Source organism: Sorex fumeus, unplaced genomic scaffold (assembly GCF_029834395.1).
Source record: "Sorex fumeus unplaced genomic scaffold, SorFum_2.1 ptg000166l, whole genome shotgun sequence".
Taxonomy (NCBI): domain Eukaryota; kingdom Metazoa; phylum Chordata; class Mammalia; order Eulipotyphla; family Soricidae; genus Sorex; species Sorex fumeus.
The window spans coordinates 1668592-1740680 of record NW_026606223.1 but is presented as its reverse complement, the minus strand read 5'-3'; positions in this window follow the sequence as shown (position 1 = coordinate 1740680).

Genomic DNA, 72089 nt, shown 5'->3' with positions numbered 1-72089 from the left:
TCCTTCTACTTCCTTCTCTGCAGGGCAGTTACCTGAGTTCACTGATATAATTTCAACTCATTGGGAAGAAGAATATTTCTTTTAGCTTCTCTATTTTTGAAGACCATTATTCTGGTCAGAGCAATGGTGTGGAGAATCATTTTAGGACTTTTCAATCCTGGGTAAAATATGTGAACTCATTTGCGGCTCATTTTTTAAATTATAGCTCTCCTTCCCATCTATGACCTATATGGATAACAAATAAGTTAACACATGATGTGTCTATTCCAGTGCTTGGTACATATAAATAGTCATTTTGTCATTGTTGTGTTAACAGTTATTATTATCAGTGTGAATAATTAGCAGCAGATGTAAAATTTGCACCCTAGTACCCTGCTGTCTTATTCTTAGTCTTTCCTCTGATCGTTTCATCTTTCAGAAAGTACAGCTGAGTATAATAAGATGAAAACAGAATTAATATGGTAACAGAAGCTCTCTTATGATACTCAATGCATCTTCAAGAGGATTTTGCTTTAGTTAAAAACTTTTCTCAAAAGCCACACGGAGTGTTACATTAAATCTTGAGAACTTGATGAATACACATCAAGCAACAAGTCGAGATGCCTTGATTACTAGATTATAGAAATTTTCAGTGAAAGAAAAGAGAAGAGAGGGCAGAAGTGTCAAGGAGGGATGAAAGACTGGAGGATAGATTGTCAGAGGGTATAAGAAAGTGCAGAATGAGAGCCCTATGGAGTGAGTGATGGTGTTTGAAGAATAAGTTGTTTGCTTTTCTGAAAGTTCCTCCACTTTCCACCAAACCCATCCCTATCACGAGAAAGCCTACTTTACTCATAAATATGTTGGAATAGGAGCAAGCTGTTCTCTTGCATATTAAGAATGTGAATGTCTTATTTGGATGATGAATTGTAGACGAAAAGATACACACAGAGAAGGGATTCAAAACTCAAGAATCACTTTGCTTCATTTCTTATCAGGTGCAGAATTGTAGAGTATATGTTTGAAGTGTCAAAGAGACACGACATGGAAGTCTGACACCCATTTTAATTAAATGTAATCATTTTATTGTTTTCCTTTAATGCATTTACCATACACATGCCAGGTAAAAAGATCTACACTCATGGACTTAGCATTTAGGCAGAGGTATCCACAGGTCACAAACAAAATGGTTTCTTTTAGTGCTGTGAAGAGTACTGAAGAGGATCATTGGTTAGGGAATGGAACAGGAAATAGGAAAACCATTTCACCAAGGTTGTTGGAGAACCCTGTCTGGAGAGCATTTTTAGGCTGAGGCATAAAAGATAAGAATTTTCCAGAAGATAATTTTGGATTAAAGTCATGTAGACAAAAAAAAACTTATGGGAAGGATGAGGCTGCAGAGATAAAATACTGATAAAATAGAAAAAAAGTGGTATAGAGAAGAATGGTTTAAGTTTAGTTCAGAGATGTGCAAACAGGTTAAGGAAGACTTGAACTTTGTTCTGAGAGTAATGAAAAAGCTTTGGAGATCTGAAACAGGTGAATGAGATGGTCTAATAATAAAGTGTTTCTTATAAGCAATGTCCATCTGGTCTACCTCTCATTTATCACCATTCAGTTCTGGACTCTTAGTTCTGCATCTTACAAAAGTGCAGTGGATCCTTCGAGAGAATATTTGCTTTATTTTAGGTCATTTGGTTAAAAGGAGAAATGGAAGGTTTTACAGAATGGCAAGAAAGAATTGGCTGCCTCTCAACTGGCACTCTCTCTGTTTAATAATTGATGTAAGGGAAAGGGACCTTTCTAAAATTGCTGCTAGGACACAGTATAGGAGCGCAATGTTTTCAGTACTCTTTGCAAAGTAAGCAAGTCTTTCAAAGAAGTATGAGTCGAATTCTTTTCTTTATTTTTCACTCAAGTCTATCCATTACCCATGTCTTTGCTGAGTATGCAAATGCACTCTCCTTACTGATTTCTCTGGCTAAAATCTGCAATCTGGGGGAGAGAGTATAAAGAGATTAGAGCGGAGGGAATGTAGGCCAGAGAGAAGGGGCAGTTGACACAGCAGGTTTCAGACACACAGTCTGCCTCAGCCTTGCTGGTCCTACTAGCCTTGCCAGAGGGTGTGTCACAGATTTTGTGACGCTGAATTTTTCTGAAACAAAGTTGTGTAACTTGATCTATTCCCTTGTTTCTAGTAGAGTCCAAGTCAGTATTTTTTTAAAATTTTTTATTAGCGAAACACCATGAGGTACAGTTGTAGACTTAGAAATTTTGTGCTTGGGTTTCAGTTATACAATGATTGAGTACCCATCCCTCCACCAGTGCCCATTCCCCACTTCCAATGCTCCCATTATCCCTCCCACCCACCCCCAACCCCACTATCCCAACCCACCCCTGTGGCAGGGAATTCCCTCTTGTTCTCTCTCTCTTTTTGGGTGCTGTGGTTTGCAAAAGAGGCATTGAGTAGCAATCGTGTTCAGTCTATAGTCTATTTTCACCATGTATCTCTCATCCTGGGAGGATCCTCCCAATACCCTTTACTTGGTTCTCCCCTTTATCTGAGCTGACTTCTCCCCCAGCATGTGTGGCTGGCCTCCAAGCCATAGAGTGAACCTCCTGGTACTTATCTCGGCTATTCTTGGATGTTAGTCTCCCAATTTGTTTCTTTATATTCCCCAGATGAATGCAATCTTTCTATGTTTGTCCCTCTCTTTCTGACTCATTTGGCTTAGCATGATACTTTCCAAGTAGTACCACTTGTATGTAAATTTCATGACTTCATCTTTTCTAACAGCTGCATAGTACTCCATTGTGTAGATGTACCAAAGTTTCTTTAACCAGTCATCTGTTCTCGGGAACTCGGGTTTTTTTTTCCCAAATTTTGGCTATTGTAAACTGTGCAGCAATAAACATAGAAGTGCAGATGTCACTTCGGCTATATTTTTTTTGCCTCTCCAGGATATATTCCCAGGAGTGGTATTGCTGGATCAAATGGGAGCTCAATTTCTAATTATTTGAGAATTGTCCATACTGTTTTCCAAAAGGGCTGAACCAGTCAGCATTCCCACCAGCAGTGAAGAAGAGTCCCTTTCTCACCACATCCACACCAACACCAGTTACCCCTGTTCTTTTGGATGTGGGCCAGTCTCCGTGGTGTGAAGTGATATCTCATTGTTGTTTTGATCTGATGATTAATTATGTAGAGCATTTTCTCATGTGCCTTTTAGCCATTCAGATTTTTTCTTTGAGAAAGTTTCTATTCATTTCATTACCCCATTTTTGATGGTGTTGAATGTTTTATTCTTGTGGAGTTCAACCAGTGCTTTGTATGTCCTTGGTATCAACCCCTTACCTGATGGGTATCTGGTGAATATTCTTTCTGTATTGTATTTGTATTATGGTCACTGTATCTTTTGAGGTGCAGAAGCTTCTTAATTTAAGGTAGTCCCATTTGTTTATCTCTGTTTCCACTTGGTTGGTCAGTGGAGTGTCATCTTTGAAGGTACTGTTAGCCTCAATATCTTGGAGGGTTTTGCCGACCTTGTCTTCGATGTATCTTATCTATCGATTTGGGCCTGATGTTGAGATCTTTAATCCATTTCGATCTGACTTTTGTGCCTGGTGTTAGGTCGAGGGCTAAGCCCAGTTTTTGCATGTGATTGTCCAGTTATGCCAGCACCATTTGTTGAAGAGACTTTTCTCGCTCCACTTCACCTTTCTTGCTCCTTTATAAAGATTAGATGTTCATACATTTGGGATTGTATGTAGGGATATTCCACCCTTTTCCATTGGTCTACAGATCTGCCTTTGTTCCAGTACCATGCTGTTTTAATTATTACCACTTTGTAGTAGAGTTTGAGGTTGGGGAGGGTAATGCCTCCCCACGTCTTTTTCCCAAGAATTGCTTTAGCTATTCGTGGGCACTATCACCACCTCTGTTCAATATAGTACTGGAAGTACTTGCAATAGCGATTAGGCAAGAAAAAGACATTAAAGGCATTCCAGATAGGAAAGGAAGAAATCAATCTCTCACTATTTGTAGATGATATGATACTATATCTCAAGAACCCCAAATCCTCTACCAAGAAACTCTTAAAAACAATAGTCTTGTACAGTAAAGTTGCAGGCTATAAAATAAATGCCCAAAAATCCATGGCCTTCCTATACACAAATAATGAGAGAGAGGAAAGTGACATAAAAATATAATCCTGTTCACAATCGTGCCCCAGAAAGTCAAATACCTCGGAATCAGCCTAACTAAAGAGGTAAAGGACCTCTACAATGAAAACTACAAAACCCTACTCCATGAAATAAAAGAGGACAGAGTAAATGGAAACATATCACCTGCTCTTGGATAGGAAGAATTAACATTGTCAAAATGGCAATACTCCCCAAAGCATTATACAGATTTAATGCGATCCCTATAAGGATACCCATGAAACTCTTCAAAGAAATCGATCAAACACTTCTGAAATTCATATGGAACAGGTCAATATTTTTTAAGTTTAGCTTCAATAAGACTGGTTAATATATTTGTGTTTCATGTAAATTTTATTCCTGAAATAATATTGTAATGTATGAATTCAAAATATTTCATTAAATTTTGGGCTGTTTTATGGAATTCTTAATGTAATGTTCTAAAGCAAACTTTTCCTTTATAAATTTTATAAAGCATGATTGGTCTCCCCTAAAATTCAGGATTTGGTAATTCATGCCCAAACTTATATGGGTAGCAAACACAATTCAAACATACAAAACCAAGGTGTGTTAAAAAAACTAAAGAAATTTTTATTTAAAAAATTAATTAACTATATAGTGAGCTAAATATCAGGAAAATATTGCTACTTGTAATTGGGGCTGGAGTGATAGCACAGCGGTAGGGCGTTTGCCTTGCACGCAGCCAACATGGCCGACCCGAGTTCGATTCCTCCACCCCTCTTGGAGAGCCCGGCAAGCTACCGAGAGTATCTCGCCCGCACAGCAGAGCCTGGCAAGCTCCCCGTGACGTATTCGATACGCCAGACACAGTAACAACAAAGTCTCCAATGGAGACATTACTGGGCCCGCTCGAGCAAATCGAGGATCAATGGGAGGGCCTTTACCTTTACCTTTTACCTTTACTTGTAATTGCCTACTTCTCCTCACATCTAAGATTTTTCATTCAACTTTGAAAAACTAGTGTGTATGTTTCTTTTAGGTATAATAGTATATGGGAGTGATGTGGTTCTTAATGTGAAAAATAGACAGTATACTATGGGGACAAAAAAGCAATATATGAAAAAAGCATAGAGATAAGGATAAATGAATGAAAATACAATTACATTTAAGTTGTTCTAAAATGCTAGAATGCAATAAAAAGAACATAGGTATCAAAATGAGGAGATGGAATATGCTTATTGTTAGCTACTCTTTTATATATAATGTCTTCTCTATTCTTAGCAGTGAAACTATGGTTTTATTGGGAGTAGTCCTGATAGTGGTGAAGGGGTAATGATGAATTTGCCCTGCTGGAAAGTATTACATTTCCCAGAATCCCTTTAAACTAACAAGGCCCCATGACAAAGAGCTGGAAAACTGGATAGAAGAAGATGTTGTTTCTCTACAAGACAGTATATTTTAGTGCTCTTCATTCAGTAAGAAACATGGACAAAATTCTACAGTGGACAGTTGGAGGATTACATTGGTTTGTCCTTCCTGCATAGCCTCAGGTTTATTGGGTTACTCCCATCACAGTGCTCCCATTCCTCTGTGTTTATTTGTAACTTCTTTCTTTGTGCTCTATTGACTTGTAAATATTTTTTTCTCTTCTTCTTCTTAAGTCCTTTGCATAGTTTATTCAAAGCAATGTCCTTTTTGTATGGTCACAAGAAGACAGTAATGCTATGCTTTTGTAACATGGGAGTTTGACTCTCAGTGATATTTTCCTCCTGGGCATCTGTTCTCTCACCTAAGCCTCAGCTGCCCTTACTTCCTAGGGCCCCCCAAAGCAGGGTCTCGACGAGGGACTGGATGGAACCAGGGCAAGCGGTAAGCTATGTGCTACCCTGGCATCGAGATGGGCCTGGCCAAAGTGCCTAATGCTTAACTATAAGTTAGATCTTGGTCATGGACAAATGTTGTCATGATCCAAAAAGCAATCACTAGATTCGGACCCTGCTAGTGTTAGGAAAGATTAATTTGTCCTGAGCTCTGTAGTCTGAGTCTGTACCCAGGGATGCTGCCCTACAAGCCTCAATATATCTCTTACTCTGTCCTTACTAAAACAACTAGTATTAAGATGTTGATAGAGTTATTGGACCTAGGAAAGAAGAAAGATACCTTAAGAGATATTTTGCCCTTGGGCAGTTAGGAAGGGCTTCTGAATACCTCTTAAGTGGTATTTCCTTTGAACCCGTTGGACCCTCAGGAAGGGCTTTCTTATGTTGATTTGGCTACCAGACTGGGTACAGTGTAAGCCTAGAGTGCTGGGGAGTTGGAGTGACAAGAGAGCTGGAGAGAGGGAGAGAGCGGGAGGGAGATGAGAGAGAGAATACAGGGCGGCAAAATGGAGTGCCCAGAGACTAGCAAGGGGGACAGAGAGAGAAGGATGTAGAATACAGGAGCAGGTGCGTGGAGAGAGAGAGCCCAGGCTACGAGGTGGAGTGCGGAGAGATGAGCAGGAGAGACAGGAGGAGACAGGAATGAGGGGCAGTGAAACTAGGATGGGAGGCTCAGAAACTGGGACAGGTGCATGGGAGAATGGAATAAATGGCATCTGATCAATCAAACAGCTCGGCCCTTGTTTCCTCTTCCGTCTGCGCCGTGGCCCGGGACACCCCTGCTGGGCAAGAAGCCCAGGACCCACCCAGAACCCAGATGGTGGCGAAAGGTTCTAAGGCCTCCCTGGCTGCCTGGAGATTATACAGACAGTGGTCATTTGGGGACTGTGAAGCTTGAAGCATGAGTGCAAAGAACAAGAAATCTGGGTACACCTCATGGATTTGCTTTTACATGACAAAATCTACACCAAACTATGTTGATACACATTTAATGACTTTAAAACAAAATATAGTCTGAATTAATGGTTAAGAACAAAAGTTGGACACTTTCTTAGGAAAAGAAGCTGAAGGATTGGAAGAGAGCTGAGTAATAGAACCTGTAACTATCTAAAGTTCATTGATTATATCTACACAAACAAACTGGCATTAAAAATGCATAGGTGGTATTGATGATAGAACATTCTGTCTAAATTCACCTTTCAATAACTTTAATAAAATCAAAAATTTTAAATGAAAATAAGTAAAGGTTAAGTGTAAATATATATTTAAATATATAGCAGTAGGGTGTTTGCCTTGCACACGGCCGGCAAGGCCAGCCAGGTTGGCCCGAGTTCGATTCCTCTGCTCCTCTCAGAGAGCCCAGCAAGCTGCCGAGAGTATCTCACCCGCACGGCAGAGCCTGGCAAGCTACCTGTGATGTATTCGAGATGCCAAACACAGTAACAACAAGTCTCACAATGATGGAGACATTACTGGGCCCGCTTGAGCAAATCAATGAACAACGGGAGGACAGTGCTACAGTGCTACATATATATTTATACAGGTAATCCCTGCATTATAAATATTTCAATAAATATTGATCTGGAGCTATAGTGCAGTAGGTAGGGTGCTTCTCTTTCATGCAGCCAATCAATGATCAATCCCTGGAACTCCTTGAGCTCTCCTGGAGTGATCCTGGAACACAGAGTCAAGGAGTAAGCCCTGAATACTGGGTGTGGACCAATAAAACAAACAAACAAACAAATAAATAAATAAATAAATAAATACGGATTTTAATAAAGAGATAGATATTTGCCACATACCCGCATTCATATAATAATTTTAGCTATCTCTATGTTTACCTGAGCAGGCACTTCTCCAACCAGGTCACGGTCATGGTCCTCCCATTGTTCATCGATTTGCTTGAGCAGGCCCAGTAACATCTCCATCATGAGACTTCCTTCTTGTTACTGTGTTTGGCATATCGAATACGTCACGGGCAGCTTGCCGGGCTTTGCCGTGCGGGCGAGATACTCTCAACAGCTTGCCGGGCTCTCCGAGAGGGGCGGAGGAATAGAACTCGGTCGGCTATGTTGGCTGCGTGCAAGGCAAACGCCCTACCGCTGTGCTATTTCCACTCCTTGGGATAAGGTTTCACTTTTACTTTTGGATAAAATAGCAGTTCTCCATTACAGTTTGCAGTATTTGGATATATAGAAACCTGTGCGGGGGGGGGGGGGGTGGCTTTCAAAATAATTCAGGCATCACCTAGGACAACTAATCATTACGGAGACTAATTTCGTAGAGCTGGGTGTTTGAGTGGCACTGGGACATGAGGTGGTTCTAACACAGCTTAGAACAATCTCTGATCTGAGCCCAACCACTTTGATCTGGCCATCTGCAAACCTGAATCACCTGAGCAGAAGGACAGTGGCTAAGCTACAACCTCTTTTCCGTCAGAATAAAATCTCAGTACAGGTTCTTGCTTCACTCATCAATAATTGGGGGAGCTTGAGGAAGTGATCTACTCTTTCCAGGCCTCCCTTTCCTCACCTAAGACAAAACGAAAACCAAATCAGAAGGTTAAATAAACCAAATGGATTATTTGCATTTATCACTCTTAAATGCCACATACTTTTTTTTTAATTAAAAAAATTTTTAATAGTGAGACACCATGAGGTCCAGTTGTAGACTTACAAAGTTTTGTGCTTGGGTTTCAGTTATACAATGATCAAATACCCATCCCTCCACCAGTGCCCATTTCCCACCACCACGGATCCCAGTATCCCTCCCACCCCCTATCTCCCCCATCCCACCCTGTCTCTGTGGCAGGGCATTCCCCTCTGTTCTCTCTCTCCTTTTGGGTGTTGTGGTTTGCAAAAGAGGCATGGAGTGGCAATCATGATTGGTCTATAGTCTACTTTCAGCATGCTTCTCCCATCCTGGGAGGATCCTCCCAACACCTTTATTTGGTGTTCTCCCCTTTATCTGAGCTCCCTTTTCCCCTAGTATGTGTGGTTGGCCTCCAAGTCATGGAGTAAAATTCCTGGTACTAATCTGGGCCATTCTTGGGTGTTAGTTTCCTATTTTGTTACTTTGTGTTTCCCAGATGAATGCAACCTTTCTATGTCTATCCCTTTCTTTCTGAGTCATTTCTCTTAACATGATACTTTCCATGTAGTACCACTTGTATGTAAATTTCGTGACTTCGTCTTTTCTAACAGTTACCTAGTACTCCATTGTGTAAATGTACCAAAGTTTCTTTAACCAGTCATCTGTTCTCAGGCACTCAGGTTTTTTTCCAGATTCTGGCTATTGTAAAGAGTGCTGCAATAAACAGGCAGTTGCAGATGTCACTTCGACTATACTTTTTTGCCTCTCTGGGATATATTCCCAGGAGTGGTATTGCTGGGTCAAATGGGAGCTCAATTTCTAACTTTCTGAGAATCATCCATACTGTTTTCCAAAAGGGCTGAACCAGTCGGAAATGCCACATACTTAATAACCACATGAGCTATTGTTCAGGTCTACCATCTATGCATTAAGGTGACCACATGAAAGTAGCTGGAATTTTTTTTTCTTTTTGCAATTTGGAGATCCACTGCAAATGGTCTCATTTAAAATCTGGACTATGTGAGGCTCAAAAAAAAAAAAAAAAGGACTTTCTGAGTCTTAGAGAGAATAAAGACCCTGATGGCAGAGTGCGTGAAAGAGAACGTGTTTGCAGGACGTGTGGCGAATAGTATCTGTATATTTCTTTATTATTAGGATAGCTTTATGAAGATACTATTAAGAAATAAAAACAATATTTAGACTGCAAACTCAGATCAGAGCTTTTGCTAAAAACCTTGCTAGGGTAGGCCCTAGGCTACCTAATTGCAGACTCTGATTTGCAAGTTTGTCCTTGCAGGACAACCTGAGTAGCTGCTCCACAGTGGAATGTTCTTTTCTTAACCGCAGGTAATGGTCTCTCAGAGCTATCCCAGGGACGGCAGAAAGCAGAAGCTTCAGAATAGTACCATAAATTCTTAAGACCATCTACTCTGGACTGTTTCTTTGAAATATTTCATATTCCATAGGTTAGGTGCCTTGATTAACACTTACATACAGATGATGGAGGGCCCCTGTAAAAGGCTAGGTTGGCTAATGTCAATTCTCATCTCTTTTCTGTTCCTCCTATAATTATGTTTTCCAATATAGTAGCCTCAAGCTTATGTGCTTTTAAAGTCTTGAAATGTGGCAAGTTTAATTTGAAATATACTGTCTAAGAACCCTTGGGCTTCTATAACAAAGTCCCATAGACTAGGTAGCTTATAAGCAACAGAAATTCACTTCTCAGAGTTCTGGAGAATTGAAGTCTAAGACTGGTGCTATTAGGTTGGGTTATAATGAGAGCCTTCTTCCAGTTTCCTGGTGGCTGACCTACGATATGCCCGCACGGCCAGAGAGAGTAAAAGTCTTGGGCAATTTCTTTTCTAAAGACATTAATCTCCTTCGTGAGGTCTCAACCCTCATACCATAGTGACTCCCTAAGGTGTCTTCATGCTCACATACTGGTAAGTCAGTCTATTGTCGTCTAACCAAATACATTAGATCAAAACATGGTGAAAAAGGAAGGACTTATCTTTAATTCTCATACTGATTACATGTTGAAATAATAACATTGGGGATCCAATGGTGAATTAAAATGTAATCTTGTATTAACTTCCTTTTATGTTAGTGATTATGAGTTCCAGGAAACATAAAACTACTTAAGCATTTCAGTGTCGCCTTTCTATGAGGCATCGTCCTCAGATCATCTGCACCCAGAAAAGTTAAAGACCCAGAAATTGCAATCATAAAGAATTTTTAATCAGTTAAAATTTGCAAGGACATGGTCAGAACTGAAGGCTTAAAAGCTTCATGGAATAAAAGGGATTCAGGTCTGTGTCTTTGGAGATAGAATTTTAGATGTGGTTTATTAATTTTTTTTTCAAATAAATCTTCCATGAACATGGAAAAGGCACTCAATAAAAGTGTCTCATTCAGGTTTACAGGGATAAAATGTAACCTTTAGAGGCTACCAGTCATTCTCCTTTCAATGCGCATCTTTTGATCCATATGGGAAGAAAGAGTTACTTGTAGATAACGAGCCCTAACACATTCTTCCTGAGGTCATTGACAAGTAGGTTCTCGCATGAATGGTTTAGTAAAGATCATTTATTTTTGCTTGAGAGATTTCTCATCAAGCAAATTTTCTTATAAATTAAATTTTCTTAAATGATCATGCAATGAATTAAGTGTTATATGTGTGTAACAAATAAGTACTCTCAATATACATAATGCTACAGATAAGACCAGTGTTTCTCAAACTTTTTCTAACTATGGCCTCCTTCTGACCTTATTTTCGTGGTATGTGCATCCTCTCCTACCAGATGACCCATTTGTCTCATGCCGTGTCCCTCACTCATGCTATTTTCACAAGTGGCTCTTTTGGAATATCTACTGGGCCAATAGAGAATCATCTGGCTTCTAGGTAAGAAACTAGATTATACCACCACTGTGTTCACTGGAGAAGCTCTGGTGGGTTGTCTATTTCTCCAGCTAGTTCTTTTCTTTTTTTTTAAACAGCGATTTATTTCTGCTAGGTTTAAGATGGTAACTTTACCATCATTCACTAGCCATCACATTAAATAAGCTTATTACCAACAGGAATTTTAATTTCTTTGTGGAAATACATTTCTTGGTGATTAATTCCTTCTTTCCTTCATTTTTAAACTGCTGAAGATCTGTTTCAAAATCCAAAGATCAGATATATTTCATTCTTTATTGAGCAAGTAACAAAAGAAAATACATTCATATTATTCAGGAAGCAATCATGGAGATACTTTATAGCTCATTTATATCAATATCAAACTAATTCAACGACAAGTCAAACATGGTGCCCTTTAATCATGGAAAACTGCAAGGTATTTCAGTTGAATAAATTAAGGACAATTAAGTAAAAAATGAGCTACTCACATGAAGCTCATTATTTTTGGGTTCAGGGATCCTTTTAATTTACTAGAATTATTTCCTCTGATATGCCAGATGCCTCTTTTGCCTGACAAAAATCTAAATGTCTCAAAACAGAAGGTTATGCACTGTATGTGCGATTGGCTTGCTAACGAACGTTGGTCATGCTATTCGCATCTATTATTTTGGTAGAACATAAATAGTTTTGTGGAAAATAAGGTCTTCTATAAAAGAAAGATACAAGTTTCAATTTTAGAAAAATTAAAACTGATAAGTAGAAATTGAATTGAATTGTAAAAATTATACTGGAGAAATGAGCGAAGATTAAGGCAAAAGGACTAGAAAATCGGCCACAAATTCATGTTAAAAGATACAGACCAACAACCAGCTTCTTGACTTTTCTCACTATGGATGAGATAAAGACAGATGTATTTGTACAAAATGTTCATTTGAGGCACAAATATTTGTGGGTAGTTGACCTTTTTCTGAAGCTTTTAATAAAGCATTTATTTATTTTAAATTTTTTTTTACTGAGGTACTGAGATTTACAATCCTCAGTGACTATATTTTTCAGGCCTATGTCATACCAACATCACACTCATCACAGGGAACTGGTTTTCCCAAGGGCCACTCCCAGAACCTCCTCACATGTAAGCTCAGTTCTATACACAAAGAACTCCAGTTCCAATTTTTTTCTCAGTTCCTGTTATTTTGATCATTTTTAACTTTCTGTTTCTTTTGTATCCCAAATATGGGAAAGTTTTTTAAAAACATTCATTATGGAAGTGGTGATACTTACACATACAAATAAATAACGCTAAATAACTGATAGTCCACAAAATTGTAAATCAAAGCTAAGTTGATAGAATGTTTTCAAAAACTGTATTTTACTTTTTTAAGAATATAAAATTAATATTATAAATAACTTTTATGGGTACAGTTTAAAATCAGCATGAAATAGATAAACCTACACATGTAAAATTTAGTAAGAATGAGGACAATCTTTAAAAAAATAAGGGTAAATATGAATAAGCCTATAAAACTACATTTTATCTGAGGAAAGAAAACATTGCCTTTATGTTAGAAAGTAATTTATTAGAGATTTTACTTGAGTATTTACATTCATCGGTAAAAGATTGTAAGAAAAGTCTCCGAGGATATGAAGAAAAATATCTGATCAGACACAGAACATTTAATATAAATGAGACATTAACTTATTACTGGTAAAGGTAAAGGTAAAGGCCCTCCCGTTGATCGTCGATTTTCTCGAGCGGGCCCAGTAACGTCTCCATTGGAGACTTTGTTGTTACTGTGTCTGGCATATCGAATACTCTCGGTAGCTTGCCGGGCTCTCTGAGAGGGGCGGAGGAATCGAACTCGGGTCGGCCATGTTGGCCGCTTGTAAGGCGAACGCCCTACCGCTATGCTATCGCTCCAGCCCTTATTACTGAAAATGTATAAAATATCTTAAGAAGCTAGTAGTAAGCAAACTAGTCTAGCTGAGACAACCCTAAGTGCCTTGAGTGAATGCTACGTGTTTGTTTCATTGAGTTTTTGTGCTATATCCTTCTAGTCTCTTCTGGCTCACAGAGTTTCATTTTACCTTCTCGATGTTCAGGATACAGGAGTGATTGTCCTGTATGTTTTCTGTGTGGAAGACATAGCAAATTAAGTTACCGATAAGCATCATAGTGATAGCATGTTAGGGTTCTATGAAGCATATAAAGACAAGGATGACAGTGTCCAGGTGCAACTTCAGCCAGTGGAAGATTCTTTCTAAAAAAGATAATTTTAGCTTTCCCTATTTCTTTTTAAAACCTTCAAATTAATAATAATATTGCAACAATAGTATAACTAGTTCTGTATTTCTCTTAGTTTGCCTCAGGAATTGCCATCGCTATATCATATTACCTGTGTATCTCTGTATTTATCTAACTGTTGTAAACCAATTAAAAATAGAGGGCATCTCGACCCTTTTTTCTAAATATTTAGTCTTGTTTTCATGAAAAATAAAAGGCCTTTCAGATAAGGAATGTATATTTACATTTAACACTGGTACAAAATGAGAATTTAAACAGCAATTCATATTTCAAAACTGATGTTGACCTAGGATTGTCCTGTATAATGTTAGAAAATGACTTTGACTATTACCCAAGTGATAAGCCAGACACGGCAGCAAAAAAGGGGTTTCTGGGAAGAAGGAAAAATGGAATATAAAATCCAAACAAATTTATATGCCATTTTTGTATTAATGTATGGTTTTAAATGCTATGATTATATTGCTAAGTTTGATATCAAATTCTTGGAATAGGTAATCGTAAAATTGATATTCATATTGTTTCTACTTGGTTTTCTTCTCTTTTACCCACATATTCTTTATCTGATCCTTGATATAGCCAATTGAAGTAATCTGCCATGTAGCTCCACAGATTTAGGGAAATCATTGCCTGTAGAATTTCAGATATGGATATGAGGCATTTGGAAGCAATTTCTGATAAGAGAGTACTATAAATTGATACCCCAAGGTCCATCTTGCACATTATCCAACCAAATGTTTTTTTCTTTAAATAAGATTCAGGGGAAAGAGGGATGTATTAACCACAAATCTTAATAGACTTAGGTGTCATTACTTACTAAATAAGACTATTTATATGAAAAATGAACAGTTAATATACACATGTAGATAATGTAATCTATTTTTATCTTACCTACATACACGAAAGATTCCAATTGTAATGGATCTAGTGGTCCCTTTTTGCACATTCCATTTGCTTGAGTACTGGGTCTGGATTAATAAAAAGAATATATTTACCCAAGGAACATAGACTGAAAGGCAATCTGGCTCTCTCCCAAGGACAGAATTCATCCCCTCTAGGACTTTCATAGGCATTGAGGGTCACTTGGCCCTCATTGGTATCATGGAAAGTTCATAACATCTTTCATGGCTAGCAGAGGAGCAGTCTGGAATATCTGGATCTTTCTAACCTTTGAAAACATAAAATAAATCCAAAGCATGATAGACCATCTGGTACTTACACACCATATCTACAAAAAAAGTCTAAGCAAAGGGCAAACATATAACCCCCATTGGGAGAGAGTTCCGGTCAAATTTCATGCTTCTAAGCTTGCCAGATCACTACTGAAGATTTCATAAAAATTTCCTGTTTCCTTACTGTCCCATTTCTTCATCTTTGAATAATTGCCATCCTGAATATCTGGATTAGATATCTTTAATTACGTCAAATAGAAGCAAGAATGATGGGGACCTTATGCAGGAAACTGCATAATTTTGAGATGTTAAAGAAAAGGATTACAGTTTGCAAAAAAAAAAAACTCACAACAGAATGATAAGAATGGCTAAGCAACTGTCACTGTCACTGTCCTCCCATTGTTCATCAATTTGCTCTAATGGGCCCAGTAACTAAGCAAATTAAGTTTTAAAAATTGCTAATTATGGTGGGGATAGAAGGGCATATACCTGCAGCCTAACTCTGTGTTGGGAAACAATTTTTTCCCACCGTGCCCAGACACATTGCGCACAGAGTCTGGACAGACGTGGGGTGAAGGAGGATGGGTGTACAGAGAAACAACCTTTGGGAGCAGCTGATGGCTGTTCACTTTATTGCCAAATACACACATGTTTTATAGAAGGTCTTGGTTTACAGAAAGGTCCAATCATGTAAAGTTCAGCATTACTGGCCTATCACCTTTTCTACTCTGCATTGCCCCATCTAATCCCAATCAAGACTAGATGCTGCAGTTAGGATGATTTGCTGAGCATACGAGACAGTTTTCTGTGTCTTGGGTGCATGTGACTAGGAGGCCGAGTGCGGCTCAAGGCCAGACACTTGGTGCTGACACCCTGTTCATGCCAACTTTGCTCAGATACTCCCTTCCAAGGGGGCTCCCTTCTGGGCCTCTTTCCAAGGTCAGGTCTTATCTGCTCCAGTGCTCTCCGCCATGCTCCACATCTTCGTTCTTCTGAGATTGAGTGGCGAGTCTATCAACATGACAGAGCAGGAGGACAAAGACCAAAAGACAATGTGCTGCAATGGAAAATGTACTTGTGGCTGTGAATTCTAAGGTAAAATGGAGGTGAACAGAGAAGCAACACAGATGAAAAGTGGGGAAGATTTCTCTTGAGATGGAGATGGCCTCTTCTTTACTCTTGGAATAAAAAGATGAGCGTCTCAACTAGGGAAGACATGTTCCTTGCTAAATGTACCTCTAACTAATAACTGCACAGTGCATTCTCCGAGGTCATTAAGAGACAACAGTGATTGCTTCAATTAGAGGAAAGGTTTTCTCAAAGAAAAAGCTGAGACAAAGACAAGAGCTTCTCCTTGACCTGGGGGCCTTGAGTGCGCTAAAGGCCTTCAAACTAACCTGCATTCTTGGATAATTGGAGGGTAATAACATTGGTTTGTAGTTTCTCCCTGGCCACAGGGAGCTTTGGCTTACTGGATTACACACATCACAGTGCTCCCGAGGCACTCCCATTCCTGTGTGTTTATCTTTAACCTCTTCTCTGTGCTCTGCTTCCCCAATTGGTCAATCACCTGATTCCCAAATCAGACTGTTGATTTGTATTTGTAAGTGAAATACTACTTTTCTCCTTCCCTTATGTCCTTTTGCTTAGTTTAAGTAGAATTAAGAAATGGTCATTGGAGGAGCTCAAGCCATAGTAGAGTCGGTAGGGTTCGATCCCCAACATCCAATAGGGTCCCCCAGCACTGCCAGGAGTAATTCCTGAGTGCAGAGCCAGGAGTAACCCCTGAGCATCACTGGGTGTGACCCCCCCCCAAAAAAAAGAAAAAAGAAATGGTTATTGGACTAAGGAAAAGAGTTTAGACAGGATTTCTGAATCTTCTGACTGCAGAAGAACTTTGTCTTATCTTAGAAAAGCCTCACACGCTAGGGGAAAGGGAGCTCAGATAGAGAAGGGAGTACCAAATAAAGGGTGTTGGGAGGATCCTCCCAGGATGGGAGAAGCATGCTGAAAGTAGACTATAGACTGAACATGATTGCCACTCAATGCCTCTTTTGCAAACCACAATACCCAAAAGGAGAGAGAGAACAAAAGGGAATGCCCTGCCACAGAGGCAGGGTGGGGTTGGGGGATGGGGGTGGGAGGGATACTGGGATCCGTGGTGTTGGGAAATGGGCACCGGTGGAGGGATGGGTATTTGATCATTGTATAATTGAAGCCCAAGCACAAAAATTTTTAAGTCTGCAACTGTACCTCATGGTGTTTCACTAATAAAAATTAAATTAAAAAAAATTTTAAAAAGTTTCCTACGTGTGGTTGCTACCCCCAAGGCTGGGAGACTAAGGCTGCAAGACGGATCCAAGAGGAGACAGGAGTGAGGGGCAGCATGAGACTGGAACAGGCGCGTGGGGAGAATGGAATAAACGGCAACTGATCACCAACCAGCCTGGTGGCCCTGTTCCCTCCTTCATGCGTCTATTTAGTGGTGACAGGAGTGGGGAGGCAGCTCATGGCCATGGAACGCATGTGTCGGGCGAGAGTGACACCATCACCGTCTGCCACACACACTCATTTATTTTGTGATTACACAGGAAATCATAACAGAGTGCATCAGGTCTCCATGCTCAGACACTTATGAAAAAAGTCCTACTCTGGACAGCCTGGACCAAAAAAAAAAAAAATCTTACCTTTTTAGGTAGATGAACTCTGTCACTGTCACTGCCATCCTGTTGTTCATTGATTGCCTCGAGCAGGCCCCAGTAACGTCTCCTTCGTCGTAGCCCTGAGATTTTAAAAAGTGTCACATTCAAGGCTCTTTCAGGGTCAGGAGAATGACCGTTGTTACTGGTTTTTGGCATATTGAATACGCCATGGGGAGTTTACCAGACTCTGCTGTGTGGGCAGGATACTTTTGGTAGCCTGCCATGTTTTCCAGAATAAGAACTAGATAGTAAGATCTTGCATGGCTGCGAATGAGCTTTGTTTTTTTTCTTGTTGTTGTGGTGGTGGTGTCACACTCAGTATTGCTCTGGGGCTACTCCAGAATGGTAAGAATGGATGGTCCCTGCTACTGAGGGACACTGAGTGCCAGAGATTGAACTCAGGACTTCCATGTGCAAGGCAAGTGCCCGAACCACTTGAGCTATTGTCTCAGCCCTGTCCTTGCTGTTTAAATCATGCAAACACTGTATTTCCTTTTATGCTGCTGAATGTTTATCAGTCTATGTGCATGTGTGTACCCATGTGTCAACTGAAAAGATAAACTGTTCTCTGTCATTCCTTCTGAGACGTGGTAACAAGACCTGTAGGTAACAGGGAGAGGGACTTCCTCTTACACTTAATTCTCTGCTTTTGCTTACACTGAAACATTATATGATTAGTTAAAAGAAATAGCAAGACGATAATCACCAGGTAGTAGAGATTGTAGCAGCTTATGAAATATCCCTTTCTGAGCCCATAGTCTTTAAACATACCCTATATTAGGTAGACAGTGAAGACTGAATCTGTCCCAAACTACCTAAATCTCAAAACAAGTTAATTTGGGCAAGTCTTTGTTCAGTTTAAATAAAGCAAAACAACACAATACCACCAACAGCCTAATTTTCTTTTAAAATGGTTATTTTAGCATAGAGAATTTGGAATTATTTAAATGATTAGTGTGAAGTGTTGGAAACATCACTTGCTTTGTTTGAAATAAGTTGACTCCAAATCATATGATTTTTGATTTTTTGATTTTTTTCAAATCATAATCAATTGACTATGATTTAAGGCCATTTTAAATCATAGTCGATTAAATATTGAGTTGAAGTTGTTCACCAACTATAAGTTATTTGGAGCCATATTTTCATAAATTTTCCTTTATTGGTGCTAAAATAAAGTAGAGTAAAGTAAAGGCCCTCCAGTTGTTCATCGATTTGCTCGAGCGGGCCCAGTAACATCTCCATTGGAGACTTTGTTGTTACTGTGTCTGGCATATCGAATACGTCATGGGGAGCTTGCCAGGCCCTGCCGTGCGGGTGAGATGCTCTCGGTAGCCTGCTGGGCTCTCCAAGAGGGGCGGAGGAATTGAACTCAGGTCGGCCATGTTGGCTGCGTGCAAGGCAAACGCCCTACCACTGTGCTATCTCTCCATCAAGAAAAAAAATTAAGTTTTCTAAAGATTTTTGTGGAACTATTTTTAGTTGATGTTTGAGATAGCTGTGACATCATCATTGAGAGATCAGGGCATAGGAAGAAAAGATATAAAGGTATTTTCTGCTTACAACTTCCCCATTCATTTCTGTGCCTTTTTCCTGTGTTCTTATAAAGTTAAATATGATTATATTCTCCTTCCAAATCTTAAAAATGGCAAAGTTAAAAGTCTCTCCATTCTTAGTTATGACAGTTTCTGTATTTCTTAATGGTATCTCCCAAAGGCAAATAGTAAGATGTGTCTTTCTTAACTTTGAAAAAGCTTAGGGAAAAAAATACCCAGAATTTTTTAAAAGATTCATTTTTAGAACTCAACCTGTGGGCTCCTTGAGTTTGAGAAACATGGGAATTGAGTATTAGTGGCAGGAAGCAGAAGTGATAGGTGAGCTTCATGGAACAAAGAGAGCGGGACAGTGTCCCACTCTGATAAAGGACCTCTGGTTCTCTTGCTCTAGACATTGGCAAGATTGAAGAGAGACGTTCTTAAGTAATCTCAAAAGTAAAGCTCATCCAAAGAGACCCACAGATCTTGTGACACTGAGCAAGATGGACATGGGACTGGAGATCACGTGACTAAGAGATAAGGCCTTGTTCTTTCCAATGGAAATTAGCAGCTACTGATCTCCAGAACCTCTCTTAGGAACCCATGGATGTATCCCAGGACTGTAAGATCAACATGGACCAGGAACTCTACAGAGAAGTTTCAGAGGGAGATAAAATTGCTCCAGTCTCTTCCCCCTAATGCTGTAATAGTTGTGTAGAAGCTGATGGGAAGGGGCTAATAAAAGAACTAATCTACAGGTTAAGGGAGGGAGACATCTCCATGTTTGAAAGCCTGTATAAAACATAGATTTTTAATTACTGAAGTAGCTGTTCTTCCAAATGAAAGACCATGGTAAAACAAGGTGTCTTGCTAAACACTTCATCCAGAGTGGAAAAAGGAGCTGCTCAGAGAAAAATCTGAAGGAGAGGTGGAAAGAATAACATGATTTTCTGAGCTCTCTCTCTCTGCCAAGTTTGTTCAATCCTTGGGTTTTTATATTACTGCTTTAAATAGGTTTCTTAAAGCTGATTAAAAATGTTTTATTCTACTTCACACACTTATGAAAACCACTCTGAGGAAAATCTTCATTTCTTTAAAGAATCCAGGAATCTTTCAAAGGGGAGAGATTCGGCAGTCCTTTGGTGAATAGCTCAGTGTTAGGGAGAGAATTTTTTCTACAAGGGACAGTCGTCTTAAGGAAGGAACTTCATCAGCAGAGATTCAAAGCACTATTAAACTCATCTCGGTTGCCATTGTGAATAGGAATTATGTGTGAACATCAAAAGGAAAGTGGGTTCTGTCTCGCATGCCATCATGTGTTGTTAAAGAAGTCTGGACTTCAATCAGAAGCACAGAGTGGAGGCATTGAACTATAGAGGCAGGAGACCCAGGCTGGGCCATTCCATGAAGTGTTGGAAACATCACTTGCTTTGTTTGAAATAAGTTGACTCCAAAAAGCCCCCATCTGCCGACATTTGCTTTATATTTTAGTGTTCCTGTTTGTCGTCATGCCCTTTCCCTGGAAATAAATCAGATATATTTGTTTTGAAGGTTGAAAACTCACATCCCAGAAGTTTCCTGCCAACTATGAATATGATATTGGTGTTTTTTCAGCTCATGTTGCTGTTTTGCTATTGTTGTTGTTTTTTTTTAATATTTTAAAAAATTTATTTATTCTTTTTTAATTTTCTATTGCTATTTTATTTTTTTTATTTTTTAATGATTCACCAAACACAGTAACAACAAAGTTTCCAATGAAGACATTACTGGGCCCGCTCGAGCAAATCAATGAACAACGGGAGGACCGTGACCGTGACTGTGAATGATTCACCATGAGGTGCAATTACAGACTTACAAACTTTCATGCTTACGTTTCAGTCATACAATGACTGAGTACCCATCCCTCCACCAGTGCCCATTCTCCACCACCAATGTTCCCAGTATCCCTCTCACCAACCCACCCCATTCCCTCCTCTCCCACCTCTGTGGCAGGCACATTCCCTTTTACTCTCTCTTCCTTTGGGCGTTGTGGTTTGCAATGCAGGCATTAATTGGCCATCATGTTCGGTCTATAGTCTACCTTCAGCACACATCTCCCATCCTGAGAGGTGTTGTTGTTTTTTAAAGGAAACTTTGTTTAGGTATCCCTGGCAGTCAATATCAGACCCATTTTTCACGTATGCTATCGTGCATCTCTATGTACCTGCAAAATGATCAGCACAATTGTGAAATTGAACATGTACAGCACCCCCCGTGTTCTCTGGTTTCTCTATACTCCATCCTTTCCATTCCCCTCTACCTTGCTCCTGTCCCTCTGTAAGACAATCTGATCTAGCGTAACTTCAGATTATGCAACAGACTGAACGTCTATGTTCCCTCAGAACTGTGAGAATGAATTTCTCTAGCTTATAGGTTACCCCACTACATGTTATTTTTGTTAGAGCTGTCTGAAGGAACGAAGACATTTTGGCTTGTAATTTCTGAGTGTCTCTGAAAGAGTCAAGCAGAATCTAGCCTTTTGGTTTGTTTTCTTTTACAAAACTTAATTCTTTTGAGATCCATCACGTTATAGCTGGTGTCAGGGCACAGGGGAAAATTCCCCAACCTCTCTGGTTGTGCTGGAGCTGGTTGAGTAATCAAAATAGCTAAGCAAAACAGGCAAGCAAAGGAAAATCAATTTAATGATCTACGTGTGGTGAATTTAAATGGGGGTGAAGCAGGAGTCTGTATCCTGTGCAAAGGGACCTGGGGCATCAAGGAAAGAGGAGGGGGAAATGTCATCTGGGCCCTGAGAGTAAAATGATGAGAGATAGAGAATATATTTGTGAATAAACCCATACCTAAATGATACCCCTCAAACTCTATCCTTTGATTAGGGAGAAGAGCAAAGGCTTGGGAAATAATAACCTGTTTCTGATTAGTGAAAAGCATTGCTCTTAATTCAAAATACTCTGCATTCTTTAAGAAACAGTTACTGGGGCCCCTCGGGGCTTGATTGGCCTCATTTCCATATACCAAGGTGGCCATTATTGGAAAAGACCTACTTGGGTCATGTTGATAGAAATCTACCTTGAGCCTTCAGGGAAACTGGCTGCACAGGTATCAATAGTTCATTCTCCTTATTGTGAAGTTTTGTTGTGTTGGTAGAACACTATCTATAATACCTGTCAAAATTTGTTCATATGCCTAGTTATATACAGATGGACCAGTAGCACTGTAGCACTGCCCTCCTGTTGTTCATCGATTTGCTCAAGTGGGCACCAGTAATGTCTCCATTGTGAGACTTGTTGTTACTGTGTCTGGCATATCGAATACATCATAGGTAGCTTGCCAGGCTTTGCCATGTGGGCAAAATATTCTCAGTAGCTTTCTGGGCTCTACGAAAGGGGCGGAGGAATCGACCCTGGGTCGGCTGTGTGCAAGACATACCCGCTATGCTATCACTCTGGCCCGCAGATGGACCAGTATTTGAATTATTTCTATTTCTCAACTATTTATCAAATACACTTTCCATAGACACCTATGCACAAGTTTTTTGAGATATTTGCATTCTTCTCTCAGTGGTAGATACTTGGAGTGGAATTGTTGTCACATGGTAGGTGCATATTTATTAAGAAATGACCAAATTGTTTTTGAGTGATTATAATTAAGTTTTCATGACTATTATTACAAGATTATTATAATCCTAGTCTTATAAATAAAACTTATTCTACATCATGTGTCAGTCTTTTAATTTGAAGCCATTTTAATGGGTTGTGGTGGTTGATATCTCACTGGGCTTTTAATTTTAGTTTCTCTTCTGACTGATAACATTGAGTTTGTCTGAGGAGTCACTTTTCCATCTGTATATGTTCTTGGATGAAGCTCTCTCAAATCTTTTGTCAATTTTTTATTGAGTTGTTTCATTATTTTTGCATTTTAGGAATTCTTGGCAAAGACATTCTTTGCAAAGTCTGGCAAGCTCCCCATGATGTATTCGATACGCTCAACACAGTAACAACAAGTCCCACAATGGAGACGTTACTGGTGCCCACGACAGTGCGACAGTGCAGTGCAGGAATTCTTTGGGCTGGAGAGATAGCACAGTGGGTGGGGCATTTGCCTTGCATGCGGTCAACCCGGGTTCAATTCCTCCGTCCCTCTCAGGGAGCCCAACAAGCTACTGAGAGTATCCTGCCCACACGGCAGAGCCTGGCAAGCTCCCCGTGGCATATTCAGTATGCCAAAAACAGTAACAACAAGTCTCACAATGGAGACCTTACTGGTGCCCGCTCCAGCAAATCAATGAACAACAAGAGGACAGTGCTACCGTGCTAGAGATCCTTATTAATTCTAGACACAACTATTTTACTAGATATGTGCTTTGAAAATGTTTTCCTCCAGATTCCTCATGCTCTTCATATTTCCTTTGGAAGAGCAGTTAGTTTTAAGGTTGATAGTAAAATTTATCAATCGTTCCTTCATAGATTTTCTCCAGCATTCCCCATCTCAAAAATGTCTTTACCTGTGTCCAGTGATTTGGAAACATTTTTTAAGTCTGCGTTTCTGGTTCTTTAAAGAGAGATATTTAATCTCTTCATTCTTTCCTTTTGTCAAGAAACAGAAGCCTGTGACTTATTCTAAGATTGTTTTATAACCAAGACTAAACAATCTGGAATTTCCCATAGTATTCTGCAGCTGGGTTGCCATAAAATTTATCTGGTCATACAGTGCTCACTTCCTTCCAGTAGACAAAAACAGGCCTTGGTTTTGTTATGAAACCACTTATACAATCTAACTTTTTTTTGTCATATGGTAGAAAACTATATTATTGACTCGACAATTACTCAGTCACTATGTGGCAAACAATTACAGCCACTTCTCTACGTTATAAAATGGACAGCAGAAGTTTTGGTCATTTAACAAAAAAAAAAAAACCCTCACTAATAAGTAAAATGGCACATTTGATTGAATTGATGCAGTCCCATTTTCTTAGTTTTCAAAGCAAGGAATAAATGGACATTTTCAGTGTCTATGGACCAGACATTAGCACATAAAATTTAGTTAAAACAAGTCCTAAAGCAGTGTTATCACTGTTAAGAAAATGAGTCATGAATTTGTTTATAAATGGATGTATATGGAGAGTATTATGCCTAGTGAAATGAGTCAGGAGAGGGACGTTGAATGATTGCACTCATTTGTGGCATATATATTTACTAATACCAAAGGACAGCAGATACAAGGGCCAGGAGGATTGGTCTATGGTTGGAAGGCTGCGTGAAGTGCTGAGGAAGTAGATAGTTGGGATAGAGATGGGACCGTTATGTAAATGATAGTTGAAAATGTTCACTCTGGATAAGTATTGGTGCTGAAACTAGGTAAAGGACCAAACGTGATAATCTCAGTACCTCTATTGCAGAACATAATGGCCAAAAGAAGATATAGAGAGGGAGAGAGAGAGAGAGAGAGAGAGAGAGAGCCTGCCATAGAGGCAGACTGTTGGAGGTAGTGGAAGGGATACTGGGGACATCGGTGGTGTAGACTGGTGGAGGGATGGGTGATGGAACACTGTATGACTGAAACTGGATCATGAACAACTTTGTAACTGTATCTCACGGTGATTCAATAGAAAATAAATAAATAAATAAATAAATAAATAAATAAAGCAGTATCAGTACTACCATTAACTCATTCAAATGCATATTGACTGACACCACATGCAGAGAAGACCCTCCCTGGTGGTGAAGTGGAGCCCCTTGGGGAAGTGTCTTTCCCTTCTCACCGGGAAAGATTTGCAGCTTCTTGTAAGCTGCCTCTGCAAAGTATGAAGATTGGATTATTTGCAGATACTGTAATTAGCCTTTCTAGTGTGAATTCCCCATTAGAGCTAGAAAGAGAAGGTTCTAGAAGCCGGAGCAAAATAATCCTTGAGACCAAAATTCGGGCTCCCCAACATGTAATGGGATTTTTCTTTTATAAGTCGATTGTCTGTTTTCATGGGGGTGAGGGGTCATACACATGGATTGAGTTCCAGGAAAAGTCTGACAGTTTCTAAAAAAGGACAAGTGAGCTTTCTCAATCAATGATTATACATACTATCTGTGTTATATGTTCAGGAGGGGTGTGAGGATATGAATATTATAATAAAGAAGGGTTAGACTTTTCATGTTAATAGGCCTGGTTTTGTAGCTTATATGAAGTTTCCAGCTGACCAAGGCTGAGTATATATGGGTTTGTGGAGGCTTCTCAGAAAATGGTAACCAACCACAGCTTTGGCAAGATCTTCGCTCATGTTTCTAAAATTACTGATGGATCCTTTTCTCCAAGTTTCCTATCAGCTGTTTGTGTGTGTGTGTGTGTGTGTTTAAATCACTTTCCCCATTCATTGTTCAGTTGCTATGTAAGAAAATGATGAGTTGTATAAAGTGAAGAAGACAAAGTGGTCCAGAAAGATACAGCCTATGTGGAAAGAGCAAGGTTTCCTGTTTCATGAAATAAGCCCAGGAAAGGTGGGGGATCTCCACTCCGATACAGACCCCTTAATGGTAACGGTCAACATTACTTTAGCATCCTAACAAATTGAGAATCCAATTGGCTAAGCAACGCAAAGTATTATGTAAAATTAAACACAATACAAAATGCAGGCAAGTCAACCATGCTGTAAAATGATACTATTATTGAGGATAAAGATAAATAGTCCTTGGGGCTGGAGTGATAGGACAGCAGATAGGGCATTTGCCTTGCATGTGGCTGACTGGGTTCAATCCCCGGCATCCCATATGGTCCCCCAAGCACCACCAAGAGTGATTTCTGATTGAAGAGTCAGGAGTAACCCCCAAGCATCACTAGGTGTGGCCCAAAAAGCAAAAAGCAAAAAAAAAATATCAGTAGTCCTTACATGAATGTTTAAAGCACTCAAAACATTGCTCTGAGGACTTCTTACTTTCCAGTAAGAATTTATTCACCAACACACTACCATTATTATGTCATTTTATGGACGGGAAAACTAAGGTATGAAATGTCTAAGAAACTTGTCTAAAGTTACAGCTGGAGAGAAGCAAAAATGAAATTGAGGTCAGGTTAGAGTCACTGAGTTTATGTTCTTTATCACAACAACACTTTTCCCCTCTTCAAAAAGGGCTGCATTGTTCCAGAAAGAGTGCTAGAATATACTCGCTTTTGTAGAAAACCCTTTTGTGGAAAAGGGTTTAAGAATTCCATCTTATTTTAAGTAAAATCTGTTTAATTTGAGAAATAAGGGAAGAGAAAGGCAGAAAAGGAAAGAGATAAGTTCTCAAGAGAGAGTGTGGACTTTTCCAGAGTGGGAAAGCAAAGCTCAAATACGAGGCAGACGTGGATCATTTCCCCATTCTGGAAATGTAAGGAAGTAAAATCAAGAAAGTACTCAGCACAGAGAGGGATGCAGGCAAAATCACCTCGAAGTATTAATAAAGATTGTTTTCTTACATGGAGCTGGAAAGATACTACTGTGGGTAGGGCATTTACCTTGCATGTGCCTGACCTGGGTTGAATTCCCCGGGATCCCATATGGTCCCCTGAACACTGCCAAGAGAAATTCCTGAGTGCAGAGCCAGGAGTGCCACCCTGAGTACAGAACCCTGAGCACCACCAGGTATGGCCACTGCCCATACTGCAAATTTGTTTTTAAAAAGATTTTTTTCCTTACAGGATGCAAATAAGATATTATTTATAGATTTTTAAAAGAACGAAGTTATTTGGTCATGTTTAATTGTCTACTTATATTTTTCTACCAACATATTAGATCACCTTCAGAGACAAAAGTTCTCCTTTTAGTCTTTTATTTTTTTGGCTACCTAAAAATTAAAAAAGGAGAAAATATATAACCTAAATAAGTACCTAAATATATAAATAACCTAAATAAATATATAACCTAAACCTAAGTACTTAGCAGATAACTTTAATGATACTTTGTCTATTTTCAGTTTGGGGGCCATACTCGGCTGTGATCAGGACTTACTCCTGGCTCCATACTCAGGGATCACCCTTATTAGACCTCAAGGGACCATAAAGATGCCGGGAATTAAACTTGAGTTGGCTCTGTGCAAGGTAAATGCTACACCTTCTCTCCTACATATTTATTCCCTAACAATACATTTTTAAGTTGTTTTCCTTGTAAAGAAAAATATTCATATGGTATCTCCATCAAAGATGGATAAAGGGTGGAAAAAGTAGTCAAATATTACCTGGAGGATTTTTTTTTCTTTAATTGAGGTTCTACAAATTCAAGAATTGAGGCATAGTTAATTTTTTATAGTATTTAAAATATCACTGTAGCACTGTCCTCCCATTGTTCATTGATTTGCTCGAGCGGGCACCTGTAACATCTCCATTGTGAGACTTGTTGTTACTGTTTTGGGCATATTGAATACTCCACGGGTAGCTTGCCAGGCTTTGCTGTGCAGGCAGGATATTCTCGGTTGCTTACCTGGCTCTCCGAGAGGGACAGAGGAATCGAACCCGGGCTGGCCGCGTGCAAGGCGAACACCCTACCCGCTGTAACATAGCAGAAGTCTATTGCAGCTTCTATGACCAATGTGGTATATGGTTGTTTGAAGCCACAACCAGCTGTGTTCAGGCTCAATTCTAGGCTCTGTGCTGAGGAAACTCTGTACCGTTTTTTTTTGGGGAACTTAATGAAGAGACTAACGTAATGTCTGATAAGGACCCCTGGTTCTTTGTTCTGTAACTGTATAATAAGAGGAACTCTGGGCTCAATAAACTCGCAGCAGCACTCAGCCTCTCTTGTGTTGGTGTCTGTCTGTCCATCGCGCCGAATCTCCTGCTTTCCTGCGGACCTTCTCCCCTGTTTTCCCCTCAGCCTGGTGGTCTTCGACCAAGACAGGCTGCGGCAGAAACTTTTAAATTTTCCTTTTTAAATTTTAAATATTTAAAATTTTATATATTTTATATATTTAAAATATATACTTACATTTTTTAAAAATGTTCTCAAAACTGTAAAATAGAAAGTGTACCCTATTTTTCAAATCTGACATCCTTCTAAAAATCTGCCTGATTTTCTCTCCAAAGAAGCTGCATTCTCCCTAGAAATAGAAATGTACCTGAAAAATAAACATTTTTATCCTGCTGCTACCCTGCTACTCGTCTTCTGAAATTCTTTTCTGTAGAGAAGACAAAGGACCTGGGTGCTGAGATTTTGGGTCTGACTTTGCATTTTCCTGTGATGTGCATAACATCATTCATCTCAGCCTGACATCCTTGACTTTGAATGGCAAGGACCACCTCCCCAGCCAGGTAGACCAAGTGGGTCTCAGGTGCAGCTTTACACTGCCTTACTGAGGTTGGCAGAATCTTATGTGCCACTGTTCAATAGCTCACGTCAATGTCAACAGTCCTGACATCCCTGGGCACACATCCCAACACCTACAAAAACCCACCACTCACTAACCAAATAGCTGTCCCAACGTCCAATTTGGTAAAACTACGAGAAAATGTGTGCTTTGGGATCAAGATTTCTAGGGATTCTTGGCAGAAGAAGAAATCCTCAATTCTGGGCTTATTTAGATGCAGAATTGGTGCTACTTCGAGTGAATTATGGCCAAAGCTGCACTCTGACGTCTGGCAGCTGTTCAAGAATGTTGTTGTTGAACCGGAGATAAAAATGAGAAAATCTGAGCAAAGGACACAAACATGAATAAAAATACATTAAGGCACAGTAAACTAGAATTAAGCTTTGTAGGCATCTAGAGCGGAGTGTTTTATTTTCACAGGCAAAGAATTATGTAGGTCAAGAAGTCCATTTAACATAAAAAAATATGACATCGCATTTATTGTCGGCTTTGCGAATATGGCAAGGATCTTTCGAACATCTGGCCCCTCCATTTTCATTAAAGACAGCTCATTTCGGGCACGAGAAACAGAGATAGGGACTGGGTTTTATCCTACCACAATAGGAAGCCAGCTTTGGATGGTCACGTCGAGAAGCAACTTGGTCAGCACTGTCTTTAAAACATTCCTTCTACGTCATAGCTTGAATTTTTCACACGAAAGTGAGATGAATCATGTAGCAAGAGATAGATAACACAAGATTTAATAATGCATGTAGAATAGGAATCTTTTATTTGTAACCAGAACCCAGAAACTATGACCATTTCAAATACTTAAGAATTAATGCCTTTCTTCTTTAATTATTTCTCTTTCACAAGACTGGCAGTCTAGGAGGACAAGGAACACATCTAACTTAGCTTATCCTGAAATATGAAAACCTAATATGGAGAAGAAAGTAACGAACTGAAAGACGGGTGGATGATGGATGGATGGGTGGGTGGATGAATGGATGGATACATATTTGTAGAAGCCTAGATAATATGTATTCTGTAAACGTCCATGACACCCATCTTGGATTATGATGTGCATAAGGTAAAGGTAAAGGTAAAGGTAAAGGCCCTCCCGTTGATCGTCGATTTGCTCGAGCGGGCCCAGTAACGTCTCCATTGGAGACTTTGTTGTTACTGTGTCTGGCATATCGAATACTCTCGGTAGCTTGCCGGGCTCTCCGAGAGGGACGGAGGAATCGAACTCGGGTTGGCCATGTTGGCCGCTTGTAAGGCGAATACCCTACCCGCTGTGCTATCACTCCAGCGATATGATGATACTAAATTAATATGATGTGCATACTAAATTAATATCTCAGTCCTGCACTTGATTGAGCTCTACAAGGATACCTTCTGTGTTGCTCTAATATATGTTTCTGTTTTCTCACATATAATAGACTCTTGAGTATAGAACCCTTTCATTCAAGCATTTGGAGATTCCAATAATGGAGTAATCCCCTGCTGTTATAGCAAAGAACATTCATAGAGTCTTAAATAGTTGTTCATAGTTCTTTCCAGACAAGTCACACCTCTTCATCCAACCTCTAAGCTCCCTGAGGGTGGCACCCAACACCTTCCTACCCACCCCAGAGCCCACCAAAGCTCAGCAGAGAAAATGCCCAATGTTTATCATTGCCTAGATGGTATATTTCCCCCCAAATCAAATCTAGGTCATGTGCTCAATTTTATTTTCTGGAAGTACTTTGTAAAGAACTAAAGTTCAATCGTCAATTTAATTTTTATTGCATTTTATTTATTTTAGAGAAAAAGTCTGAAGAATCTGGAAGGTATTTTAAAATTCATTTCCTTTTGAATTCATGCTTCGGAAAAATCTCAAGAGGCCCTCCTTTCCCTTGGTATTAAACAAGGCCAACGATATTACCAAGCTCAGGCTAAACTGGCATGAATTATTCAGAACAGCAGGAAAAGCAGCTGCTCCTCCTCTTGGTCCATAATTCTGAAGAGTGGAGAATTAGAGGGCAGTGGTGACAACACTGGGCTGGGGTGTAGGAAAAGAAAGCGTTTGTTGCCCTAAACCTTATAAGCTATAGCATCTGCAAGACTGCATATAACTTGGCGACCAAGCCCCACCACATCAGCTGCAGCTAATAAGAGTAAAAGGTGGGTGGAAACTTAAGGCAACCTTGCTAGGACAGAAATGGAGTAGAGAGGGAAAAGAAGAAAGAAACGAGGAATAAGGTGTGGTCATTCTGGAAGGCAGGAAGACCAATTCCAATTGAGAGAGAATATGGGCCTGAAACAAGTGTCCAGAACTTCCAGTTCAAAATAAAGCTCAAGGGAAAATTAAAGAAGATATGGATAGAGATAATAGTTCTAACTCATTTAAACACACAATACTATCTCAAGACAAAGATCCAACTTTTCAAGGAAAGGCTTCTCTGCTTTCCAAACAGTTTCTACCTCTTAGCTCTAAAGGCTCTTTAGAATTTATGTTGAATTTCTTTCTTTTCTTTTTTTTTGTTAGTGAAACACCATGAGGTACAGTTGTAGACTTACAAACTTTCGTGCTTGGGTTTCAGTTATACAGTGATCAAGTACCCATCCCTCTACCAGTGCTCATTTTCTACTACCAATGATCCTAGTAGCCCTCTCACCCCCACATCCCATCCCTCCCCCACCCCATCCAGGCTCTGTGGCAGGGCAGTCCGTTTTGCTCACTCTTTCCTTCAGTGTCTTGTAGTTTGCAATAGAGGTGTTTAATGGCCATGGTGTTTGGTCTGTAGTCTACTTTCAGCACAGATCTCGCATTCCAAGCGAGTCCTCCAAACATCCTTTACTTGGTGTTCCCATCTCTATATGAGCTGCCTTTTCCCCCCAGCAAGTGCTGCCAGCTTCCAAACCCTGGAGCAGACCTCCTGGTAGTTATCTCAGTATGTTGAATTTCTTGAGGTCCAGAAAGATGATATCTAGGAAGGAACCATGAGAGGGGAAAAAGGAGGGATTGTGACTAAGAATATAAAGAGTGAAAGCAAAATCCAAGAACGTTCAACCTACAAGCAATTTTAGAGCTGTCTACCATCTGGTCTTGGGCAGCAGAATTTGACACCTGTCCACTTTTCTTCGTGATTGAAATGACTTTGAGATGATGGATATTCCTATAAGTAAAGGGTGCCATCTTAAATCTTTAAAGTTTTATTTAAATTATCCTGGAAACTTTCTAACCGCATTGTATGCCTTTAAGTACTTAAAAAAAACCAAGAGCAGATGAGTTTAATCACTAATCGGTCTCTGAGGTAGAATCTCTGGGGACTCTTTTGATTACTGAACCAAGATTGCTATAGGAACTAAAGAGATAGGGAAATGCCACAGGTATTTTTCAGTGTCAGAGAAGGATCAGAGGCATTAAAGAATTCACAAAATGTCCCATCCCAAGAGCAGGAAGCAAGAAAAAGTACCAAGCAGGGTAGAACCATCTGGAAGAGTAAATGGCATATTGACTCGCTCGTTTCACAAGATGTATCTTGCTTGTCCTACCTACTGGTTATTTCTTTCTTGCAAATGAAAGGTGGGGAAGGAGGAGAAGAAAGTCAAGGGAGCCAGTTTAAGATTAGAGACTCTTGAAAACAGTGAAGAGAATGTGCATGAGTGTCCATCTTAACATTCAGCTTAAAATTGGGGGTGTCACTTTGATGTTAAATCTTTCCCCAGGCATACTCTCATACCAGGCGCCTATGCATCCCCAGTGAAATCTGCACACGTGGTATTTATTTATCCAACACACTTGAGTATTATGTGCCAGATGGCATACCAGGTACTGAGACTTCAGCGCCAGCAAACAGACACAGCTCAGGTGTGGTAGAAACACACAGAGGTCCTTAGTCACACACAGAGGTCCTTAGTCACACAAAGAGCTCCTTAGTGTCTTCTTCTCTTGGGGAGAGTTTCTTGTATTGGGGTAGGTCCGTGTATATATGGTGGGATTGAATGAAATATATATATATATATATATATATATATATATATGTAAGTCATCGGTATTTTTTAATAGTGATAGCACTGTACTCCTTTACTTTTACAGGGCTGGAGCGATAGCACAGCGGTAGGGCGTTCACCTTACAAGCGACCAACATGGCCGACCCGAGTTCGATTCCTCCGCCCCTCTTGGAGAGCCCGGCAAGCTACCGAGAGTATTCGATATGCCAGACACAGTAACAACAAAGTCTCCAATGGAGACGTTACTGGGCCTGCTCGAGCAAATCAACGATCAACGGGAGGGCCTTTACTTTACTTTACTTTTACTATATATATATATATACATATATATATGTATATATCTCAAACACTGTCAAACACTGTCCTCCTGTTGTTCATCGATTTGCTCGAGTGGGCCCAGTAACGTCTCCATTTTGAGACTTGTTGTTACTGTGTTTGGCATATCGAACATGTAGCTTGCCAGGCTCTGCCACGTGGGCTAGATACTCTCGGTAGTTTGCCAGGTTCTCCGAGAGGGGCGGAGGAATCGAACCCGGCTCGGCCCGGTGGGCTTTGTGCAAGGCAAATGCCCTACCGTTGTTCTATCGCTCCAGCCCAATTATTAAATATAATTGAGTCAGCATACCTAGAATAACAAGATGATTAATAAACTGAAATTACTTTTTAGAACAAAGGACGGTGGAGCTAGAGAATCGTAGAACTGTGAATTTTTCAGAGAAACTGAAAGAGAAGACAAAGACAGTTGCTGCTCACACACTGGAACTGGTTCATGCCAATTCTGTTTCAGTCTAAGGGGCATGAAATCTGAATGATACGTGTAGATATTTATGCATATTATCGAACTTTGAAACCTTTTCTGTTTCTTACAACTTTTTATAATTGACCAGGGAAAAGACCTGATCTTTTGTGTGTACTTGTGCCAAAAATTGTTCTCATGCAAAATATAAAGGTAAAAGGTAAAGGCCCTCCCGTTGATCGTCGATTTGCTCGAGCAGGCCCAGTAACGTCTCCATTGGAGACTTTGTTGTTACTGTGTCTGGCATATCGAATACTCTCGGTAGCTTGCCAAGCTCTCCAAGAGGGGCGGAGGAATCGAACTCGGGTTGACCATGCCACTTGTAAGGCAAACACCCTACCCGCTGTGCTATCGCTCCAGCCATGCAAAATATAGGGAAGTTTAATGTGTTAATCACTTAATCACTTAACTTCCCGTTAGTCGTCGATTTGCTGGAGCGGGCGCCAGTAACGTCTCCATTTGTCCCTGTCACGTGCTAGTGTAGCCCAATGGCATCTGTTTGCTCTGGGAACATGAAGAGCCTCAAACCGATCGTTCATGATCTTGACAAAGAAGTCTGACCATCTGGTAGGTGGGCAGCCACGCGGTCTTTTGACATCCCGTGGAATCCAGTCGGTAACAGCTCTAGTCCAGCGGTCATCTTTAAATCTCATTATATGACCAGCCCGTCTGATTTTTGACACCTTGGCAAATGAGACAGCGTCCCTGATTCTTGATCATCGACGAATGTCGGAACTCCGGATTTTTCTCTCATTTGAGTGAAACGTGATATTCCAAGCATAGCTCTTTCTATTCTTCTTTGGGAGACCTGAATAGTGTTCTCATCCTGTTTGCGTAGGGCCCAGGTCTCTGAGGCATATGTTAATGCAGGAAGAACAGTGGAATCAAAGAGATGTGCCCGGAGCCAGAGGTTCTTCGTCCTCTTAGCTATTTCTTCGACATTCTTGAAGGCGTTCCAAGCTGCTCTCTTCCTCCTGTGCAGCTCGGGTGCCAGGTCATTTGTCATGTTGACTTCGCGACCTAGGTACACATAATGTGTTATTATTTTAAATAAGTTATTAATCATTTAAACAACTCGAAAGTAGAAACTTTTTAGGTTATTAGACATGCTAATTATTGGATCAGTGACTCTCAAACTTTACATGAATTAGTTACATGATTAGAGTAGTTTGCTAAGGATTTGAACTCCACATTGTTCCAAGAACCCTTTCAGGACTATTCCCTCAACACTGACCAGGAGTGAGCCCTGAGCACAGCTATGTGTAGTCCAAAAACAAAGACATAAAGCCTAACAAATTCCTTAGTCTTATCCCCAGAGTTTCACTTCCTCAGATGTGGGATGGAGCTTGATAGTTTGCATTTTCAATGGTTCCCAAGTGCTGCTGATGCTGATGGAGCCTGGGCACCCTTAACCACTGGTTAAGGGGCATTTTGGTCTCCGTTCTCCTGAACTCCTCATGTTTCGAGCAATGAAGTGGTTTTCCACCATTTCATACAAATGTGTTCTCTTTCTTCTTGCATTAAAGAAACAGACAGAACTAACCATAATGTTTTATATGTGTGTGTGGATAAAGAAATTATTTTTAGAAAGAAATGCTTTGTCTGAAACAAGTAGGTAAAGACTCATGATTAGTTGCTAGATAGAACACTATTTTTTTTTTCTTCACAGGAAAGGCAGAATTCACTAGAATTCCTGGCAAAAAAAGAATCACAAAAGTATACCTCAGTCTCAATATGTGAACTCACACAAAAACTTGCTAAAATTCTCAATGCTCTACCTGTTAAGACCAAGAGAAGTGAAGTTTCAGCTTCCCTTTGGAGAGATGTTTTTAATAATCCTCCTTAAGTCACTATGTGAACTTGTCTTAGGACAGAGTTGTAAAATATTTTCTCTAACAGCCAGGGAGAAAGTATCTGTTACTTGCTGTCCAGAAGGGACCAGTATGACAATAATAGTTGAACAGTTGAACATGATCACACTGGACAAGAATTGAGTGTTAGAAGTAGGTAATGGGATATACATGATGACCTTTTAGTATCTGTATTGCAAACCACAATGCTCAGAAGGGGAGAGAGGGAGTAAGAGAGAGAGAGAGAGAGAGAGAGAGAGGCAGGATGAGGGGAGATGAGGTAATGAGAGGGAACCTGGGGACACTGGTGCTGGTGGAAGGACGGATGTTGGAACACTGTATCATTGAAACCTAATCATGAAAAGCTTTGTAAAGATCTATCTTACAGTGATTCCACTTAAAAAATAAATATTAAAAGGAAAAAAGAAAAGAAAAACAGGCATAGGCAATTTGTAAGTAAACTGTGTTTCAATAAAACTTTATTTACGAAATGTCTGTGGGCCAGATTCAATCTTGGGATCACTAACCTAGAGTGAGATTCTGCTTTACACAATGAATGCCCAATCATAGTGCCTGTGTGACCATGTCAAGAACTTTGAAAAATATTTGTTCTCAAGACCAATGCCAGGGATTCTGATTTAATATGATTATAGTGGGGCCCAAACATCTGCTTGGCACAAATTTCCTAGGCTTGGAATCCAAGATGCCAGCGAATGTCTGAGGGTTAGAGGAGAGGTCTTAAAACTCACTCAACACATAGCAAAGGGTGATTCATGTGGTTCCTCTCTGTTTTATATGTACTGACTTCCTCTTGAATGCTAGAGAGACTCATTCACCTTTGACCTCACCTCTCCCCTAGAACATACAACAGAGAGCTGCTGTGGGTAGAACAATTTGATAGCATGGGACCAACTCTAACCAGAGTCGCTGTCCTTCAGGCAACCAACTTGAAGCTGATGCTTCCAAACACTGTCTAGAAGAGACCTCTGGCATCATAATACAGAGAGATCAACTGCTCTGCTGAGAATCATACTGGCTTGGTGCAAGGCATTCTTGGTGCAGGGATTCTTGCCAGTTAATGAGCTCACAAATCACCAAGAGATTATGCAAACCATTATTGTGTCCCTGGTCCCTTCTCTATCTTACCTACCCTCCACCTCCTACCCTCTTGTGATAGATTCCAACCATTGACCAGTCCTCTTAGCCTCTATTTTCCCTGGCCTGGGATCTTAGTCTTCTACTATTATTTTTTATATTCTGCAAATGAATGCAGTCATTCTATATCTATTCCTCTCCCTCTAACTCATTCCACTCAGCATGATGCTCTCTATGTTCATCCCTTTACAGGCAAATTTCATGACTTCATTCATTTTTTTGGCATACCGAGTGATGTACTCGATATGCCAAACACAGTAACAACAAGTCTCATGATGGAGACGTTACTGAGCCCACTCGAGCAAATCGATGAACAACGGGAGGACCGTGGACTGTGGACCATTCTTTTTTAACAGCTGTGTAGTATTCTGTTGTGCAGATGTGCCATAGTTTCAGGCTGCTGGGGGTGGGGAGGATGGTGGGAGGGAAATTGGGTACACTGATGATGGGAAATGTACACCAGTGGAGGGATGGGTGTTGGAACATTGTAGGAGTCAAAGCTAATCATGAACATCAAAATAAAAAAAAAGATATTATGTGAACTGCACACTGACAAACCAACACGGACCTGCCTGCATCTCTGGGCAGCACTGTTGGTTCACTCTTCGCCGGTTGGCACCATTGCCAGCATGATGAGGTGGTGAATCATTGGGCTACACTAGCACGTGACAGGGATAAATGGAGACATTACTGGTGCCTGCTCGAGCAAATCAGTGAATAACGGGATGACAAGTGACAAGTGAAATGATCATGCGAACATTCAGGTCCTGATGCAACCATTTTGAGTGGAGCCCACATTTTTGCCATTCCTACAAGCTTAAGAAAATTGCCATGTGGCAAATGTTCAGACGTTAAGCTCGGAGGCCTCAGTGGCCCATCTTTTGATTAGCTCTGACACTGGCTTTAAAAAGTCCTTTAATTTTTTTTTATTGAATCACAGTAAAACTTTTAATAGTCTTGAGAGGATCTTTTCCCCCAAATTCCATAAAATAGATTTGGGGTTGGCTACCACCTTATGTTTAAGTCAGCGTATTTCAAATGCAAGTATCCCAAATGGTCCAAACACACCGTCAGGTTTTTTTTGTTTTGTTTTTTATTTTTTGGGTTTTTTTTTTCCTTCAGTGTTTTTGCTTGTTTGTTTCTCCCTGAGTAAGGAAGTAAGATACAACTACAGAGGGAAAAAATTTTGTAACAGAAGCACGATACATTAACTGTCAACAATGATTAATGACTCAGTATGGGGGAAATATGGTTTTTCCCCGTGTCTTATTGTACTGCTTGAGCCTCCGTGTGTGCCTCTTGTTCTGCTGACATCCACAACCAACAGACATCTCTGCCCATAAGACAGGATGAGACCTCTCCCCCCATGTTTTCTGTGTCCAACACATGAGTCTTCCACGTGGTAATGGGTACTTCTTTCTATGTCAGCCTGAAATAGTGTGCAAAGGAAACAGAGCTTTGTGGTTGAATGATTTTTCTAGGGAACAAGACAAATTCTCACCCAGTGGCTTTAAGCAATACTAATTTAACCTCTCACAATTTCCATACCTCTGACTCATCAGGGCTTGGCCAGGTGTCCTGCTCCCATATCCCACTGTGCTGCTACCCAGGTGCCAGCCAGGAATGCAGCCTCTTCAGAGGCATGACCAAGGGAGGATCTTCTAGGCTTTGTTAGCATCATTCATTGCAGTCTGACTGCAGAAAAAAAAAGTTCTTGTTTTCTTGAAGGGTGTTTGTTCAAGCACTTGCTTATATTGGAAGTTCCCTGGGGCCAACCACAACATCTTGTCATTTGTCTGCTTACTTAATGAAGCCATGGAACAAAATGAAATATGTTCTGCTCCATTCTGGTAATATAGAGCACTGCATAATATATTGTGACTGAAGCAATAGTATCCCATTACTTTTACCATAAATGAAACAGAATCAAGAGATATTTTTTCATCTTGTGTTGAATAACATATTCTTAGATTCAAGGAACCAGTTTCACTTATATTTAAGGTGAAATAATTATGGATTATTATTTCTTAATAATCCATAATTATGAAATAATTTCCTCCTAGAGTCCATTATGGATTCTAGGAGGAAAGGGTTTGGGGTATAATCCAAGACTTGAGAGCTAACAGTCATTGAAAAATTTGTCTTTGTCTGATACAAGCTAGAGGAATCATAGGTTTCAGAAACATTTGATACTCATATATTTGAGTGGGTATAAGCACATAAATCCCGATTCAGTCCAGCTATTGGTTTTAGCAATAATTTCCATCGGTTTTGAAGATGCTGAAATCAAAGAAAAACATTAACATAAGTAAAAATATTAGAAATATCATCAGATAAAGGGAAATTTTTATTAAATTTTTAAAACAAAAAATATGAGAATAAAGTTGCAAATGTATTATATGGTCTCAGAGACTTAAAGGATGCAACAAAGAGGGTGCAAACTTGAATGAAGATCAATAGAATTTCTTCAACCTGAATGATAGAATAGAATTAAGTGAAGAAAAAGAAAAATCTCACAAGAGATCAAATGAAATTGTAATTGAAGTCTCAGAAGGAGATATAATTGAACATCAACCATGAAAAATAATGGTTAATAATTTTCTAAATTTCCTGAAACACAAAGCAGGGTTTGTACAGATAAGAGAATCTACTTGAGGCTGGAGCAATAGCACAGCAGGTAGGGCATTTGCCTTGCACGTAGCTGATCCAAGTTCAATTCCCAGAATCCCATATGGTCCCCCAAGCACCACCAGGAGTGATTCCAGAGTACAGAACTAGGAGTAACTCCTGTGCATTGTCTGATGTGACCCAAAAAGAAAAAAAAAAGAAATACAGAATCTACAAAGCACTACAAAGCAGTAATACATTGCACATAGAGAAGTGAATGATGATTTATGGGCCCATTCACTTCTTACCAGAAAAATATGGAGAACAGAAAAATAATAGAACAACAAGTTTAGTATTCTGGAAGTGTGGGTGGCGGCATCAAGCAGTCTAATGTAAAATCTTAATGTTAACAACTGTGTAGATTTGAGCTAAGGATTTCTGTGTCTCAAAACATTGTCTGAGTAATAGTGTATTCTTTCTCATTGAGTTTAAAAGATTAAATGAGTTTGTGACACATATATATCATTTAGAACTTATTGCAGTAAACAGGCACGATCAACATTTGATATTATTATCTGGTCAATTAAATACTTCTACTTAACCAAGTTTTCCTTGATAATTACACACTCATAATGTCAAAAGATAAATAATGACAAAAAATAATATTTAATTCAAATTGCTAAGAGCAGCAGGGGGGTACTGAAGAGTGAATGACTTCCAAAGTAATAATTATTCAATCATCCTTTTAGCATCCTCTGTAGCAACAGTGTAAAAATTCCACAGCTAGGGAAACCTAGTCCTTTCTCAACAGCTCAGGTTGATTCCAGCAACTTCTCATTCTCTCACCTGGGGTTCCGCTGGCGCTGATTCCCCCAATGCAGGTGATTAGCAACCAGAGTCTTAATTTCTCAATTAGTCTAACCAGGAAGACTCTCTGGATAAATCAGTGAATGCGTCTCTCATAGAAAAAAAGCACATGTTGCATTGTAGTATTGTGCCAGGAATTAAGTACTGAACTATGTGGTCTAAAAACTTAATCGCCTTGGTCTTGTCCACTAAGGATTGTCCGTGGAGTCTGACAGAAGCAGAAGTAGAGGCTTCAAACTTCAGGGTCTTCCTTATTTTTCCTCAAAAGTCATAAAAGACTTCAGAAAGTGAAGCCTTCAAACCACCCATTCTTAGACAATGATCTTGACTTCTTATTTATTCATTTATTTATTTATTTCTATTGGGGTGGAGAAGAACCATACCCAGCTGTGCTCAGGACTTATACTTAGTTCTGTGCTCAGAAATCACTCCTGCATGGCTCAGGGTACTCTGTTTGGTGCCCAGGATTGAAGTTGGGTTTGCCATATACAAAGAGAACGCCTTACTCACTCTGCCATCTCTCCAGCCCCTGACTTTGTTTTAATATTAAAAAAAAAAAGTTAATTGTTCCCCATTTCATAGGACAAAATGACTTGTTTTTTTGTGTCAGTTTCTTTTTAAACACTCTGGAGTATATACAGAACCTCTTATTGAGGGTAGGTCTAAGGTATTACGAGAATAAGGAAGATGGAGGGAAAGAAAATGAGGTGCATTCTATTCTGGAGGGCCACACACCAGCCCAGGGTGCAATGTCTTCCACACTCAACATCCTAGTCTACCTTGAAGTTACCCATCCCACTATTGTGGGTGAGTGACTTTTCCCCCCTTTATTTTATGAATCGCTTCACTCTAGGGACCCCACATCCCAATTCTGGGTGCAGAATCTCTGCATTACTTTAAGGCATGCTCACGTCCTTCCCTAGGGTACAAATTTTCTTTCCTTTTGGGCTCTTCTCCTCACTTTCTCTCTGTGGAAGCACATAGTATCTTTGGAGAAGTATCCTCCCTCAATAAATTTTAACTTCAAAAAAAGAAAAGGTACTGATAGCAATGTGAGGAGATGGATATGCTAATTAGCATGTGGTGAACATTCCACCTTGTGTATGTACATGAAATTGGCATGCTCTGAACCTTAAATGGAAATCATATTTTTATTTGTCAGCTCTGCCTGCTTGCAATTAGGAGAAAGAAAGTAGCTTCTCACTGCTTTAAGCTCCCATTTCTGGAAGTAGGTTAGTGCTTCCTAAATTCAGTCGCTACATGCATAGACCAGGGATCTTGTTTAAGTGCAAAGTATAGTCACACGCCCAGTGGATGTGGCATGGGACCAAAGATTCTGCACATCTCACTAACTCCCAGATGACGCTGATGCTATTAGTCTAGGGTACAGACTTTGAGAAGCAAGGGTGTTGAATAAAGATAATTATAGTGCTCCTTCTGTGGGATTGTTAAGGTCGCTGTGAGATCTTTGTGAAACAATGCAGTTAACAAACTTAGCAAGCACTAATTAAATTGGAAAGTTGACTGTCAGATATATTTGCAAAACCCAGAGTCTTAGAGGAGAGATAAAGATGTGAGAGGTTGGGAGATTTATGGGTGAGATAATATTCGACAAATCTCAGTAGTTTTGGATTCTTCGGTTGACTGTATTTCTAATAAGCTCTAAAAACTTGATGAGAACATCACTTAAGCACTTTGGACCAATGTTCTTGATCTATTTACTGAGTTGATAGATCACCCTCAAAATTTCTATCACACACAGGTGGTGGAGGAGCCATATTTTTTAATGGAAAAAATCAAATTGTTTTGAAGTATCTCTGGATCTTCATTGTTGGATAAATATTTATGTTTCTAGAACTAAGAGATGAGTAATACTAGCAATAGATAACTAGTTTAATAGATCAAAATAAATATATAAACTGAGTTGAATAAGTTGGCTTTGAGTTTAGATCAGAAAGTTGAAATTTGGTGCTGGAGGGGAAGCATCTTTGTAGGGGGGAGGAAAAGAATATTTTGGATACTGGGAGTATCAAAATGGACCAAAGTTTAGAATTATTGATAGAATTATTGAGACCCTGATTACACTTTCCTGGAGATCAAAGGAGGTGTTGCTTTATGATTTGAGGGAGAGTCTGAATTATTACATCAAGGCTAGAGAAAATGGACTGCATCTCAGTCCATAATGAATGTGATCGGTTTTGTGATCATTGACCCCATTCTTGGGTCTGTGAAAAGCTCTATACACAGTATTAAGAAAAATATATTCACAGAAGGGATGCATATACACATGGACATGCACACACCCACTTAAGTTATTTGTCCATAAAATGAGGGTTCTAATTATTGCTAAGATCAAAGTAAAAAAAAATCTAGAGACCAATTAGACCATATTTTCAACACTATGGGATGGAGTGATAGCCCAGCAGATAGGGAGTTTGCCTTGCACGCGGCCGACCTGGACAACCCGAGTTCAATACCTCCGCCCCTCTTGGAGATCCTGGCAAGCTACCCACGACATATTTGGTATAACAAACACAGTAACAACAAGTCTCACAATGGAGACTTTACTGGGCGCCCACTAGAGCAAATCAGTGAACAACGAGAGGACAGTGCTACAAGTCCCAAATTGTTGAGAGAGTATTGAAAGTAGGTAGAGGAATGTACCTGATAGTGTTTCAGTATCTGTATTGCAAACTAAAAGGTTCAAAAGGATAGAAAGGAGAGAGAGAATATGTGAAGAGAGAGAATGTGAAAGAGAGAGAGAGAGAAGAAGAAGAAGAAAAGTGCCTGACATAGAGCCATAAGGGCAGGGTTGGGGAGGAGGGACACTGGAGACATTGGTGGTGGGAAATGTACACTGGCAAATGGATGGGTGTTCGAACATTATATGACTAAAATTCAATCACAAACAACTTTGTAACTGTGTATCTCACTCTGATTCAATTTAAAAAAAATAGAGGCCAATTAGACAAAATTTTCAATAGTGGTGTCTTCTGAATTTAAAAAGATTTGAAACTACTCTTAAAAGATTTGAAATCCTCTCTAGTTCTTCTCAAAATGGTGCCATACCTCACATTGTCCATTTATAGATGAGTGAAAAAATGCAAATCGAATTGGTTTAGAAAAGAGAACATGGAACTCCTATGGAAGATCATGTTTAATTTCAGACAAAGCTCCAGTGACTGTCCCAAGAATCCTCTCTCTGAACTTGACTGTCTCCTTGACATTGACATCAAGTTCAGGTCTCACTTGGGATTAAGATGGTGCAGAGATGCTTCAAGCTGCATCCTCTCAGATTTAAGTCACGGTTGCTGAGTTTTATGCAAGATTGACCCTCTTCAAATGGCTTCATCTCATTCCTGTGAAACTGATTCTATTCATTCCAGCTTATATATGATCAGATGACCAGTCAAAGCCAACGGTTTAATGATGAGCATGTGACCTATCAAAGCCAATGAGAATCTGCAGAGACTTCTAAAGACAGCTAACACTTTAGCTGACTGGAAGGGAAGAAGGAAGGCTGTGAGGGTTGGAGCTTCTGCAGCCACCATGTCTTCATGAAGATGTAACTTAATTTGAAACGAACACATCAGAATACAAATGAGAAGAAGACAAAGAGTAAGTCAAAGAGAAAATATAAGTAGCACAGACTCTTTCCATCAAGATTCTATTCAAAAGATTCTTCTGTTTGCAAGGATTTTAGGTGATTTCAGATATGGTTGATTTTTTCCTTAATTTTTTTGGTGGTGCCAGGAAGCAAACCCAGGTCTTGTACAGTCAAAGGATGAGCCTTTACACAGAATCACGCTGGCATGATTTCAAAGGTCACATCAGCACTGAACGTTTTGTAACATGTCACACTGTCCTCCCGTTGTTCACCAATTTGCTCGAGCAGGTCCAGTAACATCTCCATTTTGAGATTTGTTGTTACTGTGTTTGGCATATTGAATATATCATGGGTAGCTTGCCAGGTTTTGCCATGCAGACGAGATACTCTCGGTAGCTTGCCCGGCTCTTCAAGAGGGGCAGAGGAATTGAACCTCACTCGGCTGGGCTGGCTGTGTGCAAGGCAAACACCCTCCTGATGTGCTATCGATCCAGCCCATGTGGGAAGATACTATTTAAAGCTTGTGAATACATCCGAAGATTAAATCTCTATTGATCCCTATTTCAAAGTTGATAACTGTAGCACTGTAGAACTGTCCTCCTGTTGTTCATGGATTTGCTCGAGCCGGCACCAGTAATGTCTCCATTGTGAGACTTGTTGTTACTGTTTTTGGCATATCGAATGCACCACAAGGAGTTTGCCAGGTTCTGCTGTGCGGGCGGGATACTCTCAGTAGCTTGCCGGGCTCTCCAAGGGGAACGGAGGAATCGAACCTGGGTCGGCCACATGCAAGGCAAACGCCCTACCTGCTGTGCTATCGCTCCAGCCCAAAGTTGATAACATAGTTAGAAAATTCTGCTTTAATAACATATATCAGAAAATCACTGAGAACTTTAATATATCCATGTATATTATTTCTTCAGACATACTTAAGCTACTTTTTTTATTTTAATGTAGACAAGAGCCACAACTGTTGATACAATTCTGGAGTTGAAATTGATTAGATAATAAACTTCCAATAATAAAATCGATATGTTAAAAAAATCCTATTTTTATGTGCAAATTCATCACATCACAGGGTTGTTAGATCCTGATCTATGAATTTACTAAGCTGTTTGTTTCTAGTTGAGCCTCTGCATTACTAGCTTTCTTGTTGTTGTTGAGTTCAGTTGGCTTCTACGTGACTTTCCCATCTAATTTGGTGTGGTCCTATCGGAATTTTAGAATTAAGGAATTAAGAGGTGCCACATGGTCACGTGTGCAGCTGCATACTCAATCAGGCAGCCAAGTGACCTCAGAGTCTATAGTCTAGGCATTAGTGAAGTGATGGGGGTGAGCCCTTGGCAGCAGCGGGCTGTGGGTGTGGCTGCCACGGGTTTGGCCAGATTGGCCAGACGGGGATGATGGAACCATGGTACAGTGGGTAGGGCATTTGCCTTGCAAGCGGCTGACCCGGGTTCGGGTTTGATTCCCAGCATCCCATATAGTCCCCCAGGCACCGCCAGGAGTAATTCCCAAGTGCAAAGCCAGGAGAAACCCCTGAGCATTGCTGGATGTCAGCCAAAAAAAAAAAAAAAAAAGGTTACTTGGCCCAAGGGCACAGTTCTCAGCTGTGGGGATGGGTTTGTTCACAAATTTTAGCTGCTTAGCTGCATTTCCTCAGAGATTTAGTTGTTGACTCAAACAGGGCTGGTGACTGATATTCTAACTATTTTTCCCCCTTTTTGGGTCACACCCAGCAATGCACAGGGGTTACTCCTGGCTCTGCACTCAGAAATTACTCCTGGCGGTGCTCAGGGGACCATATGGGATGCTGGGAATCGAACTTGGGTCTGCCACGTGCAAGGCAAATGCCCTACCCTCTGTGCTATCGCTCCAGCCCCCGACATCCTAACTTTTGAGTTTTACTTTGCCCTAGAGACTCTTGGTGTCTCAGTATTTTTCTTGGCTGTGGTGTCATAGCGGGTAGGGTGTTTGCCTTGCATGCGGCCGACCCGGGTTTGATTCCTCCGCTCCTCTCGGAGAACCCGGCAAGATATGCCAAAAACAGTAACAACAGTCTCACAATGGAGATGTTACTGCTGCCCGCTCAAGCAAAATCAATGGGAACAATGGGAAGACAGTGCAGTACAGTGCAGTGCAATGGTGTCTAGAGTCAAACCAGGGCCTCATATATACAAAGCAAATTTTCTCCTGCTGAGCTACCTCTGCAGTCCTGAAACTAAAGCTATTTGAAAGCTTCGTTTTGTTTCCGAAGCAAAGAAGTTTTATTTACAAATATATATGTAAAATCATCGAAAACAGGGAGAGATGATAATTAAGACTTTATTACCATTTATAGTAGTTTTACTTGAGAGCAATTTTTATACCTTTACATTTCTATTGTTTTTAAATGATTTGCTGATCATATGTAGTTAATTCACAATTTTTTAAAAAATGTATTGGGAACAAGCAGAGAAGCCTTTGAGTTCTTCGACACTACAAATAAGAGGTAAAACATGAACTAATGACAGATTTGGGAAATGCGTTCACTTGGGAAGAGAGAGACCAGGTGAGTTGTGGGAAGTCAGGAATGAATTTTGGATCTGAAATTCATAAAAAAAAATTGTAGATACTTAGACTTGCAGTGAGATTTAGCCAAATTTCTTTGACAAATGAATTGTGTGTGGTGCGGTAGCTAGCACCTTCCTGCTAGTGTGTCTTCCACTTCGTGATCAATTTTCGAGTAAGTAATTGCTTTTATAAAATCTGAATTTACCCGTTAGTTTAAAGGATTGATCAAATCTGGTTCAGACAGAAACTAAGTTTTTCTTGTTTTTACGTTGGGCTGGAGCAATAGCACAGCGGGTAGGGCATTTGCCTTGCATGCGGCCAACCTGGGTTTGATTCCTCCATCCCTCTTGGAGAGCCTGACAAGCTACTGAGAGTATCTTGCCTGCATGGCAGAGCCTGGAAAACTCCCGTGGCATATTTGATATGCCAAAAAACAGTAACAAGTCTCACAATTGAGACGTTACTGGTGTCCACTGGAGCAAATCGATGAACAGCGGGAGGACAGTGCTTCAGTTTTTACATTTCCTAACTCTGGCTGTTGGAAGCGTTCAGTGTTGAGAATGTTGGCATTAAGCCTTCCGCTGAGCCTGTTTTCTTTCTGTCCTCCTTTGATTTCAGAAATCTTCTGCTCTGGTTTTAGCTGACAATGACCCACATCTTATAATGGAAGGGAGGCAGGGTTCAGGGGTATAACAGACTGGACTCAAACCAAGTCCCTAAATTTTCAGTAACCTGATGATGTGATTTTTCCCCTCAATGCCTCTACTTCCATTTTTGTGTTTGAGAAATTACTGGAATCTTGAATAACTGCCTTAAAGCAAGGCTGAAAGATAACTGAATACACATTGGTACACTGCAGACTTCACCAGCTCCGGAGGGGTTTGAAACTGCCTTGATTCACCAAGTTGAAGAAAAATAAGACTTGCAGAGATTTGCTTTAGCCCCTCCACTATAATCTTAGTTCCTTAAAAAACTCAAAGAAGGCTTTGCATGCCATCAACCCAAGTTCGATCTCCAGCATCCCTTTTGGTTCCCTGAGCCTGCCAGAAGTGGTTCCTGAATGCAGAGCCAGGAGTAACTCCAGAGCACTGAAGGGTGTGTCCCCAAACAAAACCAGCAAACAAACATAAACATCCATCCTGGAACTCTTGTGCCATTAATTATGTTTTTGTAGTGGGTGTTTCCTCTAACTTCAGAAGCCTTTCCTACTTGATAAATGTCATACATAAGTCCCAATGTAATTATCCACAAACCCAAGAGTCCAGTTGGTTGAATTCCAAAGGGGAAATGATGTATATATGAAAGTGTCTGGAAAAACACTTTCTATCTGCCAGCTTTCTCTGCCTCCTCTTAATCACTTTGCCTTGCAGGGAGAGAGATACCCAGAAAGATGGTTTCTTCTAAAGTGCAAGGTGTACTTTATATTTTTCTCTTTTGGGGGTCTCAGGGGTTAGACCACACTCTTCAGTGCTCAAGGCATACTCCTGGCTCTGTGCTCAAGAATCCCTCCCAGCTGGACTCCAGGGACCATGTGTGGTACCAGGGATTGAACCCAGGTTGCCTTCATGCAAGGCAAGTGCTCTGTCCTCAGTACTCTCTGGTCCCATGGGGTCTTTTTCTTATCAATTTGTTTTGATATGATTTTATTCCATGAAGCTTCCTGATTGATTCTCATTGAAGTCTCTCCTAATTTGATTTTGGGAAAATAGCTTGCAAATGGAGACAAGTTATGAGGAAATAAGAATGTGGAGGGCTTCGAGTAGATTTATTGGTGTGAAAAAGAAAGTGAGTCTGGATGTGGCTTGATTTTGAGGCCGGCCATAAATGTGTGTGATTTGTTTCATTTAGAACAAAGGAAGATGCTGAGGTCTACGACTGAGTTCTATTCCTTACGAGTGTTACTCAACTTTTCTCTCCTCTTTCAGGGGAGAACTAAGGAGTGATTGATGGGAGTTTGAATATTGGAGTCCCTTCAATGGCTTTGTTGGTGTTTTAAATTACTGCCTCATCCCAAGATAATCATTCATCACCCTCACCTCCTGCAAAGTTTCATATACGGATAACCTTCCCTGCCTTGACTATTTTTTAAGCCAAATTTAAGATGACTCACAAATTTATTGAGTTATTTATTAAAATATTGGGAGTCACAATGGCCACCCGAACCCTGCTTTTCCTTGCTTCTTTTGTGTTACAAAAGAATATTGTTGATGATCCGACTTCTAAAGAACCTCTTTGTGTGTGTGCATGTGTATATATGTGTGTGTACATGTGTGTATATGTGTATAAGTGTGTACGGCACTCTCTCTGAGAGCAATGAGCTGCTTGATTCCTAAGTGCCCAATTTCTGAAAATCAGAACAAATAAGAATAGAAAATGGAAGTGGAGGTGGGCGTGGGGAGAGGAGATGTGCTTTCTCCAAACAGAACTTTTTTCTTTTAATTTTAAAATCAAGACATCATTATTGATTCCCCAGGAAGGTGTCTCAAAGGTAAACCTCTTAAAGAAAAAAATCTAAAACAATCTCTCTAACAGTTTGAGGTTGTATTGCTCTTTCTTTTAAAGAAACAAAAATGGAAGGTGTGAAGTTTCAGTGAGCATCAAATGTACCTAAGTCAGTTTCATTCCCATAAAGATTGAGTAAGGAATAACATGGGCATGGAAACCCCCAAATGATCATTGTCGCCAATGACCCTGTAGGCAGTTCATGGAACAGAGCTGAGGATCAGAAAAAAGTGGAATCTTTCCCATACATGTAAGCTTCAGGATCCAAGTTTGGCTGCAAGATGAGGAAGGGATTTTCTGGCCCTTCCCACTTTATCTACCCAGAGAGAATTACACGTGTGTGTGTGTGTGTGTGTGTGTGTGTGTGTGTGTTTGGGTGTGTTTGGTGTGGTGAGTGTAGGGCATTGAAAGGGCAAAGATGCTCATACTACAACAGAGGAATAATCTCCCAAAGAACAGTGGTAATAACAGGAAGCTTCTAGTTTGCTGGAGATGTTTTTTCCTTACATTCAAAACTTTATTCATTCAGATAATTACATGTAAGCACTGCGGTTAGAGGAAAATGTTACCTTGAACGATAGTCATACTTTCCATTACCGTAATTTTTAAGAACATTACTAGTCTCTTATCTTTTTCTTTCCTCTTCCCTAGAGAGGAAACACTAGTCCTCAGTCACTTCCTTGAGAGCAGTCGGGGAGGGGAAATTGGGGGGGGGGGGGGGAGACTCTGATTCTAGACAGGAGGGGGCTAGTGTCTCAAGATCTTGAATCAACATAGTCGCAAAAAATGATACCCAACCTAATGTTTATTGGCAATAGCTGACGTATGGAAATACTGAAAGTGCCAATAGGTAGATGACTGGACAGGGAAGATGTGTTACAATGACGCCTCAGAATTCTATTTGGCAATAAAAGATTCAACATTCTCACTCACCACAAAATAGAAGGAGCTCAAGGGAATAAGGGAAACAAAATAAATCTGTGGGAAAAAAAGACAAGTATTGGATGATTTCACCCTTGTGCGCAATATACAGATATAAAAGTGATGAGCAGACCAAACTAAATAATGGCAAGTGGACATTGATCATAGAAGTAAGATCACCAAAGGGAAGGAGGTAAGGGCAAAGTGTGTGTGTGTGTGTGTGTGTGTGTGTGTGTGTGTGTGTGTGTGTGTGTGTGAAGAATATTTTGAATCAAGGGTACAATCATATCCTCCTCGCTCCATCTGGAGTTAGATGTGGGGAGAGGAAGATTGTGTCTTGTGAATTCAAGCTTTCTCCTGGGACAGTGCGTGACCTGGGGCACTGGCTTCTCATACTCATCTCCTCCATCCCAGGCATTTCCAATAAGAAAGACACATTGCTTCTTCATCTGCTGACTTCGGTCTTATCTCACAGTTGATTTGGAAGCTAAACAGGAACAAGTGAACAGGGAAGACTTTCTACCTATTGGCACTTCCAGTATTTCCATACGTCAGATGTTCCTGTTCAAAATACAAGATGCCAGAGACTGGAGTGTAGGATAGCAGTTAAAGCACTTGCCTGGCATGCAGCCAATCTGGGTTCAATCCACAGCATTACCTGTCATCCCCCAAGCCCTCCCACTAGGAGGGAGTCCCTAGCTCAGAGCCAGGAGTAAGCCCTGAGCACAGGTACATTTGATCCAAAATAAAAATAAATAAATAAATAAATAAAAATAGATAAGCACAAGATACTAAAAACTATTGAATACTAAAAATTATTAATCATTTGTAAAAATGAATAGATTTTAAATAGATTAGGTTAAATGTGTGTGTTTTGTTGTGCGTGGGTCTCGGCCGGAGCGGCCGCGCGGGTCCGGAAAGCGTCCTGGAGTGTGGCGACGGCTGGGTAGTGGAAGTAGTGTCGAGAGTGGAAGTCTGCCAGTGGGATATTTAACTGGGTAGGGTGGGTCTCCTGTGCACAATTCGATCCCTGGGTGGTTGGTGGAAGCAGACAGGGCAGGGTAGGGTGGGGCTCCTAATTAGAATCCCTTTGTCACCTGTGGTGGTGGGAGCAAGCAGAGAAGCTCTGTCCCTGGGTCCGCCGAGCCTGGAGACCCACGCACAACTGAAGACCCACAGAACAAGGTAAGCGGAACTCTCTGAGACCTTGGACTCCAGGCTCGGCGGACCCAGGGACAGAGCTTCTCTGCTTGCTCCCACCACCACAGGTGACAAAGGGATTCTAATTAGGAGCCCCACCCTACCCTGCCCTGTCTGCTTCCACCAACCACCCAGGGATCGAATTGTGCACAGGAGACCCACCCTACCCAGTTAAATATCCCACTGGCAGACTTCCACTCTCGACACTACTTCCACTACCCAGCCGTCGCCACACTCCAGGACGCTTTCCGGACCCGCGCGGCCGCAAGCGGCCGCGCGACACATCATAAAACACCAAATACCCGTCTTCTGGAATTGTCGTACCATATTTGATAGGGTTCAAATATGGTAACACCTACAAGGGTGATTAGAGGTCACCCCAAAAGCCTCTATACCTCTCGGAAAGACTGGCAAGCTACCGAGAGTATTCCGCCCGCACGGAAGAGCCTGGCAAGCTATCCGCTGTGTATTCGATATGCCAAAACCAGTAACTACAACTGGTCTCATTCACCTGACCCTGAAGGCTTCACCGACATGGCAGCACTGAGAAGGATGAGAAAGGAGAGGCCGACAAAATCTCAAGGCCGACCTAGGCTGCCACAACGAAGGAAGACAAAAATGATCGTCTGTACTTTCAATGCACGTACGCTAGCATCAGATGCATCCATCGAGGACCTGATGGTACAAGCGCGAATGATCAAGTACGACATCATTGGTCTGACCGAAACAAGAAGACACGAATCTCACCATGCCATTTTCGACACTGGAGAAGAATTGTTCCTCGGAACATGCGATAAAAGAGGTGTTGGAGGCGTCGGTGTCCTTGTCAACACAAACTTGGCCAAGAGCATTGATTCATTTGAATGCCTAACAACCCGAATCGGACGTTTACATTTGAATAGATGTGGCTCACTGCCTGCAGTTTCTATCTTCGTTGTCTACGCACCAACATCTCATTATGATGAAAGAGAAATCGAGAAGTTCTACATGGAGCTAGAGAAGTTCTATAAAGAAGACCACACCTTCTACAAGATCATTGTGGGTGATTTTAATGCCAAGATAGGATCGAGAAGATCAGCTGAAGAACTTCACATCGGAACCCATGGCCTAGAATGGAACGAACAGGGTGAGAGACTGTCTGAGTTCATCATGTCGACCAAGACCATTCATGGTAACTCACAGTTCCAGAAGGCAGAATCTAAACGATGGACATGGGAGTCTCCCGGTGGACGATTCCACAACGAAATAGACCACATCATATTCAATCGACGGTTTTGCCTGACTGATGTCGCTGTTGTCCCAAAATTTCGAACGGGATCGGACCACCGTCTCCTTCGTGCAAAATTCTACTTCACAGAGCGGGGAGAAAGGGCTGCAAAGTTCAAAAAGAGAACTCCCAGAACGACCACCAACTGGGAACTCTTTGGTACTATTGCGGCAACATGGGAAGATGCTATTGTTGACAACATTGACGAGGAATACGATCGACTGGTTCAGCACCTCCATGAATGTGCGAGGAACGCCAAGAGAGAGATAGCCACAAAAAGTCGCCTATCTTCGAAAACTCTTGAGCTAATTCGCCAGCGTGGTTTGGCGCATGCCTCAGGCAACCGCAAGCTAACGTCCGAGCTTGCAAAACAGTGCAGAGATGCGATCAAGGAAGACCTCAAAGAGAGAAGAGCAGAAGTACTGGTAGATGCGGCAGAAGCCGGGAAAAGTATTCGTAACGCCCGCCTGTCCTTCGCCAACTATAAGACCAAGATGACTGCCCTCCGACATCCTGATGGATCCATCACATCCTCCAGAACGGCAATGGAGAAGATTATCCATGACTTCTACTCAAATCTCTTCGATAGCCATGTCCACTTGCCGACATACCAAATTCCACAGGATGGGTATGTCGTTCCCAACGTTCTCCCTTCCGAAATCCGACACGCCATTTCGTCAGTAAAGAAGCAAACAGCACCTGGCCCAGACAAGGTCAGACCTGAACACCTGAAGAACCTGCCGTCAGTACTCATCAATACACTGGCTCGGCTCTTCACTCGCTACCTGTCTGAATGCAAGGTTCCATCTCAATGGAAAACCAGCAGGACCGTACTACTGTTCAAGAAGGGAGACATCCATGACATTGGCAACTATCGCCCGATCTGCCTATTGTCTGTCATCTACAATTTGTTCACTCGAGTCATCCTGAATAGGATTGGCAGAACACTAGATGAAGGACAACCATGTGAGCAAGCAGGGTTCCGCAAAGGATTCAGCACCATCGACCATATCCACACGATAACCAAACTCATTGAGGTGTCTCGGGAGTTCAAGATGCCGCTCTGCTTAACGTTCATTGATCTAAAGAAGGCCTTTGATTCTGTTGAGACGGAAGCGGTCATTGAAGCCCTAGCCAATCAGGGCATTCAAGCCCAATACATCAGGATCCTCCGTGAGCTGTATTGCGGATTCACTACCAGGATCTCACCATTCTACAAAGAAGTGATCGTTGATGTCAAGAGAGGGGTGCGGCAGGGTGATACCATTTCACCAAAACTCTTCAGTGCCACCCTCGAGAACATCATGCGACGACTGGAATGGGAAGGAATGGGAGTGAAGATAGATGGTCGGCAACTACACCACCTCCGCTTTGCTGATGACATTGTTTTAATAACACCAAACATCAGCCAAGCAGCACAAATGCTGGCCGACTTTGACCGTGAGTGTGGAAAGGTAGGACTACAGCTGAATCTTACGAAGACAATGTTTATGAGAAACAGCCTTGTTCCTGACGCCCCATTCGCTCTCAATGGAACGACCATCTCCGAATGCAACAGCTATGTGTACCTAGGTCGAGAGGTCAACATGACAAATGACCTGGCACCCGAGCTGCGCAGGAGGAAGAGAGCGGCTTGGAACGCCTTCAAGAACGTCGAAGAAATAGCTAAGAGGACGAAGAACCTCCGGCTCCGGGCACATCTCTTTGATTCCACTGTTCTTCCTGCATTAACATATGCCTCAGAGACCTGGGCCCTACGCAAACAAGATGAGAACGCCATTCAGGTTTCCCAAAGAAGAATAGAAAGAGCTATGCTTGGAATATCACGTTTCACTCAAATGAGAGAACGAATCCGGAGTTCTGACATCCGTCGACGATCAAGGATCAGGGACGCTGTCTCATATGCCAAGGTATCGAAAATCAGATGGGCTGGTCACGTAATGAGATTTAAAGACGACCGTTGGACTAGAGCTGTTACTGATTGGATTCCACGGGATGTCAAGAGACCGCGTGGCCGCCCACCTACCAGATGGTCAGACTTCTTTGTCAAGGTCATGAACGATCGGTTTGAGGCCCTCCATGTTCCCGGAGCGAAGAGATGCCATTGGGCTACACTAGCACGCGACAGGGACAAATGGAGACGTTACTGGCGCCCGCTCGAGCAAATCGACGACTAACGGGAAGTTAAGTGATTAAGTGATTAAGTGATTAAGTGTGTGTTTTAAACTTTTGTTTCAAGGTTCATATCTGCAAAAGGGACATAACTAAGTAAATTTCAATGACTGTTGTGAAGAGATGCATTTACGTAGTTTTGGGAAGAACTTCAGTCGGTTATTTTTTTCCAAAAGGTGTTCTATAGGCAGTCATTTTTCAGCAGGTACTTGTTAAGGAGTGATCTGTTAAGTTGAATTGCTTTCTACTTGCCGAACTATGCAAAATTATATTGTTTCCCCCCTATTTAAAAATATACCAGACTTAAAAATGGAAGTGACTGGGGTCTCTGGAGCTCTGAAGAGGGTAAGGGACTTTCTGAAGGGCCACGGAACAGAATCAAGGAGCAGTCACGCTCATTGCAGAGAAATTTGGTTCACTGAGATCCAAACAAAGAGGAGAACAAAGAGAGTAGAATCCCGGAAAAGCACTCAACCTGAACTCCAGAAAGGGAAAATGACCCCACAGTGTCATAAAAATGATTCCTCCGGAAATTATTCGCGCAGGAACCGCAGAAATTTGCATGAATGTGTTTATCGTCCTCAATAAAATGCACAAAGACATTCTTTGAAACAGAAGCAGAAAGTCAGGAGGTTAAAAAAAATTTTCACTGAGCTGTTCATTTGTCTTAGAAGAGATGGATACGATTAGGAACTGTTCAAGGAAATTAAAAACGGAGAAGCAGAATTATCATCCACACTGAGATAGCAGAGGGAGAGAACCCTCCCTGCCCTGCAGTGGCAAAAGCTCTATCCCCAAGAGACAGTATAAATAGAAAATGTTTTCTCAGAACACAGAGAAAAGAGTTGCTAACTTGGAATCAATTTAGAGAAGCAAAATGAAGATTTAAGGGCTCTGCACTCAGGGTTCCAAAAGTAGAAGCCAGAACAGAACTCACAAAAGCACAGAAAACCCTTTTATCTACTCATAATGACAATAACTACAGTAATCTCTCTGACTTTGGGACAATAGAAAACAGGGAAAAAGAGAATACTTATGGTTTATTCAGCAAAATCAGAGAGAGAAGAACTACAGTAAGGTACATATGGTCATACTTTTAAAATTATACTCAGCAACTAAAATATCACCCAAGAACCCTAATGAGAAAAAAATAGCTCTCTAATAATGTAAAACAAAGCAGACTGTCTACAAAATTATTCTCCATAGAGCCCCAAGTTATATTACTAAAAACCCTGCCATGTACTTGCTTATGAATCAAAGTGATTTTCAGGTAATCAGGAACTTAGAATCTATAGCATTCTTGAGGGGAAATAATGATAGGTAAATATAGAACTTACTCATTGACGGATGACGCTAAATTAAGAGCTAGATAACAGGGTATTTAAAAATTAGAGGAAGTGCTTAAACCATTCATGCATAACATTGAGAGTAAATAACTTTATAAATCTAGGCACAAGATTGGAGACATGTGTCAGGAAAAAATATTTCTTTTATTCAGAAGGTATGCACTAGCATAAATAGACCACAACCAATGTTTAACAGGTTTGAAACAGAGGGAAGTGAGCAAGAAATAAATGGCTGGCTAACAGAATTGGTCTAAATATAAAATGTCATAACTGTTATTGCTAATGACAGAAATAAAGATTGAAAAGTACATACTCACATGTATGCTTATATGTGTATAATATAATCCTATTAATAGAAGACAATGAGTCTACTATTTTTTTCCTTAGATTTTTATTAGTGAAACACCATGAGGTACAGTTGTAGACTTACAAATTTTTGTGCTTGGGTTTCAGTTATACAATGATCGAATACCCATCCCTCTACCAGTGTCCATTCTCCACCACCACTAGTCCCAGTATCCCTCCCACCCTCCTTCCCCCCATCCCACCCTACATCTGTGGCAGGGCATTCCCTTTTCTTATCTCTCTCCTTTTGAGTGCTGTGGTTTGCAAAAGAGACATTGAGTGGCAATCTTGTTCAGACTATAGTCTATTCTCATCATGCATTTCCCATCCTGAGAGGAACCTCCCAACACCCTTTATTTGGTGCTCCCTTCTCTATCTGAGCTGCCTTTTCCCCTAGCGTGTACAGCTGTCCTCAAAGCCATGGAGTAATCCTCCTGGTACTTATCTCAGCTATTCTTGGGTGTTAGTCTCCTATTTTGTTACTTTATGTTCCCCAGATGAATGCAATATTTCTATGTCTATCCCTCTCTTTCTGACTCATTTCACAGAGATAGACAAATGGGACTATCTTAAACTAAGAAGCTTCTGCACCTCAAAAGAAACAATGAGTTTACTATTAAAAAACTGACATCAACAACTCAGGCCATTTGAGTTAGAGAAAAGTGAACATACTAGGAAGTATGAAACTGGATGATAAAAGTCAAATCTAACACATCTGCTAACAAATAAAATCAGTGCTCTTGAGATAGAATATACTTATGTTTTAAATGCTTCAATATATTTACAAGGAATAAATCAAACTATTCCTAAGTCTTAATAAGAATACAGGAAAGAAATGCCATTTTTCTATAAAAAGTAAAGACAGCGACCTTTCAATATTAATGTGGGATGAAGTCAATTTGAAGGGGACAAATAGTCAGTGGAACTTTTAAGAATCAGTATTAAATTTAATTGTATTGGAAAAACAAAAGAGCAAAGGACAACCGAGTCACGCATTCCAACCTCAAAAAAAAAAAAAAGAGGAGGAGGAGGAGAATGAGAAGGAGGAGGAGATGAAGGAGGAGCAGAAGGAGAAGGAGTCTCAGAATCAAATGCATGGTTGATCGGGTCAGGGGACCATATGGGGTGCTGGGAATTAAACCTGGGTCAGCTGCATACAAGTAATACTACCCCTGTACTATCTCTTGGGCCATGAGGAAGTATTTACTTTGCTTTTTTGGGTTTTTTTTTTTTCATAATGTAGGAGTACTGCTATTTATTCAGCCTTGGATTTAGCTGATTGAATTGGGCATGGACTCCACATTACTTTTTTTAAATTCAGAATGTTAATTTTATTTTATTATTGATTTTCCCCCTTTTTTTTATTCACCATGAGATACAGTTACAAAGCTATCATGCTTGAGCTTCGGTCATACAATCATCAAACATGCATCCCTTCACCAGTGCACATTTTCCATCACCAAAATCCCCAGCATTCCCCCCCATCCCCGTTCCAGCCCTTCCCCTGCCTGTGTGGCAGACAATTTCCCCCATACTCTCTCTCTACTTTGGTTACATTTCACATTTCAACGCCAATTCCACTCGAACCTGCCGAAAAGGCAATGCTAGACAATTTGTTTTGTATTGCTTGTTATGAATAGGATATAATGTCCAGAAAATTTTGCATCATTCTCTACTGGGAGCTTTAGTTTATAGTTTCTGGGTCTTGACCGTTGAGGAGATTACATGGCGCCAGGGGCAGTTTGTGGGTGTGACTGCCAAGCTTCTAAAAAAACTGAGAACCTGAGGGGAGGAGGCCCGGCCCCGTGATCCAAGCGGTCATGGAGATCTCAGTCACGGGTTCCCACATACCTGGGTTTTCCTGGTGGTTCACTCTTGTGTGAGAGTCATCCCATCTTGGATGAGGTTCGTCCCCTCTTGGGTGAGGCTCATCCGAGCGTTTGGAGAGTGGCCTTGAGCATGTCGGAAGTTGGTTTCAGGAGGTTTTCAGCTGCCGGGATTCTGTTTGGGACAGGGAGACTCAACCCACTCCCCTTGGAGGTGCCCCGGTGAATACAGGAAGAATTTACTTTGTATCAGGTCAATGGGAATTGTTTTTGGAGTGTTCAACACTGCCAGGTTAAGTACAAGGTGGATCCAAATGTGTCACTGTCCTCCCGTTGTTGTTCATCGATTTGCTCGAGCAGGCCCAGTAACATCTCCATCGTGAGACTTGTTGTTACTGTGTTTGGCATATTGAATACGTCACGGGTAACTTGCCAGGCTTTGCTGTGTGGGCGAGATACACTCGGTAGCTTGCTGAGCTCTCCAAGAGGGGCGGAGGAATCAAACCTGAGCTGACCAAGTTGGCCGCATGCAAGGCAAACACCCTCCCCACTGTGCTATACAGAAAATTAATAACTTTCTAGAAAAAATAACGAGAAGATGGTCATTCACTTTTTCTAAAAGAAGGCAGATGACCCAAGAATGTTTCCCTTCCAGAGCACAGGATCAGCTATGCACATTTTCCTAATCTACCCTCTCCCCAAATTTCCCACCCAGGTTTGCAAAAAGAGGAAAGAGGTTCTTCCCAGCCTTCTCTGTCTGCATCCTAGCCTTCCAGGACATTCACGAAGGTACTGGTTTGTGCATGAGATGACATTGGTCCCTTACTCATCATTCTGGCTGATGACTGGCTGCTTTGGTCCTGTCACCCAGTCCTCACTTACTAAAAATGCTCGCCAGACTAGAATCTCCTTGTCTTTCCTTTAATGGAGCTAGAATTTTTTCAGATAACACATTTGCTCCTGCACTTTCCCTCACAGGAGCAGAACAGGCTCTGAGGTGGCATTTTTTATCTCTAGCATGTGATGACTACCAATAGCATCTGTGTGGAAACTCAGATCCTTTTGCCAACATTCAGCATACTCTCCTTTGATTTCCATTCAGAAGTTGACAACTGTGCCCTTGTTGGGTTCCCTCTGGGCCTTCCTTCGGGATTTAGTCAACTTCAGGTAACGACTGAACTTGATGGTGGGCGTGGAGGTTGAAAAGAAACCCTTTGGAAGGGGCCATTTGAAACAAGGGGGTCCCACCTGACAGCACCCAGAATGAGTGTGCCACCCATTCAGGACTCCACTACTGGTCAAGAGACTGAATCTTCCAGGCTGTGAGCTGGTCCCATTTTTAAGTTCTGAATTTCATTTTATTTCATTTAAGGAAGGACATTTTGAAAAGAGTTCTTTTTGTTCCATTACAGTAATTTTCGGTGCGTTCTTCATCTCTTATTAAGTCATTCTGTGCTTCCCTCAGAGCACAGTGTGACTGAAGCATTAATTAGCCTTCTGAGGTCCGCTGACATGCTTCTCTCAGCAAAGAGCTGACATTTGGGCTCTGTCAGTCACTTGGAGTTATACTGAATACAAAATTCATATCCAACGTATCATCAAGAAGTGTATGTACCCTGGAAGGAGGGGTGTGGGAATGCGGGGGGCAGAGGGGAGTCGGTTTAACGTATTTTATATATTAGACAACACAAGTAAATGACTTTGGAATTAATGAAGCATGTAATCATAATTACATGGCTGGTTCAGCCTCCTCCCTCCCGAATTGTGCCTGAAATCACTAATGGCATAACACATGTACTGTTTTTCGCTCACTTTTCTAGAGCTTAACCACCATTGGCAGTGGCAAGCTACTCCTCCAGCAGGAAATAAATTGGGTCTTGACCAATGAAGGTGAAGTAGAGAAAAATAGCCCATGTCTTCTGTGCCTGCCTACTTTTCCCTTGCATGAGACTTTGAGGGTTAAAGATTGCGGGAGACCCCGCCAGACCACTCTCCAGCCTGAGGAGTTGGCCCTAGGATCCGTAGGTACAAGGAGGGACCAACCAAATGAAGACGCAAGACACAAGAGACAGAATGCAGTTTAGAAACAGAGATAAAGGGACAGGACAGGACAGGACTTTATTCAGGGCAGCAGGGGTATTATATACTTTGCGACGCAGGAAACTATGCTTACATCACAGAAGGCAATTACATCACTAGGTCATATCATATATTGTTAGGAGAGTTACAAAAACTATATGTTTCATGTGTTTGATTAGTCAGTGTCAGTTACTTCTTATTCTTGGGCTAGCTGTGACAAATGTTTTCTTTTAGATAACCATACATAGCTCATAGGCTGCGGTCAGAGCAGATGCAGTACCAGATCTGCACTAGTTAGGACCCGCCTGCCCAGGGTCACTCAAGCCAAGACAACCATACATAGCACAGGCACGTAGGCCCCTGGTCAGCCAAAGGGCCAGCTTCCCACAAAAGATGACATGGGGGGCAGGGGCAACATGAGTGTCACTGGAGCATGGCCATCTCATCATTGTCCTTCCTTCCCTGGCATGCAGAAGTATTGGTAAGCTGCAAACCAGAGTCCATTGAAGCTACTGTTTATTAATCAGCTACCATGCACTGCCACTCAGACTGGTTTATTTGTAGCAAGAGATGGAGTGGAATGTTTCCAGAATGTATGTTCAATAAATATTCAAATAAATGAATAATTTATGATTTTTTAATATGTGAATGTATACATACATGTTCCTGTGATTACAGCGCTGTTAAGGAAATTGAAATTTCACATTCACTAACTTATTTTAAATGTAGATAATGAGGATGAACTTTGTCACATGTTTTTTCTCATTTTACTTGCTAGTATTAACATTTTCTTTACTATCCCATAACTTGAACTTCCCTCTCTTCGTAGTTAAAAAAGATAATCTTGTCATTTCTCTGAAAAATCCACATTTGAACATGAGCTCCCCAGATCCATATTCTTGTGGAATCCTGGTGTCTTTTGATATTTGATAGGGATATCAGTTTCTTTTCTCTGCCTGTAAAAGGGTTCTTGGACACTAATTCTGTCTTAATGATCAAGATAACTTCTGGATACCACCCAGAATCTTGCTCTGCAGGACAGGAAGCCCAGTGATTGGCAGTGAGATACCTGTGGTCCATCCTATCTTCACTGTGATAACAGTCAGCTGCTCTCTGGACATGTTCATTTACTCCCTGACTGGCCATTCAGTTTTTCGTTGTTATTGTTCTTTTTTTAAATTTTTTTTCTTAGTTAAGCATCACAAGGTACAGTTGTAGACTTACAAATTTTTGTGTTTGGGTTTCAGTTATACAATGATCAAGTACCCATCCCTCCACCAGTGCCCATTCTTCACCACCACTGATCCCAGTATCCTTCCCACCCCCCATCCCCCCATCCCACCCTGCCTCTGTGGCAGGGCCTGGCTATTGCGTTTTGAGTTCTGAGTATCTTGTCCTTCATGGCAAGAGAAAGTAGGATTAGAATAAAAATCCACCCCAACTATTCAGAGGAAAGTATTTACTCTGCCCACACTTATCTGACAAAGGTATATAAAGCTCTTGCAAAAGTTATCAACAATAAAAACAACCCCATCCCAAAAAATGGGAATAAGAGATAGACATGTCTTTAAAGAAGATATATAGATGACCAATAACTATATGCAAAAATGTTCTTCACTTATTATCAGAGAAACGAAAATCAAAGCAATGAGAAATAACCTCACACAGCAATGAGACATTACTGCACAAGAACCAAAACAACCAGTTCCTGTGTGGATGTGGGGAGAAATGAAACTTCATCCCCTGTTGGAAGGAATGGCTACTGGTTCTACCACTTTGAAAAACAATATAAAAACCACTTCTCAAAAAACATAGATCTGAGTAGTTTTACACAACCAACCATTCCACTTCTCAGTTTCTACCCCAGAACTAAAACCAACTATTTTGAAAAGACATTTTGTGCTCAACATTCATTTCATCACTATTCACAATTACCAAGATCTGGAACAACCCACATGCCCAAGAACAAATGATTAGATAAAGAAACTGTGTTATCTAGACACAATGAAATACTATCCTGCTCCAAAAACGTAAGAAGTTAAGAAAATTACAATCGCATAAATGGATCTGGAGAGTGTCATGTTGCGTGAAGTTATTCAGGAGGAGAGAGACAGGCATGGAATGATCCCCCTCATCTGTGGGGTATAAAGTAACTTAGTAAGAAACAAGAAATGGCCAAAGGCCACAGAACCAAAGCATTGGTCTATAGAACTGAGCTTACCTGGAGGGTCGGGGTGAGGAAAGGGTTGAAGAACTCCTTGGGGCATTAATAAAGGATAGTGGACATTCTGGTGGGGTTATGGTATTGGAATAATGTATGCGTGAAACATTATCATTACCAGTATTAAAAATTACAGTGCCTCTGTGAAAATGAAGTGGGAAAGCACATCAAAATTTTACCCTTAAATTAGTTCCAACTTTTCAGACAATTTTGAAGTCTACTTTCAAATTCTTTCACGAGATAAGAATAATTCAAGTCTGAGAGTTTAAGGGGTTCTAATTATCACAGCTGGTACTCCCATAGTGCTCCTCAGCAATCTGTGCCATTTAGGGTCTTTACCCATTTTTATAATAAATGCTTCTTGCTTTGTATCTTATCTACTAGTAATTAAACTCCACAGGAATAGTATTATTTTTATTTTTATATTATTTTGACTGCAGTAATGCTCATTATAACATCATTTTCCGGTGTGCATTATAGAAAATCAGCATGTGCGGACTCTATATGAAATTCACCATGAAATTCTATCCTGTACCATAGTTTGAAGGACAGACTTTAGAAGAGTCTCTTAATGACTGTAAGAGATGTAAATCAATCCACTAATTTAGACTCTACAAAGAATATATTGACTCATGCAATTGTCGTGCCATGGATGAATTTGTTTCAAGTGTTGCTAGACCCAGAAGCTCAGATGAGAACAACATTTACTTGCCTTACTTTACACAGATCAGCCAGAAGCCTCTCTCCAACTATGACAAGAAGGGCTATGTTTTATCCAAAACTTATGTTCTCCCAGAGTATTAAGCAAGGAAACCAGACCTTTTCTTTGTTTCCAATTAATATGTCGAGAAAGAACCCTCTTAGCTTAACTGAGGGCATAGTTCCATCCCTGAGTCAGAAACACTTGGCTGAGGGCGGTGATGTCCCGAATAGCTCCACTGCAAACACATCAAATAACAGTGGAGCAAATGTGTCATTCAGGAGGAAAGTTGTTCTTTCCCTAGAATGAAGAAGATGGGCTGGAGATAGGCACAAACAATCTCCTGGGTCCAGAGAGATAGTACAGCAGGCAGTGAGCTTGCCTTGCATGGGGCTGATTCGGGTTCAATCCCTGGTACCCAATATAGTCACTCAAGCCTTGCCAGTAGTGATCCTTGAGCCCAGAGACACATTACAGGAATCGAGTGGGGTGGAGGGGTGTTGAGGTCACTTCTAGTGAAGCTCAGAGCTTTCTCCCAAACAACAAAAACCTTCATTGCAGAGCAGAGCTAGGCCTGCTTATCATCCTGGTTCACTCTCAACCTATTTCCTCTTGCATCTGGCCATCAGAATATGTACTTTACACTGGAGTAAATACCAATAACGAATGCACATGAAGAAAGTGTCATACTATAGTGAAAAGTAAATTGGCTCTAAAGTAGGAAAAAACGAGTTTCTAGTTTTGACTTTGATATACCCTTTGAGATATCTTGAAATACTTAGCAGGCTTCTGTTTCCTCTCTTTGAACTGGGATAATAAAAATATAGAGGTTATTTAAAAGGAATTAATGAATAATATATATATACGTATATAATGTGTATATAACATTGTCCAGTTATTTCTGTTTAAAAAAAAAGGTTAGGCACATCCTCTCCACTAAAATATCATTCCATTAACATTAGAAATCTCATTTTAATTAAATATTAGAAATATTATTTAAAAAATTAAATATGCTACCATTAAAATCTAATTGATTACTAATATAGTTGAATGGTCATGTTCAATTATAGAAAATAAATTTTAATTCACCATCTCTTTTTTATAAAACGACTGTTATTTTAAAAATTCCATATTTGACCTATATTCTCATACAGAGATTTGCCCCCTTAATGTTAGAAGTGGATTAGTATAAGAATATAGAAGAGGAAGGAAGAGTATTATTCTATTTCTATTTACTTTGGGCTTAAGAGGATCTAAAGGTAATGTTGTTGTAGCCTTATCATTTGTATATATAATATCAAAAGAGAATAAATATTAAATCTGTTGCTTCCTTTCCCTTTTATGTCTCTCCATATTTCTCCAGAGGCTTCCACCTCTGATCTTGTGGCTGTTACAACAGCCCTTTTCAAATAATAGGGGCCAGTATATTGATCTAAGGAAGGTTCCTGTCGACACTATTTTTGTTGTTATTTGAGGAGATCAAATAGGCTAATACACAAATACAATGCTTCAACAGTTGCTTGGATATTAAATTTCATTGTACATAACATTTACGCTCCTGCACTGACAAGACTGAAATTCTTCAATGTCATTCAGCTTATGGACTGCTGAAAAATACCATTTTTGCATTGGTGCTATGGTGTGTTCCCCAGACAACCAAAGTAACTCTGGAGGGTTTGAAATAAACAAAGATGATTGCAGAAAATGGCAGGACTGCATCAAATCCTCCCACTATGCAGCTTGGGGAAGAATCAAGGAGAGAAAGGGAAGTCGGGTTGCTTTGGATAAGGCACACATCCAAGCTCCTGGAAGCAGCAAATTCTTCCCAATGATGTCTTCACCCACTGTGCTATGGGTAGGGCGTTTGCCTTGCATATGGCCGAACCGGGTTCAATTCCACCATCCCTCTCAGAGAGCCTGGCAAGCTACCAAGAGTACCTCGCCCGCACGGCAAAGCCTGGCAAGCTCCCTGTGACATATTTGATATGCCAAAAACAGTAACAAGTCTCACAATGGAGACGTTTCTGGTGCCCGCTCGAGCAAATTGATGAACAGCAGGAGGACAGTGCTACAGTGCAACAGATGTCTTCACGCAGGTGGTCATTGGCCCTTCTCAACCTTGGTTCCTTTGCCATAATCTCCAAGAGAAGACCCAGAATAGTTTTATGAGGAGCAATCAATCCTATCTTGAGTAACCTTCTTGTCGCTAGCTTTGTCAATTTTGACACGTGAACAGTGTTTCCACTAAGTAACCTGGAAGGCTGGAGAAGCAGGTGGAAGTTGGTCTCAAATGATGCCCTACTCTTTAAGCTTTGCATTTTTACTTTTTAAAAGGATCTTAGGGGGGCTGGAGCGATAGTACAGGGGGTCGGGTATTTGCCTTGCGTTCGACCTACCCGGGTTCCATCCATCGATCCATGACATCCCATATTGTACCCCAAGCACCACCAGGAGTAATTCCTAAGTGCTAAACCAGGAGTAACCCCTGTGCATTGCCGGGTATGACCCAAAAAACTAAAAAAAATGTATCTTAGAGGCTGGAACAATATACAGTTGGTCAGCCATTTACCTTGCAAACAGTTGACCTAGATTCAATCTTTGGCACTCCATATGGTCCCCTAAGTCCTACTAGAAGTGATTCCTGAGCACAGAGTCAAGAGTTAGGCCCTGAGCACCACTAGGCATAGCCCCAAAACCAAATAACTAAATAAGTAAGTTAAAAGTATCTTTCACATGCACTTTAAATATACGCCTCTTTTATTTCTCAAGCCCCCATAATGCTGGGTTAAAAAAAATAGCACAGTACAGCACAGTAGCACAGTCCTCCCGTTGTTCATCGATTTGCTCAAGCGGGCCCAGTAACGTCTCCATCATGAGATTTGTTGTTACTGTGTTTGGCATATTGAATACATCACGGGTAGCTTGCCAGGCTTGCCATGCGGGTGAGATACTCTCAGTAGCTTGCCGGGCTCTCCAAGAGGGGTGGAGGAATCAAACCTGGCTCGGCCAGGCTGGCCGCATGCAAGGCAAACGCCCTACCACATAAAAAAAAATAATGATTCACAAAAACAATTTAAAAATGTGTTTTCCTCCATGGGAAATGCAACATAAAAGTATTGACTTGCACTTATTCCCATTGAACTGACTTTTCCACCATGTCACTAAGTGAGAAATGCGTGTTGTGGCTAGCTTCCTTTTGCCATCATTTTAATAGCAACTTCACAGCCCTGTTCCCCAATCACCAAAAGAACTAGAACTGTGACTCATTTCTTCAAGGAGATCCCCCTAGGGCCTCCCCCTCAGTACCTGGCACTGAGCAAATACTTGATAAATGTTTGCCGAGTGAATGAAAGAATTAAGTAATTAATATGCCATGTTTATCCTTTAGCTTCCCATTTCCTCAGCACACAAGCCCCAGAGGATGTGTACTTGCATTTGAAAAGCACAGCTCAATAAGATGCAAATTGAAGCCATGCTCTGGAATGCACAGAGACAAATGAACAGAACAAGGTTCTCTTCACTTCTGTGGTTTTATTAGCTGAAGGAGGGGTGCAGCTCATTTCATGGATCAGGTGATGGAGGCTTCTAGGTCTATAGACTCAGTAGTCAGCGCTTACCCAGTTAATATGATTAATGGAGACAGTAAAAATGAGCGCACGCATGGTCACAGGGGTCTCATGTTTCAGAGACTCTGTAACCACATCAAATCAGTGGGAGAAATTTTCTTGGGAAGGAATTATGCTCCAGAGGATACCGTGTTCCTCTCCATTGCCTTCATCCGTCCATCTCCTGCTCTCTCACACCCTCCACCTTCTGTTCCTGGGGGGTGATCAATACTGTTGCAGATCTCGTTTCTGATCCTAGGGCATACATGTTGTCAGTCTGAATTACCTCTAATTTCATGAGCTTGGTAAACGAGATCCCGCTGCTCAGACCCAATGGCATAGTCCAAGCTAAGCAAGGAAACTCATGGCCTCTGGTCAGAGCGGGAGCAAAAGAACTGCTGATTCAAAATATTCTTTCATCTCAGACCTGCCTGTTTCTCACATTCAATGTTGCCATAAAGTATTCAGCACCGAAAAAAATTTTTCATTAAAAAAGAAACAAAAAAACCCAAGATATGCTTGCTTCCCTTGGACTGTGTATTCTTCTGACTGTTAAGAGATTGGAAGCAATGACCTCTAAGTCTGTCCACCTGTGGAAGCAGGTCATGTGACCTTCCCTATTGGAGACTGAATGGGAGGTTGAAACATGGTGAAACCTCTTGCTCTCAATTCAGGTGTACCTGTGACAGGTGAGCCGTTGCTAGAATGACTTGTGGGCCTGACTCAAAGGCCTAAATTCTTCATTACCTTTGGGATTACTCACCTTGGCTCTGAATAGCAAGTCAAAGAGAGGAAGGTGAAGAAGACTGAGTCCCATGAACACCCTCTAACAGGGAACTGTCAGACCTGCACAAAGAGAAGAGGCACTTTCAGGCAACGATGGCTAGGTGGGAAAGGCACGAGAAAGCAGACCGAGTCATCTGAATAGAACTAAATGAAATACTTGATACGTTCTAGTTGCATTTTAATCTTTCCTAACACCCTAGCTCGCTTGTACTAGAGTGGCTTGTTATTGTAAAAACATGATTAGATGACTTTAATTAGAAGTTCCCATTCTAAATGCTCCCATTAACACCACCAGCCTGTCAACTTGGGTAACATTTCATGAATGGGTTGAGATTCATTTTAATTTCAGATCTCTCTATACAATGGAGAAATTTCCCACAAGAGGCAATGCATAATTCTTTAATTACCACGTTCCCATTTAAAACCAATCTTTGAGGGTAATGTCTGTAGACCAAGAGTCCTAATTTGTGTAAACAACAATCATAAGTTTGTATCATCCCCACTGGCAGGAAAGGCAAACGCTTTCCCCCTAACAAACATGGACTGTGCTAGAGCTGGAATGTTAGCTCAGCTCCTCTGTTCCATCAAGGGAAATGTGAATGGAACTGGTTTTGATAGCATGGAATTCTGACGAGTGAGTTCTGGTCAGATGTATGGGTCAAAGGCGGAAACAAGCAGGTGATCACTGGTAAGGCAATGTGTTGAGATACCCAGGGGCTCATTTCAAATGAGGGATCCACTCTAATTGCATCTCATGCTTGCCAAATATGATTTGGTGACATTTGGGTAAGAATAATGCTCTAGAGAATCAGGTATTTTTTTTCTTTTTGGGGGTCATACCAAGCAATGCACAGAGGTTACTCCTGCCTCTGCACTCAGGAATTACTCCTTGTGGTACTCAGGGGACCATATGGAATGCTGGGAATTGAACCTCGGTCTGCCGCATTCAAGGCAAATGCCCTACCCACTGTGCTATTGCTCTAGCCCCTGGGAATGAAGTATTTATGGGCAAAGAGATCTTTCCAGGAAGTCGGTGATCTATTGAACAGTTGGTATCTGCAAGACCTCCTCAAAAACCAAAATGAGAAGAGAGAATCACATAAAATAATTGTATTTGAAAAAAAGTTTGTGTGAGTGTGTTGGAAAGGCCTAGAGAGTTGCCTGTTCAATGTGAATGAAGGTGAATTGTGGTGCCATCCAGGAGCTGCCTAATGCTTTTGGCACAGAGTGGTGGGAGCCACGGGAGAAGCTGGAGAGATGAGGTCTCCTTGAAAATAGACACTAGGAACCCCTTTGATCTAGGGGCAAGAAAGATACGGAAGATCCACAGGACTTAGCGCTGGGGTAACCAGATTCTTCAGGATGAAGACAAGGGGTAACTCTAATCACCCAAGCAAAGGTGTGAAGGGTTCCACAGAGTCTGTAGCTCTGTTGACACTGGCAAGTTGTTGAGACATCACTTATCAGAGTTAAGATAAAGAATGTACCAGGTTAGGATAATTTTTAAGAGAATGTGCAACTTATTCAAGGGAATCATTGCATTTTGTAAATTTTTATTTTAAGCGCCATGGTTTACTATACCGCTAATGGTAGGATTTCTTGCATAAGTCATTCCAGGTAGGATTTCTTGTGTAAATCATTCCAGCAGCACATCCTCCATCAGTGTCTGCTGACCTCCACCATTGTCCCCAGTATCCACCCCTCTCCCATTCTGTTTCCCTTTCCATTGTAAACTTCCTAGTGATGACTAGTTCTCAGTTTCTGTTGCCTTTGGGTATTTTTTTATTCATCTACTATGTTCTTTTACAGCTGCATATGAGAGAGATCATTTTATTTGCCCCTCCTGATGAGCTTCACTCAGCGTGGTTCTAGCTAGATACATCCATGTAGCACCACATTGCATGGTTTCATCTTTTCTTATACCCAGTACTATCCCATTGTGTATATGTACCCTAGTTTCTTCATCCCTTCTTGGACACTTGGAGTTCAGTCATCTCTTCTTGGACACTTGGAGTTGTTTTGAAATTTTGGCTATTATGAATAGTGCTGCAAGGACATGGGATTGAAAATGTCTTTTTTGAATGGAGTTTTTGGGCCTTTGTGGGTGGATTCCCACAAGTATAATTGCTGGGTGGAGTTCTTGGGCCTTTGGGGTAGATTCCCACAAGTATAATTGCTGGGTGATCTGGGAACTTACTTTGCTCTTCCTGGACTTGTTTTTTCGGGAGGATGAGAAAAATAGGGTCTCTATTCACTGTTGCTGAGAATTTCAACTAGCTCAGCATTTTTTGGATCATTGAATTTAAAAATACAGAAGACATACCTTTGGTACCATATATGCATAAGAGCTCTCAGCAACTCTCTCATTCGATCATGAAAATGCTCCAATTTCCAAAGAAAATATGATCAGGCCACCTTGTCCAAGTCACAAAAAAATCTGAAGCAATTGGAAATGCTTCCTATAAACATGAGTAAGAAGTGTTTTTCCTGAGTAGCGGCCATCCCCTAACTTTTTCCACCTTCCAAATTCTCTATTTGGCTTCTCTGCATCTTCTGTTTCAAGGAGGGGGTGTTCTCTTTTGGAGTTGACTTTCAGGCAAAACCTTAACCTTTGTGTCTGCAGCTCTCAGCTCCCGGTCAGCATTTAAGGAAGCACAACCTATTGGACCTGTTCTACCTGCAGTCAGAAGGAAACGCAGGCTGGCCAGGAGCAATTTGCTGTGAATTATAAGTCACTGCTCACAGGAAGCCTCTTGGAACTTTATCTTTCTGTGAAACGGATATCTACAGCTTTCTCAACTCTTGCCTCTCTGGGCTGCACCGAGGTCAAATGGCAGAGAAAAGATAAACATAAACAGGCAAGAGCAAAATATTAATGATCGTCATGCTCTTCTCCTCCTGCAGACTGCCCCATGCTTCATTCTTCCTCCAAAATGTGTCCTGAAGTTGAACTTGAGAGATGGTAGAGTTCATGATCATTATTCTCTAGCCAAAAAAAAAAAACTTTTCTTTCAGATGTCTACCCTTAGATGTCTTATTTGAATGTCCATAGGCACCCCACTGAAGGATTGAGAAAGAGAAGGTCTGCAAAAGCCCCATGAGATGATTGTGCATGTGTGATCAAAGGGGTTCAAAGGAAAATCAGGCCCCTCGGAAAGGAAGAGGGGAAATGATAGAGACCAAAGTCAGCTTTTCTCAACGAAGTGCAGGGCAGAGAGAGGCTCACAGAATCAGGGACAGGAGGAAGGGAAGAGCAAGGACAAAGATCAACTTGTGATGTGATAGCAGTTGAAACACTAATATCTGGGAGAGAGGCTGTTAGGTGATCATTCAGGGGTTTGGGAATCAATCTGAAACTGGAAAACAATTGAAATGTCTCTTTGTGCCCATTGGGGAACACGTTTTAAGAATTGGGGACAATAGGAGGAGTCTAACGAGAGGGGAGAAAGCTTCCACTGTGTTTTTTAGGAAACTTGAAAGAAATATTCTATTGAATGGAGACTCAAGACCAAATTCTACCTCCCTGACTCCAACTCAAAAAGGGGAGATGATCATGACAGACTTTGACATAAACATCACGTGACTTAGAGAAGCAAGGACTGGCACCCAAGTCAGTTGATGTTCTGTCAAGAACCTTTGAAATCAGAAATAGTGTAAGCAGCAGCATCAAAGCCATCCCAAGGTCAAGACCACCCACATGACCTCCCTTCACCCACACCTTTGCCACGGGACATGGCAGTGCCCCTTCCCTCCTGTCTAGGTAGAATAAGTCTCTGTTTCCTGACTTGAAGTCTGGCTACGGGACTATGTCTGGTCAGTAAAACAAGACAATGGAGCTGATATGTCCATTCCTAGGCAGGCAGAACTTAAAACAATTGTTTAATTCCTTTCACTTATCACACTTCTGTTTTCATCAAGCTCAGAACACACCTACAACAACCTACGTGTCTTGGCCCGTGGAGCAGAGCCAGTCTGCCTCACTGGATCCAGCCCAGATTAGTGAACACATAAATCAAAAACAAAATGAATGTTTAGGGTTGCATGGCTGCTGAGATGTTGTGGTTACTTTTTACACAGCCAGAGGTGACTAGCACAACACACTCTACACTTATCTGTATGGTAGCAGGAAACAGAACTGAAGACCTCCTTGCAAAATAAATACCCAAAGATTTGAGAGTCTTCGCAGATAAATTTATCAAAGCAGAGAATTCAAACCCAGCCAGAAAGAAGGGAGTTCAGAACAGATTTCTTTTTCATTGCTCTGGATACACTGAGAGTTGACCTGATAATGCAAATTAGTGTCAATCCTCGGAAGTTTCTTTCGACTCATTTCTTTGACACTTCTCCAACAAATATATTTTAATCCGCCTACGAGTTATCAAGCTGTGGTGAGGACATAGGGAAAAAAGCAGAGCTCCAACAAAACATGTGGCTGGCCTTCAAGAAAGTATGCATTTATATTTCGTTTCTTGGCCAGTCACCACAAATAGATAACAATGGGGTAAATTTTATATGGTTAGGGGTGGCAAATCATATCACACATCAATTGTCGAGAGAAACAAACCTATTTTTGTGAAGACAATAGGGCTCTCAACTAAACACAAATCAGGTTATAATACTCATGTTTTCTTCCTTATCAAAAAGTACTTAAATATATATTGCAGACAACCAAGAGTAAGATATTCATAGAAAATTTAAGGTAAACATCACGACCACTTAAGCATAGAGTCAACTAATTTAATCACTGAATACATGCATAGAAAAGCTAATTCTTACTTGTTTTTAGAATTATTTAAGAGATGAGACATCAGAAAACACATGACCGGGGCTCGAGCAATAGTGCAGTGGGTAGGGCATTTGCCTTGCACTCGGCAGACCTGGATCCAATCCCTGGTATCCCATAGGGTCCCCCAAGCACCACCAGGAGTAATTCCTGAGTGCAGAGCCAGGAGTAACCCCTGAGCATCTCTGGGTGTGACCCAAAAGAGCCAAAAAAAAAAAGAAAAAAGAAAACACATGACCAGAGTAGGTTTTTATCATTGTAAAGTCTAATATGAATAGCTCTATGCCAGTACTTGACAAACTATGGTCCGAGAAACACATTCTGCCTAGACCCTATTTTGCAAATAAAGTTTTATTGGAATACAATCATGCCTATATT